Source organism: Gossypium hirsutum, chromosome D08 (genome assembly GCF_007990345.1).
Source record: "Gossypium hirsutum isolate 1008001.06 chromosome D08, Gossypium_hirsutum_v2.1, whole genome shotgun sequence".
In the NCBI taxonomy this organism is placed as follows: domain Eukaryota; kingdom Viridiplantae; phylum Streptophyta; class Magnoliopsida; order Malvales; family Malvaceae; genus Gossypium; species Gossypium hirsutum.
In genome coordinates this window covers 3,273,269-3,345,357 of record NC_053444.1, presented here as the reverse complement: position 1 = coordinate 3,345,357, position 72,089 = coordinate 3,273,269, and the positions used below count along the sequence as shown (strand labels likewise).

At 32.8% G+C, this 72,089-nt stretch overlaps 4 protein-coding genes and 2 pseudogenes across 15 annotated transcripts; 4 read left to right on the top strand and 2 right to left on the bottom strand.

Annotated features, from left to right (window-relative positions):
• Positions 1 to 7,220: 7,220 nt before the first annotated feature.
• Positions 7,221 to 7,338, bottom strand: LOC121220397 (uncharacterized; annotated as a pseudogene).
• Positions 7,339 to 9,839: 2,501 nt separating this feature from the next.
• Positions 9,840 to 13,009, top strand: LOC107937423 (probable serine/threonine-protein kinase PBL19). Of its 2 annotated transcripts, XM_041099532.1 has the most exons (5): positions 9,855 to 9,964; positions 10,205 to 10,555; positions 11,754 to 12,014; positions 12,126 to 12,248; positions 12,339 to 13,009. In XM_041099532.1, the coding sequence occupies exons 2-5, from the start codon at positions 10,208 to 10,210 to the stop codon at positions 12,879 to 12,881; spliced, it is 1,275 nt and encodes a 424-aa protein (XP_040955466.1). In that variant the 5' UTR covers positions 9,855 to 9,964; positions 10,205 to 10,207; the 3' UTR covers positions 12,882 to 13,009. The 2 variants fall into 2 exon arrangements, with proteins under 2 accessions (XP_016725786.2, XP_040955466.1); XM_016870297.2 differs by having other exon boundaries at positions 9,840 to 10,555.
• A 1,383-nt stretch (positions 13,010 to 14,392) lies between these two features.
• On the top strand, positions 14,393 to 17,451 carry LOC107937449 (ras-related protein RABH1b). Its single transcript, XM_041099531.1, has 6 exons — positions 14,393 to 14,836; positions 14,991 to 15,038; positions 15,721 to 15,809; positions 15,945 to 16,056; positions 16,250 to 16,340; positions 17,011 to 17,451. The coding sequence occupies exons 1-6, from the start codon at positions 14,697 to 14,699 to the stop codon at positions 17,155 to 17,157; spliced, it is 627 nt and encodes a 208-aa protein (XP_040955465.1). The 5' UTR covers positions 14,393 to 14,696; the 3' UTR covers positions 17,158 to 17,451.
• Positions 17,452 to 18,844: 1,393 nt separating this feature from the next.
• On the top strand, positions 18,845 to 24,175 carry LOC107937435 (cation/H(+) antiporter 28-like; annotated as a pseudogene).
• A 20,524-nt stretch (positions 24,176 to 44,699) lies between these two features.
• On the top strand, positions 44,700 to 53,539 carry LOC107937445 (uncharacterized). 8 transcript variants are annotated; one of them, XM_041099521.1, is made up of 16 exons: positions 44,792 to 45,220; positions 46,226 to 46,403; positions 46,513 to 46,562; positions 46,652 to 46,744; positions 46,828 to 46,916; positions 47,035 to 47,113; positions 47,337 to 47,419; positions 47,907 to 47,985; positions 48,089 to 48,803; positions 49,160 to 49,234; positions 49,366 to 50,008; positions 50,323 to 50,489; positions 50,625 to 50,745; positions 50,820 to 50,928; positions 51,003 to 51,574; positions 52,740 to 53,539. In XM_041099521.1, exons 1-12 carry the CDS (start codon positions 44,792 to 44,794, stop codon positions 50,462 to 50,464), a joined length of 2,655 nt encoding a protein of 884 aa, XP_040955455.1. In that variant the 3' UTR covers positions 50,465 to 50,489; positions 50,625 to 50,745; positions 50,820 to 50,928; positions 51,003 to 51,574; positions 52,740 to 53,539. The 8 variants fall into 8 exon arrangements, with proteins under 8 accessions (XP_016725812.1, XP_016725811.1, XP_040955457.1 ...); XM_016870323.2 differs by having other exon boundaries at positions 44,700 to 44,794; positions 44,905 to 45,220; positions 50,625 to 51,574; XM_041099522.1 differs by having other exon boundaries at positions 50,820 to 51,574.
• Positions 50,625 to 66,442, bottom strand: LOC107937429 (polygalacturonase QRT2). 4 transcript variants are annotated; one of them, XM_041099527.1, is made up of 9 exons: positions 66,020 to 66,442; positions 53,629 to 53,760; positions 53,301 to 53,471; positions 53,181 to 53,201; positions 52,695 to 52,902; positions 52,519 to 52,600; positions 52,300 to 52,408; positions 51,887 to 52,006; positions 50,625 to 51,772 (listed from the first exon to the last, which is right to left on the bottom strand). In XM_041099527.1, the coding sequence occupies exons 1-9, from the start codon at positions 66,329 to 66,331 to the stop codon at positions 51,548 to 51,550; spliced, it is 1,380 nt and encodes a 459-aa protein (XP_040955461.1). In that variant the 5' UTR covers positions 66,332 to 66,442; the 3' UTR covers positions 50,625 to 51,547. The 4 variants fall into 4 exon arrangements, with proteins under 4 accessions (XP_040955461.1, XP_040955463.1, XP_040955462.1 ...); XM_041099529.1 differs by having other exon boundaries at positions 66,074 to 66,442; XM_041099528.1 differs by lacking the exon at positions 53,181 to 53,201.
• Positions 66,443 to 72,089: the final 5,647 nt, after the last annotated feature.

Below are 72,089 nucleotides of genomic sequence, written 5' to 3'. Positions count from 1 at the left end.
CTTCATGCTATTTTTCTTTTTTGAAATTTTTTATAATTTTTATTTTTATTTTTATTTTTTAAATTTTTAATTATTTGTTGATGTTGTCCTGAAGTATAAGTTTACTGCTATGCCAACATCATTAAATAAATTAATGTTTTAATCAACATTTTCGTTCAAACCAAACCACCTGAACTTTTCTAAAAAAGTAATGATTAAATTCAGTAAAAAAGGTAAGAACTAAATTAACAAAAATTATAAACATTGGATACTAAATTGATCAATATGCGAAATTTAAACTCAAAATAATCTTTAAAAAAAAATTCAAACATGACATTTACTTCCCAATATTTGATGTTTTTCTTAATTTTATTCTTTGTTATTTTAAATGGTGAAAGGGATTTATGTCCTAAAAAAACACTCTTTAGAAAATGGTCAAATTTGGAGGCTCATTTGCTATTTAGCTATTTATGGTGGGTTTTTTTGCTATAGAAAATAGATTGAAACAGACTAGACAGAATTTGGATTTAATTAAATAATAGTAAAATTTTGACTTATTGAATAGTTTATTTATATTCTTAAATGTGCAAACTATAAAAATAGTCACATTTGTTTGATTCAGATTACATTTTAGTCATTTATGTTTGAAATGTTACGTTTTAGTCACTTACGTTATCGCTTTGTTACGAAGTGGTCACTCTACCGTTAAACTCCGTTACCTCCCTAACAACAGTCCTACATGACAGTCTAAATGAGTTTTAAATGTCAGCTTGGATGTCCAATTGCTGAGATGAAAATATATTTTTAATTAAATAAATTTAATTTGGACTGCCACGTAGGACACCTAAGCTGGCATTTAAAACCCATTTGGACTACCACGTAGGACCGCCGTTAGGGAGGTAATGGAGCGTAACGGTAGAGTAATCACTTCGTAACAAAACGATAACGTAAGTGACTAAAACGTAACATTTCAAACACAAGAAACTAAAATGTAATATGAGACAAATAAAATTGACCATTTTTATAGTTTTCCCTTCTTAAATTTAAAGCTCCATTCGAAATTCAAAAGAATTTAAATATAAAAAGTATAAAAAATATTTGGATAAAAAATAGATTTTTTTTTAAAAACATGAATAGTGCTAAAGTTTAAATATTTAAAGTCTAAGTTAAATTTATGATATGTTATTTTTTTATATATTATAGTATGAAAAATTATATTAATGTAATGATATGAATACTAAAAATATGTAGAGTATGTCTTGCATTTCAGTATAAACAATGTGTGACATCATGACGTGGTGACGTATTCCTCAATTCTTTCGACTTCACTTTTTTCTGTTAAACATTGTTTTAGTTTTTTGCTTAAATTTTGATTAGTGTAGATTATTTCAATATTATTTGACCGACAAATTTATCATATAAATAGATCTTCTACAACCCTGAAAAGATTAATCCGTAACACATTTAAGTATTAGTTTTTACAAACTTTCAGAGAATTTTGTATTTAAGTTTTGAGGGTTTTTATTTTCAGGTTTTGGGGTTTAGTTTTTATCACCATATTTGTACTCTTCGTTGTTGCCGATTTAGTGAAATTATATTTGTCTATGATTTTTTATCCTCTTCAGAAGGAGATTTCCACGTAAAATATTTATATTCGATCTTTTCAATTTCTTCGTTATTTTTCTTATTCGTTGCTTACACGTCCCAAACAAATTATATATGTTAAATTGTGTATGTTTAGATCTTTAAATGTATATGTAATGGTAGCAATATATAAAATTATTAAATATTAATTATATCTAATTATATTTTAAAAGGAGATAAATATCAAAATTATGCATAAACTTTGATTTAATATGCAATTTAATACATAAATTTTTATTTTGTGCAATTATAAATATGAAAATTAGACTGTGATTCAAATGTACATATAAAACGTTAATTTTGATTCAATCGTACACATTTAAAAAAACAAACACGCCAATTTACATTTATATTATAAATATGTAAAAGTAAAATGATGTTACATCGATAATTGTATTAGTTGTTTTTGAAAATTGAATCAAATCAACATTTCATGTATAAAATTACACAAAATCAAAGTTTTATATATGACATTACATATTGGACTAAAATTCAGATGTAGTTTTGAGATTTGTCCCTTTCAAAAATAAAAAGGGTAAACTACATAATTAGTCACCAAACTATGGGTGAATGTTCATTTTGGTCACTTAACTAAAAAATAAGTTACAATTTGGTTATTGAACTATTCAAAAGTTTTCTTTTAAGTCACTGGACTGTTAAAATTGATGCTATATGGCTTTCGTTGTTCGCACTGTTTGCACCAAATCAAAAACTCTCTTTCTCAGCCTTTTCTACAATTCAATTTTTTCATGAATTAGTTTTGGACGCCACAAATCTGCAAACCAGAATTCAAACACATTTTTTTTCTTTGATCTCTAATACTGACAGTCAGATCTATTTGGATCTAAGGCATGTTCTACTCGTTAATAGATATTGATCCACATATTGATCGTCGTTTTGAGCTCACTAGCGAAACTTTAAAAAAAAACCTTAACAGCCATATGACCTAATTAAAAAGTTTTGAAATAGTTCAGTAATCAATTTATAACTTTTTTTTTTGGTTAAGTGATATCATTGAATTTAGATAAATATGTATCAATGTAATTCAACTCCAACTTAAATACTTAGAGACATAATTGCATGACTTTAGTGGTTTTGAAGATTAAATTTTCAAAGGACAGGCAAGTTTACCTACTTTTGCTGATTTTTAATTGAGTCCATTGACAGAATTGTGGCTCTACACACTACTAGAACTCACAAACCCTACAATCACTCATTAAATCACACCAATAAACCAATGAAAACACATCTAAAATCACATCCTTAAATAGAAATTTTAGATCCTATTTTTTTTAATATTTGTAATAATTTTAATAATTTATTTAATTAAATTGTTTAGAACAATAAATCAATCAAATTGATTGTACTGATAAATTCATTAATCCGATTTTGGAAATCTCGGGAAAAAAGGATGAAAATATGATTTTATGGGTTGCCTTTTGTCGTTTTGGGATAACAAAACCCGTGTCAGTGTTGACGGCTCAGAGTAAGTCAACTCTAAACTTAATATCTGTTACCTAAGTCCATAGTTACGGTTGGGAAGTGAAATTCAATGAATTTTAGGCTTAATATTTAGATTGGTCCTTAAATTTGGTAACTATTTTCATATTAGTTCCTAAACTTCTTTTGGATCATATTGGCCCCTAAAATTAACAACTATTACGTAGATTAGCCCTTACAAGTAAGGGATAAATCTCAAAATTATACATGAACTATGATTTAATATACAATTGCATACATGAACTTTGATTTTGTACAATTTTGTACATGAAAATTTGATTTGACCCAATGCTTGTAAATTATTAATATAATTATTGATATAACATCATCTTATGTTTGTATATTGCATACAAAAATGATTATATTTATCTAATATAAAATAAATTGATGTATTTATTTCTTTAAATGTGCATGATTAAATCAAAATTAAAGTTTCAAATATACATTTAAACCACAATTAGAGCTTCCCGTGTATAATTGCACCAAATTAAAGTCCATGTATATAATTACACATTAAATCAAAATTCATATATAATTTTCAGATTTATCCCTTAATTAATGCTGTTAACTTTTTTTTATTTGTGGCAAAATCAATCAACCTCGTAGTGACACGTGTATAAATAAATAAATTGTGTATACCATTTAATTTAATAAAATAAAAACAAAAAAATATAAAAATAAATTTTATTTAAATTATTTTAAGAATTATAATAAAATATTCAAGAAATAATTTCATTACGATGGCTTCTAGCTTTTCATGGTCTTTTTGATTCCTCTCTTCATCATCCATCTAGAAGTCTAGAATCAATTCCCTCTAACCAACTACTCACTCATCTCTTCACCAAATGGAGGTCAATTTTGAGCCTAAGGTTTCGAGCACTTACCAACAACAATTTCATCTCCAAATATTTGTAAATCAACATTCAGTTTTTTTTTTGTCCGAAAATATGTAAAGAATCCTAAAGTAAAAAAGTATCATTGTAAATGCCTAATAAAAAATCTAGAAGAAATTCAAGCTGTTTGCTTTTTATTTATTGTTTTGCTCAGCGGCGATGCCAGCTTCTGGGTTGGCTATCGTCCGTCTTTTTCCTTTCCCATCAACCATTTCTTTTTTTCGTCTTCTCATTCACTACACATGTTTTCTCTATTTGCAAATCTATTTTGTGGATACCTTTGTTGTCTTCACAAATTGTAATAGACAGATGATGGTGCTTGTCATTTGCTAAAACTCCACCAACCACTAATAGTTTTTCTTGAAAAGTGGGTGGCTATTCGTTAACTTCTTAATTTGTTTATATTTTGAGAGTATTTTAGAATAATAAATGATTTTGCGTGTCGATTTGAACCCGTTTTGTTTATTTTTCCATTGTTTAACAAATCTTCAGTTTTAGAAGTTTTTATCTACTATTGTAGCACGTTTTTTAGTCTTGCTTATACATGTAATATTAGTTTTACAAGTAATTTTAGGGATGATTTTGTTGTCGTCCTCTCTTGTTTGGTGAATGCTCGATTCTTTTTGTTAATTTTTGCTCGCTGCTTTGGACCATTTGGGACTGATTTCCTTATCGTGTTAAGTGCTTGCAATCACTCTTGATATGTCGTGTTTGAGTTGTGACAAAACAAATTGTCAACGTGTCATAATCTTCTATTGATGCTGAGACTAAAGCCTTTGTTATGTTGGTGGAGCTTGTCCTTCACCATCTACGACGAATATTTGCTATTTTTTTTCCTGAATTGTACGGTTCCATTCATTTAATGAATTAATGAATTTACCTTTCAAAAAAAATTCTAAATTAAATAAAGAAAATATATTAAACTGAGAAAAAAAACCCAAAAAAATCCTTTTATATTTTTTAAACCCGCCTTTTCTGGGTTTTCATTTTCTTTATACAAAGTTCGATTTCTATTAGCTTTCTTTTTCTTTTCCATCATTTTCCTTCAATCTAGCTTTTTTTTTCTATTTTTTATTCATGAAAACTTATTTCATGGCTTCAACTCACAGTAAATCAAATTTTTTCTTTTGATTTTATTTTTCTTTTATTGAAAAGAGATAAAAATTACGTGGAATCATAGTTTAGAAAGAAAAAATTGAGAGAAATGAAGGGGCAGTCTAGAAGGAGAAAACAAGAGATTTGTAATGCAAAAACAAAAAATCAGGATTAAAATATTATTTAAAAATAATATTTCAAAAAAATATTTGTATATGAAATAAACAACTCATGTCACAATGATATTGGTCCACGTCACTAAAACTTTTAAAAAGTAAATAGGGTCAACCTCAATGACTAATGTAATTAACGATTGTCAACTTTAGGGACTCATATGATCCAAAAAAAAAGTTCAAGAGCTAATGTGAGAAAAGTTGTCAAGTTTAGGGCCAAACAATTTATTAAGCTTAAATTTTATTATTAGTCCATACGTTTTGTATAATTACAAATTTATTTACTATATTTTAATTTGGTCATTTTTAGTTTATATTTTGAATAAAAAGACCCATTCAATCCTTCTCAAATTTGATATTGAGCAAACTAGTCCCTCTAAAAAAATTGAAGCAATTTAATCTTTGTCAATTTAAAAAATGAGCAAATAAGGACAATTAATCGCTACGTTAATTTTTTTTGGTGCATTTTACATAAATTTGATTAGTATAATAACAAATTTAGCTCATAATTTGCATATTCCATCAATTTAGTCATGATTTAACAAATTTAACCTACAATATTTTTGTAAATGTGTAAACGATGAGGCTAAATTTGTTGATTTTTTTGGAATGAGGACAAAATTAACAAAATATGCACACATCAAGGGTTAAATTTGTATTATACCAATCAAAATTATGCACAATTTAATAAATACATTAATGACGTGATTAATTATCCTTAATTGCTCACTTTTAAAAGGGTAAGGAGAGGTCTTTTTACCTATATTTTTTAAATTTGAAGTTTCAATGTTGATCAAATTGTAGTTGTTAAATTTTGTTATTTCTAAAATCTTATGCGGTAAACATATTGCTATACGTGTGATGTTATATATTCACAGAAAGAGATGTTATTTTAATTAATGAATTTAACGAATATCGCTTGAGTCAATATCAAAATTTAAAAAGCATAGAGATTAAAAATGATCAAATTGGAGAACAAAGATTAAACTCACAACTTACAGGACCAATAACATAATTTGACCTCACTGATGTAACTGAATCGTTTGGACCAAGACTGAAATATCAAATTCGAAGACTAAAACTGACTAATTCAAATAGTACAACAACTAAAATCAACCAAATTAAAGCATATGGACTAAATCCATAACATACATATACTACAAGACTAATAGTAAGATTTGACCGAAATTTTTCAGTTGATTTGACTAAAGTTTTTTTTTTCTGCAAATCACCTAAAAATACTTCCATTCAAAAATTGATCTAATCTCGTAATTTTTTTAAAAAACGATCTACTCACGTAATTTTTCTTTTTTTTGACATTTTTGAGTAAATTAATTTAGATTTTGTTGTAAAATTTAATAACATTCGATATTTTCACCTAATGATTTCATTTCCATGTCATAATTTCTTTATAAAAAAGCTAAATGGCGTAGCATTGGGAAAACTCATTCAACCAAACCCCAAGTCAAGTCGAAACAAGTCATTGTTCGATTGTAGAGCAAACAACTATTCATTTCAGAGAGAAAAAAAATAAAAGAGTGAATTTGAGTTGAAACTTGGATCCATCAATAGGAATTTGTTGTAAATTTTAATCATATTTTATATTTATTATTCACAAGAAAAGCTGATGTAAGATTTGTGTTTATAATTTTAACGAAACTGATCAAAATAAATAAACTATATAATATGAGTGTCTATTTTGTAAATTCTTTTTAATGCTTAAAATGACTTTTTTTTTAAAATTGAGTGACTATCTATGTAATTTACTTTTTTTTTTCAAGATCCCAAAACTTCGATTTTGTCAACAAAATAAAAAAAAACAATTTTTAAATATTGAATCCATATAAAAGTGGGATTTTTTTATTAAAAAAATTTAAAATATAAAAATAAAAAAGATACAACAAAAAAATCAAACGAAGGATTGAATTAAAAGAGATGGGTGCAATCTGAGGACTTCCTATGAAGTCCCCATCTTAGTACTACTCTCGCCCAAACACGTTTCATTGCGGAATTCCGATGGGATCCGATGCATTCATATTGGTATGATTGCACCCCAATGTTAATATGGAAAACTAAAATAAATTTGTTAATTTTTGAATAAACTAATTACTATTGATTGGTGGAATGGTTGGGGTATTTTCATTGATGAATTAGATAGATAAATTCAAAATTTGATAGCCACAAAGTTGAAATTTTAATTTCTATATTCGTTCAACGAGCAATGTAAATTTCATGTGAGTTTAGCAATTTGACTATTCTCAATTTCAACTCTTTTAAACTTTGAATTCTTCCATCTCCAAACAATATTAAATAAATAGAGTTTATATCATTAGTTTTTTTTAATAGCACGGAGGTTATCACTAATTGAGTCTTAGTTTGATTAGTATGCATATTTGTTGTCAATGTATGAGGACGTGGGTTTGAGTGCGCTTCAATGCATTATCTTCTTATTTATGGGTTGGAGAGGGCCTATGGACCATGAGCTTAAGCAACAAAATTAAAAATTTTCTTTTAGGATTCGAGAAGTGATGAAACCAGTTAGATCATTTATTTTTGTCTTGATAAGTCAATCCGATTTGATTGAATAAATTATTAAAAATAAAGAATAGAAAAAAAAAATTCAACCGGTTCGACTAATGGTTCAATCAACCTTTATTTCAGACCGATACCCTGATCGATTCTTGGTCTTGTCTGCTTTTGAAAACAATGAGTCAAGATTGATGTATTGAGACTTTAATTACCTAAGTTTGAGTTCTATCATATAAAAATGTCTAAATAATTTCGAGTTTAAGTTCCACAATTTACAAGCTTTGTTAGAGTATAATTCAGTTTTCAATTTGTTGTCCTTCATATTGAATTAATTTTAGTTTTAATTGATTGTACCTGCATAATTTGTTTGTTGTTGAAGGTTAAATTATGTTATTAGTCATTATACTATGTATAAGTTGTGAATTTAATCCATGTACGTAAATTTGGTTATTTATAGTCTCTATACATTTTAGAATTTTAAAAATTTAGTATTGATTGAATGACAACGATAACCACTAAATTTATTAATTTAAGTTTTGTTATTTCCAAAATTCTACACGATAAACATATCACATATTTAATATCATGTCAACTTGTTATTTTCAAATAATACTTAACAAGAAGTCAATTAATCGATTCAATATTATTGTTTCAATCGAGACTAAAATTTAAAAAATTGAAAATTACAGATACTAAAAATGACCAAATCGAGAAATATAGACTAAGTGCTCCTTTGGATTGAGGCAGTGAGGCAGTGAGGCACGTTTGAAAGAAAAAGATGGTGCCAAACTCACTGCATTTGTGTTTGGTTGGGGGTATCAGTGCAGTGAGGTTGCTTTTCAACCACACTGATCAGCTGATTTTCAGCTGGAGCAAATAGCAGCAGTTAGAGGCTTTCAGTGCAGTTGACATTATAACAGACCCAAATAGCCTTCCATCATCCTTCCTGTGAATTACATGTTTATCTGTTTTATTATTATTCTTTTTCGGCATAATAACCTTTTTAGTCCTCCAACTTTAGAAGAAAATTTATTTGAGTATTTTAATTTATAGTTTTTGTCAAATCATTCTAAAATAGATAAAAAATTAGCATTTGTTAATTTTATTTGACAGAAACATGAAGAAATTGTATTGTAGATAGATTTTTAAGCAATAAACGTGAACCAATGGTTCTTGCAGATTTTTCATTCTATTATATATCAATTCTAATCTGATGTCCTTAATAGTCATTTTTCATTCTCACCTCACCGCTACAGCTGCGTTTGAATCCAAACACACACTCCACCATTGTTTCTAATCTCACCGCTACAGTACCCAATCTCACCGCTACAGGAACTAATCTCACCGCCACCGCTGTTTTTAACCTCACCGGAGGTAAACACACCGCTCATCCAAACTAGCCCTAAATCCATAACTTATACATAAAAGACTAATAGCAAAATTGAACCAAACATATTTAACTAATACCGTTTGAGCCAAAACTTAAATTTTGAAATTTGAAAAAAAAAACACAAGGACTTAAATTAACCAATTTGAAAAATACATGACTAAAATTTACCAAACTAGAATTTAAGAACAAAATCCACAACTAATTTAAAATACAAGCACTAATAACAAAATCTGACCCAAAAAATTCAGAATAAATCGGATAAACTGTACTAGTAGTCACTTAACTATTAGTAAATTTATTTTTTAGTCACCCAACTATGATATGTTGCAAAGTGGTCATCCAACTCTTCAATTTTATCTTTTTTGGTCACTAACGGGCTAATGTAAAAATAGAAACACCCAAAATTTCAAGATAGTTGGGGTGACCAAAAAAGAATTTACTAATAATTAGGTTATCACTTTGTAACTTTTTATAGTTAGGTGACCAAAAAACAAATTTACTAATAATTCGGTGACTATTTTGTAACTTTTCATAGTTGTATGACTAAAAGAGAAATTTACTAATAGTTGGGTGACTAGGAGTGTAGTTTACCCCAAAAATATAGCATAAATGCATAATATTGCAGTGGTCAAAACTATCAGATTTTCAAACCACCAATAGAAAGAAGAAATCGAACTGAATGAAAATCTTCATTTTCATAATATGAAAACTGTCTGCTAAAAACAGTAGATTGCTTAAAAGCATAATCCAGTTCCAATGAGGTAAAAAGTAAAAGCAAAGCATAATTTCGCCTCTTTGTTTAGTTTACCATCGTGGGTGTGTCTCTTCAACTTCCATTCACCATATTCACTTCATTTCTAAACCCAATTTTGATTCTCCCTTTCTGTTTTTTCACCATTGACGATTCATTCCCTCGATTGGGTTTTGCTTAATTTTCCCATTTCTAGGGAGATACAGCCCCGAAATCGCGTTTAAAATCTGGGTTTTCTCTTTGTTTTTAGCTTATGAAATTCTGTGGAATGAAGTGTTTTTACTATTTCAAGCGCAAGTCTCGAAGCAAGGGGAAAATATCAGCCCCGGAGGAACATTCAGGGGTTGATACGGTCACCAAGTTTTCATCATGCTCGGCAGCTTCGCCGCGGAGTATACCGGAGTTGTACGAAGCGAAAGGTCACTGTTTGCGGGTATTCTCTTTCTCAGAGCTTAAACAAGCCACTCATGGTTTTAATTCGTTGCTTAAGATTGGTGAAGGCGGCTTTGGGTGTGTCTATAAAGGTGCGATCAAGCCTGTTGATGGAAAAGGTGAACCTGCCGTGGTTGCTATTAAAAAGCTTAGCAAGAATGGCTTGCAGGTGTGGTTTCCTTTTTTTTCTTTTCTCTGTTTGGGTAGGTAGAAAAAACAAAAATGAATTTTAATTTCCTCCTGTTTGTGAAGTTAGGCCATATGTGCTGTTATTGATGAGTAGAACCAGGATTAGTTCGAAGGAAAGTACATTTCAAATATTAGCCGAACTTCAATATTTAAAACTGAGCGCTTTTATTTTTATATATTATATAATTTAAAATTCATAAAATTTAAATTTATATATGTAAACATTAAAAATGTAAAAATAATTATATAAAACTCGAGTGTAAAATCGTTTTGGCTTAGTTATTTATATAGATGAGTTTAGATAAAATTCCAATCTCGAAACAGACTGAACTTGAATAAATATAAAATAAATTAATATCATACTTAATTTATTACTCAAATTTTTAAAGTTTTTATTCATATGTATATTTTGGATATAATTTAATGAAAATGAAATGTCTGAGTAATAAAGCCTAATAATGATTGTGATAGTGCTTTTCCTTTTGAATATTATTTAGTATTTGAATTTAGTAATTTCTTTTTCTCGATTTATAGTTGAGTTTGGCTACAATATAAAATTTAGTAGTTATTCGTATTTTTTTAATTTAATATTTAAGTTTTTTTCCTAAATTAAGTATTTGAGTTTAGTTTTAATATTCAATTTGGTACTCTTATATTTTTATGATAGCTAAAATATAATTTTACTATTTTAATAGTTTATATATTTATAATATTTGAAGAACTAAATTAAAAATTTATCATTTTGGATCAAAATATAATTTTACCATTTATTAAATTAAAATATTATAAAATTTAAAGGATCAAAAGTGAAATTTTCTATTTAAGGGGCGGGCTCTTGCCACCCCTAGCACCGGCCTTGGGTGTCAAATATAAGTTGATGTTTACTTGTGAGAGAGTTGCAAAAATTTAAGTAAAGAGTGCTTGACAGTTTTATCATTAATCAGTATAATGCTGTATGTATCTTACTTTGGGAAGCCATTAAATGGTTTGACTTTCATTTTATTATAGAACTTATGATTCAACCATGAATTATGGGATTCAATTTGCTAATCATTCAAAAACTCTTAAGGCCCTGTTTGGTGAAGAGGAAAATGGAAGAGAAAAAAACTGTTTTCTTTCAACATTTCTTGTGTTTTGTGTTTGATCATCAAGGAGCAATGGATTTTCAATCTGTATAGGGACATAAACAATGGGTGGCTGAAGTTCAATTTCTCGGTGTCGTTGAGCATCCGAATCTCGTCAAGCTCGTAGGATACTGTGCTGTCAACGGAGAAAGAGAGATTCAGCGTCTTCTGGTATACGAGTTTGTGCAAAACAAGAGCTTAGAAGATCATCTTTTCGGTCAGGCATTCCCGACGCTTTCTTGGGAAACAAGATTACGGATAATGCTCGGAGCAGCCGAAGGATTAGCTTATCTGCATGAGGGTTTAGAAGTTCAGGTTCCTGTCTAAAACATGACCTTTGTTTTGCTGGCCATCGGTTTCTGATTGTGTGCAATGTTACCTTCGGGATTTGAATTTACGGTTCTTTTGTTCTCACAATGATGCTAGGTGATATATCGAGATTTCAAAGCTTCAAATGTCTTACTCGATGAGAACTTCAATCCAAAGCTTTCGGACTTTGGGCTCGCAAGGGAGGGGCCAATGGCCGGGCATACACACGTTTCAACGGCCGTTAGTATTCGCTGTTCTTTCTATTTTTGAGGCTAATTTGCAGTGCTGATGATGGTAACAAGCTTTGTTTGTTTGTTCTTTTCTCTTCAGGTAGTCGGAACTTATGGTTATGCAGCTCCTGATTACATCGAGACCGGACATCTTACTGATAAGAGTGATGTATGGAGCTTCGGTGTGGTATTATATGAGATTATTACAGGTAGGCGGTCGTTAGAAAGAGGTCGTGCGAAACCGGAGCAGAAACTCTTGGATTGGGTGAAACTCTTCCCTGTGGACGGTAAGAAGTTCGGGTCAATAATGGATCCTCGACTCGAAAACCGGTTTTCAATCGGTGCAGCTAGAGACATTGCCAAGTTAGCAAACAGTTGTTTATCGAAAAGTCACAAAGACAGGCCGAAGATGAGCCGTGTGGTAGATAGACTGAAGCAGATAATCCAAGCTCCAATTGAAGTCTATGGTGAGGATCTAGAGAGCCCTGAGGTATCTGATACCGAACCGGAAAACAAATCGAACCAATCGAATGTTTCCGAATCGTGGAAAAGGCGGATGGCACACCTTGCAAAACTTGGTGAACATGTAGAAGGTGCAAGTGGAAGGAGATTGATGATGTTGCAGATGGCCAAACTGCCTTGAACTTCCCTCATTTTCTAATAGTAGATTAGTCCATCAGTCCTAGTGTTAACTCTACCTGTATATATATATTATATTATTTTGATGTTCGTTTTACAGTTAATGAATAATAATTAATTTAGAGTTCGTAATTATTTTCGTATTTGAGTTTAAATTTTCTCTTCTTATGAGTGTAAGCGATTGGCAACTCTTACTAATTAATGCATGTATAAGAAAACAGGGGCAAAGCCAAAAAAAAAAGTTAGGGGTTAAAATTAAATTGTAATTTTTACGATGCTAAAAATGTAATTTCATTAATTTTTAAATAATTAAATCAAATTTTTATCATTTTAAGGGGTCAAAGTCTAATTTTACCTTTATTAATTTAAAATTTTAAAGGATTTAAATGAAAAAAATTTCATTTTAAACAAACTGAGGCTCCTACCGAACCCCAGCTACACTCCTGTAATAAAATATATTAATTAAAAATAGTTAAAAATATATTATAATATATATGTTAAATATTTAAAAATTATCGGAAAATATAAAATTTGATTTAAAAAAAAAAGTAGATATGAAATAGGGTGAATGGATTTTTTTTGAAAAATATACAAAGCTATTAATGTAATTATTTGTTTTTTTAGCTCTAACGCACTATATAAAATCATTATTTATCTTTTTATATATAACTAAAAGGGTGAAAATATAATAATTTGTTAAAAAAAATCACATGTTTTATGTTTCGTAGGTGCTCTTTAGACCTTTTTATATGTTGGGTTATTTTTTTAAGTTTAAAGGTTTATTTAAAATTTAGAAAAGTTTAGGCAAAAAAATTAAGTCAGTTTAAAATATAGATTGGGCTCGAGATTCAACATTTAAGGCTCAATCTTGATTTGAGGTTTTTTTTAAAGTTTGTGATATTTTATATGTAATCTATAATACATAAAAATTAAATCTATATACTATTATAATGTAAACATTTAAAAAATGATAAGATAACTTTATATAAAATTTTAATAAATAAAAAATAAATTGTTAAATATTAAATTAAAATAATATAAATATATTTTTAATTTTTTTAAATATATGGGTGAGTTTAAAATAATTTTGGGTTAATTATTTATAAATATTGGTAGATTTAGATAAACTTTTAAGCCCATATTTCAAATAGAGTCAAGTTTATATAAGTATAAAATATGTTAAGATTATGCATAAGCCCAGTTTGACCCATTAACACTATTAGTACTCTCTGAAGAGTTAAACTGGCTATAAATGTATTTTATTTTTAGGCATAATAATTTATTTGACCTTAAACTTTAAAAAAATTATTTTCATTTTTTTGTCAAATTACTCAAAATGAATAAAAATTTTAATATTTTTTAACTTTGTTCACATAAGTTTTAAATAATTTTTTAAAATTTAATTTATAAAATTGATAAAATTTTCAATTAATATAATATTAATACTTTAAAAAATTTTAATTATTGAAATTAATATTAATACGAACAACTCGGTAAAGCGGGGAAACTGGGAAAGGTCGGTCCGTCCGATCTGGCTCGGATCGGCTCACAACGTTTTTTAGAAAGAATTTTTTTTTTTGAAAACTACGAACAGCATTTTCGCCTCAGTATAAATATACACTGAAACAATAAATTGACCACCAAAAAATATTATTAAAAATATAAAATAAAATAAAAAAAGACGCTAGGGATCCCGATCCCGATCCCAATCTCATTCTCTCCGGCGACACCTTTCTCTAACCGTTTCCGGTGAGATCTCGAGGTTGGATCCGATCTCGACCCGATTCATAGTGTCTCTTTGACCTAGATCCGAACCACCATGGCTCCAGTTTCGGCTTTGGCCAAATACAAGCTTGTTTTCTTGGGAGATCAATCTGTCGGGAAAACCAGTATCATCACTCGCTTTATGTACGATAAATTCGATAATACTTACCAGGTATTTCTCTCAATTTTCTTTTTTTTTGACGATCCTCTCTGTTTTCTTCGCGTTCTGATTGCAAAATCACCTTGGATCTGATTCGTTCTTCTTTGACTCTTTGTTTTTTTTTCAATTTTTTTGGTATATGATTGGATTTTAATTCTAAGTATTGTTCTCATTTGACTCTTCTGGTAAGACTTTATGTACCATGTTCGAAGATCGGACAGTTCGGTTGCAGCTCTGGTAAGACTTTGAATTTTATCTACTGTGTAATGGATTTTGTTAAAATGTGCCTGTAGTTCCTGTACTTCTCGAAAATTAGGAATTTTATCTACTGTGTTATGGATTGGGTTTGGGATCGGGAATTTAGTCCCTGTATTTGTATTTCGATTGCTAGGGACTAAATTCCTAATTATCAAAAAGTGCAGGGACTATAGGCATATTTTAACCTATGGATTTTTATGGGGTTATGTCTAAGATTTGCGTGCTACTTTATACCCCATTCAGCTTCTTCTAGTTCGATGCATGTTTATATTTCTCTTCCAATCATTGCTTCGTTTATATATATAGTTGGTGTTGCTTTACTAGAGAATGCGTTTTGTTGTATGTCGTAATCGGCATCGAACTATATTGTCAGTTTTTCTAAATTTTGGTTTGTCTCATCAAGGGTGCATTAGTGTTTAGACTTTAGAAGCTGATTGCCAATTTTTGGTTTCATCTTTTAGGTGGGTTACTGCCAGGTTTTATAAGTGTTGTAATATGATGTAATTAGTAACACTGTTACCTAGGATTTAATACAGGGTATATTGATGAAACACTTTCTCTTGGGTGTTTATGCTTTCTATTCATTGATAAGCTTTCTTTGTTCAAAATTTTTGTCAAGATTGGTATCTTTAATCTTTATCTGCTTAAAACTTTATTACAGGGATACTGCTGGACAGGAAAGATTCAGGAGTCTTATTCCAAGTTACATTAGGGATTCCTCCGTGGCAGTCATCGTCTATGATGTTGCCAGTATGTTATCATTTTACTTTGTTGTTCTGCTATGGAATCTTCTTGTATTGTATATTTGCTTGTATGTTTCTGCATGTTTGCATGGGCAAACATCCCTATTTTGTGACATTGCGAACTTTAATTTTGATGGTGTAGGTAGGCAGTCCTTCCAAAATACTACAAAATGGATTGAAGAGGTACGAACCGAGCGCGGTAGTGATGTTATTATTGTGCTTGTTGGGAACAAAACCGATCTTGTGGACAAAAGGTAATATTAAGTTGTTATCATGGTTGGACTTTCTTCTGAAAACAAGATAGACCATTAGTTTTCATTAGTCATTACTTTAATGTAAATTCGAAGAAGGGAGCTTATTGACCTTAGAAATTTACCCTGATTCATTCCTTAATATAACTGCTTGATTTTTGTTCCCTCATTGTGCATTTTATGGTTGATTTGACAGGCAAGTCTCAGTTGAGGAAGCCGAAGCCAAGGCTCGTGACCTCAACGTAATGTTTATTGAAACTAGTGCCAAGGCTGGCTTCAATATCAAGGTAAACCATTCTTAACTATCATTAATATTCCTGTAAATATTCTATTTGACTACTTGTCCGTGCTGATGAAAATGATAGTGGTTAGGCATAGAACAATGTCTTACGGTATTGGCTGCCCTTTTGTTTTGCCATGATAGTATGAAGTGAGACCAGTCTTCAATTCAATGAAATAGGGGTGAAGCCAGAAATTTTTTATTAGGGGGCCAAGATTGAATTATAAATTGGGAGGGGGAGGGGGAGGGGGAGGCCGGGAGGGGGATTATATTTTTACGATTTAATTAACTAACAAGTTCACAAATTTGGAGGACCAAAAGAAGAATTTTACCAAGGCCCCTGCCTGCCCCCTTGGTGCTGCCCCTGACTGAAAGTTTGATCAGTCTTTTCATTTCTCACTTCTGCATCAACTCCATCTTATTTAATGGAATCACATTGGTTCTTCAATTGCATGACAGTTATTGCAAGCATTGATTGACTTACTTGGACTTGGGTGTGAAAGTAGAACAATTTTCCAAAGTTTTTTCATGTATTTGAAGATCTTATCTCCGTATTCATATCCAAGTAATTCTCGGATGTTGGTACTTCAAGAAAAATGAAGAGTTGGAGCGAGATGCAAACTCATCTACATAAAGTCCTCTCCGTATCTCTCACTCTCTGTTTCATCCCTATACAGGCTCTTTTTCGGAAGATCGCAGCCGCTTTACCTGGAATGGAAACACTTTCATCAACAAAACAAGAAGACATGGTCGACGTCAATCTTAAGTCTACAAACGCAAATTCATCTCAGTCGCAGCAAGAAGCCGGAGGATGTGCCTGCTGAGGATACATACATACATTACACTCACTCACACACATCATTTGATCCGAGGTATGTATGGTTTTCTCAACATTTAGTGTTTTCTGTAAAAAGGAAAAAAAGAAATCTGTTCTCTCCCACCCCCTTTTTGGTAGCATTGGGCATATTTGGATTTGATGGAATGTTTTGAAGCATAAAAGTTGCTTGAGAGAGAAGGTTCTTAAATTTTACCAATGGTAGTTAGGCTCGTCCTAACCTGTCCTATATGTGTACGGTTCTTGACAATTGTGCCAAATTTGATGTTACTCGTATATTTCAGTTTTGTGGCTTTTTACTTTGTTTCTTTTTTCTCCCTTTTGAAATTTTAATTAATGTAGAATAATTTGAATGCTAACATAAGGGGGGGGGGGAACTATTGAATTTCATCATTTTATTTTAGGTATATATTATTTTAATATTTTCAAAACGATGAACAATGGAGAAACCATCTTTAACAATGAACAACAAAGAATTATCTGGAGGAGAACATTGTTTACCAAGTATTCACAAATTGAAAATTTGTTGATAGAGTTTGTAATTTGATCGAAAAAACTGTTTGTAATTTTGCTACAACTAGGAGCTGACAATGGTTGGAAATATGCTCTTTTTTTTTTTAAATGTCTGTATATTACCTAAAAATTTGAATTCATTTATTATTTGCAAATAATATCTAAATCTGAAATTTGAAATTAAATACTATATTATCTGTTGGATATTTACACAAAATTCAATATATGTTTTTATACAAAAATCTAGGAATATTTGAATTCAAATTCACTAATTCTTTTTAAATATAAAATCAAAATTATAACATTTTATAACCAATTCGTAACCATTATCTGGATAAGCAATCCAATTTTAAATAAGGTATCTATCCGCACTAATAATCAACAGTTATTTTAAAATATAAATTTCTATCTAAATCCCAAAAAACCAGATCACAAATATTTTCGCATGCTCAAATCAATTATGGTTTGATGGTTTGAGTTTACTCTCTTGATTTATATAGTTGTCGGGGAATTAGGTAATATCACATTATCAAAAAAAAAAATGGTGCTTGAACTATAATTTTGTGTAATTTTATATATGACATTTTAATTTCATTCAAATTTAACAAACTAATAACACTGTTATTGATATAACATTATATTATGTTTAATATTGTATATTATATTTATCTAATACAAAAGTAAAATTGATGCATTTCTTTTTAAATATGTGTAATTGAATTAAAAGCAAATACGCATAAACCCCAAGCAAAGATTATCATGTAGAATTTCACCAAACTAAAATTTGTATATCAAATTACACATTTAATAAAAATTCATGTATAATTTTAATATTTCATATTTATTATTAGAAACATTTAATGAGTGTAATACGGACCATTTTCCTTATGTATGCTTAATTAGTTGCGTGAAATGTATCATGTGACTAATATATTAACATAGATAAATTTTTGGTTAGTAATTTGTGAATAAATTATAAACTAAGGATTTAAGTGAAAATAGTAAAAGTTTTGAAAATTATTTCGTATTTTTTAGTGAAAATAATAAATGTTTTGTTTCACCAATGAATTTGAATATTTATCTAAAATAATTAGTTTATTTTATTTTCATAAAATAATTATTTTTATTTTTATAATGATACATCTAGCTAGTTCAAAAGTACTGTGCAACAATGTGTTTTTGATAAAGTTACAAGGAAAAGCATTGACTCCTGGGTGTGGCGAAGCATTCTACATGGTAGAGGTTTATGCAAACAAGGGATGGATTGGCAATTAAGGAGTGGAAATGACCTGTGATTACAAGAAAGTACTAGTGGGGTAAGAAATGGTACAAGCGAGAGTGTTGTGTTAACAAAACTGGTAATAACTAGGGGAAGGAAATGGGATGAAATGACAAGAGGACGGCATGACACATTACAGGAATGGACAACGACAGACTGGAAATCACTCCTCATATTATTTTCATGGAAAACTCGTCTGCAAGCTTTACCTTGTAAGGAAGATTTGGGAATTTGGACATAACATGCAATTTGTATGGACAACAAAAATGAATCGTATGAACATCTCAATATGATCATTAGAAAGAACTATTGACCCTCTAATCCTTGAGGATGCTCAATACACGATGATTTGCATCTTATGGAATATCTGGGTACATAAGAGTTCAAACTTTGACGGGACAATGGAAACAAGCTTTTCAGGAAGAACAAGGTGGAAGCAAACGTGGGCCCAATAAATAAAACTACAAGAATTGTGGGATACGGTGTGGCTTATGCTGTTTTCAACAGACCAGGTCTAAGAATATCAAATTTTTGTTGCAAACTACAAGGAATGGTTGGTATACAGGCATTACTTCTCATCGTTGATTGATGCAAGTAAGATTAAGCTAATTAAGGCTATACACAAGAAGACACAAGCAGTGTTGATTGGCGTTTTCAACCGATAGCAGAGAACAATGCAATACTCGTGCTGCGACTAGAGAAAAGACTCATCATTCACAAGACTGAATTTCCTCAATTTACTCCTCCATTTACTTCTCTATAGAGGGCAACAATTTACATCCATTCACTCAATCTTGGTTAAACTTAATCACAATAAATTAAATATTTCTAATTTTGCATTTCCTTTTTTTTTTACAGAAAATAAACCAACCATTTGAAGAAAACAACCCCAGACGGCATTCATTCTTCATTCGATTCGGATTTCGAGAAAGAAAAAGATACACACACAAAAATGTCGTCGAAATCCTCACGAAGACCACCGCAGCCACACGGACCATCCCCCTCGCACAAGCAATGTTTAAAATTCGTAGCCACCAGCATGATGAGCGGATTCGGGAAGTTTGTTGCTATCATTTCCGCTTTTCTTCTTAGCAGGATTTTGCACCATTTCTTAAAGCCATTTTCTCAACCTCAGATAACTTCCGATTTCTTAGTATGTTTCTTTCACTTTTTACCCTCTCTAAGATAAAAAAGATTTCATTTTAGTCCTTTTTAAGTTTTTTCTTGTTGAAATAATAAGTTGATACAATGATAAAATTGCAGATAGGTATGGTTCTTGCAACGATACCTGTGGTACATGAGACGTTCGGAGATGTATCGGTTATGAATTTGGACAACATTGTGGACTTTGGGATGATATTATACACTTTGTTTTGGGTCTAGAAATGGACCCTTACGTGATCTTCAAGGCACCATCACGCCCTGCAATAGTGGCCTATGCTGGCATGCTATTAACATGCATATTAACATGCCTTATAACCCCGTGGCTACATTATGGGACCAAAGATACTAACATGATCACATTAACCATCTCCCTCTCCATTACCCTCTCCGGTAGCGGTTCCCACGTATTGACCCGACTCATAACCAACCTCAAGATTGGCAAATCCGACATCGGGAAGCTCGCCGTTGTAGCCGGGGTTCACTCCGATATGATAACCATGTTCTTCTACTCCATGCTTTTTGTGTTCTTACCGTTGGAAAAGATCACGAAAGAAGAGATTAAACATGTTGTTAAGATGATTTCGGGCATCTTGATCCAGAGCATCATCGCGGCAAAAGTGTCGCCGTTTTTCTTCAATTGGATTAACAACGAAAACCCCGAAGGGAAAGCGCTTAAGGGCTCGCACCTAGTGCTCTCTATGGCATTCATGGCAGTCATATGCAGTTGTGCAACTTGGTTCGGTTACAACCCTTTCTTTAGTGCATTTCTGGCCGGACTTTTTTTGCCGACCGAAGGGCGGATATCGAAATGGGCGATCAGCAAGATCAATTACTTGTTGAGCTTGCTTTTTTACCCTCTTCTCTTCTTTTGGGTGGGTCTTAAGATTGATTTCTCTGACTTCCAAGGTGGCCAGATAGGGACATGGGGAAGGTTTTTTGTTCTTATATTTATTGTTGTTGTCGGAAAAGTCTTCGGAACTATCTGCGGTGGAGTACTGTTGGGTTTTCGTTGGCCGGAGTTGGCAGCCATTGGAATGCTTTTGACGGCTAAGGGTCATTTTCACGTCTACTTAGCTGTTCATGCATTCAGGGTTAGTTACATCATTTCTTTTTCCTTTCATTTTTTTTGTCCGACCCTCATTGTCTGCTTGTCACAGTGGGTTTTAATTTTTCATTCAAACTCGAGAATTTTCTTAACGATTAACAATGTTGATATTAAATTGATTCGTAACACTAAATTTAATTAAAAATTTAAAATATTATATATAATGAAATAATATTTAATGCATAAGCAATACATAAGTTTTATACATCATCGATAATTAGTAGCACGCCACATAATTAGTTGAAGTCTTATAAATATATATTTATAATTTTAGTTAAACATAATTAAATAACTATTATAATTATTACAATTTTTTAGGTTTTAGGTTTCAAGTTTAGAGCTTATAGCTTTTTATTTATTTATTTATTTATAATTTGAGTTTAGAATTTAAGGTTTAAAATTTTTATAAAATTTCAACCTTAGAGCTTAAGTTATATAACCGAGCTAAAACCTTAGCAATTTATTTAAAACACTTACAAGAAAAACAAGTATATGTAATTAGCGGCAATGTTTTCAAAATCGGGTTGAATCAATTATGTTGTTGATTTTTCGCTTAATCAATTTGATTATCAGTAAATAAAAAATTAAAAATCATAAAAATACACAAAATCACTAAAAATAATTATAAACAGCCAGTTTTTTATCGCAGTTTCGTACTATTCACTTAAAGACCGATTCAATTCTCTTACTCGAATTGATACACTAAATAATCTTTGGTTCAGTTATCCGATCCGATCTACTCCATCAAACCATTTATTTCATTTTTGAACATAATTCTTTAATCATATATGTTAATATTTAAATTATCTGCAGAGGGAGAGGATCGAGATGCCAACCTGTATATCAATAGTGATTGTGATCTTCCTTTCTATCGTCCACACACCTTTCATCGTAAAGCATATAATCCGACGTGCAAGGGCACTCGTCCCCGTTCATCGGATGAACCTCCAATGTCTCGACTCGAAAACCGAACTCAAGATCCTGCTCTGCGTCCACGGATCTCACAACTTACCTTCTGCCATTAACTTATTGGCCATCTCCAGGGGCAGACCCAACCCGGGCCTCAACGTTTACGTCACCGACATGGTGGAGTTGTCAGATAAACTGGCGTCGACGCTGGAAAAAGAAGAAGGGACTAATAACATGGTCCTGACCGACAAATCAGTGATCGAGATGAGGGAACAAATCACCCAAGCTTTTCAAGCTTACGTCGATGAGGATGGGACTGGTATTACGCTGGGACGGTCGCATGCGCTTGCGACGTTCAATGGCATGTCGAGGGAACTCATTGTTTTGGCCGAAGACTTTATGGTTTCGCTTATTTTGTTGCCGTTTCACAATAGATTGAATCCTGACGGTACTCATGATTCAGGCAGCCCTGGTTTTAGATATGTCAATCGTAAGGTAACTACTTAAACAATTTTCTTTTTACTTGCATGGCATGAATAAATTTTTTAATCTAGTGGGTCGGGTTAGTTTTAGATGGAATTAATTCTAATAATTTTAAGTTCGGATTATTTTTGGGTTTGAGTTATTTGAATTTGACAATTGAGTTTTTGGATTGAATTATTCCGAATTTTGTTATTTGGGTTTATTGCTCAAGTTTAGGTTGTTTTAACTTAATTTAAGTCGTTTTAGGTTTAAGATAATTCTAGTTTGTAAGATGAGTTTTTCTGGTTGGATCATTTCAACATTTACCATTTTAGTTTGACACTTATGTTTGGATGATTTTAGGTTCGATCATTTTAAGTTTCTTGAGGGATTTTTTACTTTTTTAGAAAGAGTTTTTGAAGTGTCGTCCATCCGAAGCCAATGAGCCCCTCGGCATATTCTAAATTACCCTAAATCGAAGTTTTATCTTTTAATTTCATTGAAAGTCACACAGAATTCACGAAATAAAAGCACTTTATCAAAATAAATTGTACATGATGATCAAGTGATCAAGTGATAGCAGACATGTAATTAGACATCATTTAAGACTTAGGTTAAAACCCTACCAATTACAAATAATCACCGTTTCTTTGGTAGGTGATTGATAGTCGTGCATGGCACACAACTCGATTGAGTGAAGTGCTCTCTACTGTATGAGTGACAAAACCCCCCGACATAAGATAATAACAAATATATTAAGAGATTCGACTACTTTGAGTGGACTAACCCTTTGAAAAGTCTTCTAAAAATATAAAAAATCCCTCATGATTCATATAATCCTCTAAAAGAAAAAAAAATAAAAACCATCTCTAACATGTAGCTATATCTAACACTAAAACCGAGGAATTTAATTAGCTATTAATTTCTGGTTTTGCAACAGTTGCTTAGACATGCCCCATGTTCAATCGGGATCTTGGTGGAGAGAGGATCCGGGTTTGCAGATGGAATCTCGAAATCATCCGAATGCAAAGTGGCAATCATTTTCATCGGTGGCAAAGACGACCGAGAAGCCCTGTCGTATGCGGGTCGGGTTGCATGGCATCCAGGAGTAAAGCTAACAGTCATACGATTCCTCGTCGACAAGAACTCGGAGAACGCGCCGAGGAGGGTAAGCAACCGAGCAAGCACAGCGGAGGAAGAAGAAGAAATGAAGCACGACGACGAGAGCTTCGCCGATTTCTACGAGAAATACGTAGCCGGCGGTAAAGTGGCTTACATGGAGAAACACTTGGCCAATTCATCGGAAACGTACACTAATCTCAAGTCATTGAAAGGGCAATATACACTGATCATAGTGGGACGAGGTGGGCGAGTGAACACGATATTGACACTGGGACTCAATGACTGGCAGCAGTGCCCGGAGTTGGGTTCGGTCGGGGACGTGTTATCCGGGTCGGGTTTTGAATGCGAATCATCCGTTTTGATTATCCAACAGCATAGATTGAAAGGACAACTAGATGGGTTAAGTGATGATTTCTCCATTATGTAAAAAATATCGATAAAACAAGTAAACAAGAGAGAGAGAGAGAGAGAGAGAGAGGGGGGGGGGGGGGGAGAGTGAGCCTAGAATTCATAGGTGTTTAAACTTTTAGGATGATGAAAAAACAAACCTTTTTTTTGTTGTAAAAAATGTAAATTATTGATTTATAGGATGATAAATGCATACAAATTTTTTATCAACAATTAAATTTTAATTTAGATTATGGGATTTCACATTTCAGTTTACGAATATAAAATTTTAAAATAATCAATTGATGTGTATGATAAGGATTGGCTCGAAGGTTCGTTCGAAAAATAGGAGGAATTTGACAAAAGTATAAGCTCGAAAAATGAATTTGGATAAAAAATAAGATCCGTTTAGAAAATAAATCGAGCCTCAAGTAAGGTTTTTTTTGTTCGGGCCCAACCCGGCCCGAATTTGCAAAAAAAAAACTCCTACGATTTTGCTGTTGTTTTCCCATTTTTTACCATGTTTTACTATCATTTCACTATTATGTTGTTACTATTTTGTTGTTAATATTTGGATATTATATAACACTTGTTTTATTGTTAATTTTGTTACTATTTTAGAGGTATTTGCTTGTTAAGTTGCATTTATCTTAATGTTATTTAAGTATACAGATTTTTTTTAAAATTTATTTCAATTTGTTGAGAAACATTTATTTTCATAATTTTAGTATATTTGGTGTATTATATTTTTTTTAAAAATTTATATGAAAAATAAAATTTTAAAAAATTAATACGGGTAGACCGAGTCGGGCTCAAGTTTTAGCATTTTTATCCGGGCTGAGCTTGGGCAAAAATTTAAGCCCATTTTTTTGGGTCAGGTCGAGCCCAAACCTATCAATTGAGCCTAAAATTTTATTAGGGCCCAACCCGAATCTGGCCTGATTCGACCCATGGACAACTCTAATAGGCATAAAGGCAATGATATTATCATTGTTTTTTTTAATGAGTTTACAAATATAATTATAAATGCACTACAAATTATAAATAATATATGTTTGATTAATTGAAATTAGAATCTATTTTTGTATTTTATATGTTTGTTTTATAATTTATGTTCGGGGTTTGTGGTTCTCCTTCTCAAAAATGTTTAATCTAATCTAACACAAAGGACAACATACTAAAAATTAGAAGATTTTCAAATTTAGACAAACTGAAATCAATATAGACATAATTCATTATGCAACAAGCAATAAATGAATCCATTATAAGCATGGTATATTCAATTAGACAAGTAAAACATTAATTCAACAAGTGAATACGTATACATATCAAAAAGCAAATATAGTCTCATCTCAATGTTGCTATTCTTACCGATTGAACCAAAACTGTAACACCCCTTACCCGAGACCATTTCCGGAGTCGAGCACGAGGCATTACTTAGCTTATCTTACCAATTCGGAGCATAAAAACTAGGTTTGAAAATTTATTTCATTATTAGCAGCAAATCTGTCCAATCGCGCAGCAGTTACTAAATTAATTATAACTTGAGCTACAGAACTCGAAATTTAATTCCGTAAATTTTCCCTAAAACTAGACTCATATACCTACTCACCATAAAATTTTTAGAATTTTTGGTTCAGCAAATTAGTACAGTTTATTAGTTAAAGTCTCCCCTGTTTCACCACCTGACTGCCCTGACCTCTAGTCACTAAAAATAAGTTTTCTCACTGTAGGATTTTCATATGAAGTTCTTACTTGTTTCTACAGAAAATAGAAATCTAAGCATGTAAATTTCAACTCATAACCATTTTTGTACAATTTGTAATTATTTTCTAAACTCAGAACAGGGGACTCCAAAAACAGTTCTGACCCTATCTTACTAAAATTCACATATCTTAAAATATAAATTTCCTTTTTCTACACCGTTATTTTTCCATGAAAATAGACTCAACAAGATTTAATTCCATATATCATTCACCCTCTAATTCATTTTATACTATCTTGGGTGATTTTTCAAATTCACGTCACTGTGCTGCCTGAATTCTGTTTCTTTGCAAAACTTTATCCTTTCATGATTTCCATGCATAATTTATCACCTAATCTTTCATAACAACAAACACCTTCATCCTTAATCATTTTAATAACCATACATCATCAAATACTTACACATCACTCATTAGCAAAATCATCATTACAAACATACAAAATAACTAAATCCCTATACATGCCATAACTCAAACGTGTTTCGATATAAAATACCGAGCAGTTGTAGTTGATAGTGTGGACGATCTCTGACTTCTTTAGGATCCTTGAAGTAGCTTTGCAATACTATAAGAGAAAGAGAAATAAAAGAAGTAAGCATAAAGCTTAGTAAGTTTACTAGCAAATAAATAACAATATTTAACTTAAATAATTAAACTCAATGTCTATATCTCTAGTTTACTCTTTAGTTAATCTCATACTAGTTCTCTTACTTGTTTACTTAGAATACTTGTGTGCATAACTTACTCAATCCTTGCTGCATCGTTGAACATCAATTGATAGTATAATAAGTTCTTAAGTCTTACAACTTACCTGAGCTTGCCATTTATGCTTTAAACTGAACTTTCATGAACATGATTCGTTTACAAGCCCGTTGAGCTACATTGGAATAATAAGGATACTCGGGTCTCTTCTGATAATAACATGCCAAAGCCATGTCCCAGACATGATCTTACATGGGATGTTCTCGTGATGGTGCCCATGCCATGTCCCAGACATGGTCTTATAGGGGACCTCTCATCTTGGTGCCAACGCCATGTCCCAGACATGGTCTTACATGGGACCTCTCGTCTCGGTGCCCATGCCATGTCCCAGACATGGTCTTACAGGGGACCTCTCATGATCTTAAGGATGCCAATGCCATGTCCCAGACATGGTCTTACATGGGATCTCTTTACCCAAATGTCATGACATTCGTATCCAGTACCATCCTTATGTATCAACGGGACTTTTAAATTTTAATTCTCTATCATTTCATGCTCGGATCATCATCAAATAAATTCATAAAATAAATTCATAATTGCTGGAAATTAACAGCATTAATAATAAATATTGAAATATTGCATTTATTTACCGTAAACTTACCTCGGTACCAATTATAGCCAAATTCACCAACTTAGTCTTCAACTTTATTCTTCCCTTTGTCTAACCTCGAGTTTCGTACTTCTTGATCTAAAATAGTAAATTTAACTTATTTAATAATCACATTCATCAAAACAGCCCTCGACTCTAACTTTTTCAAAATTACAATTTTGCCCCTAAACTTTTACATAATTACATTTTTGCCCCAAGGCTCAGAAATTAAACTCCATCTCTTATTCTTATGTTTTATAACATTCTAAACATTTTTCCCTTCTATGGCAACATCAAATTCCCACTCTAACATGTACTTATGAACATTAGGTATTTTTACCGATTATGTCGTTTTACTCGTTTTCACTTAAAATCGCTTAGCAAAAGTTGTTTAACATAATTTCTAGCTTCATATTCTATCATAAAACATCAAAATAAACACTTTTCACCTATGGGTATTTTTCCAAATATAAACCCTAGGTTAAATTATTGCTAGAATAAGCTAAATTAAGCTACCGGGATCTCAAAAACGTAAAGAACATTAAAAACGGGGCTTGGGATCACTTACTATGGAGCTTGGAAGCTTGAAAACCCTAACTATGGCTTCCCCCCTTGCTGATTTCGTTCATATGAAGAAGATGATGATTTTTGCCATCTTTTTCCCTTTTAATTCATTTTAATTACTAGATTACCAAATTGCCCCTAACTTAAAAATTTTCTATTTCACTTATCTCATGTCCATTTTTGTCTACCAAGTTACCAATGGTATAATTACCATATAAGGACCTCCAATTTAAAGTTTCATAACAATTGGACACCTCTAACATGTAGAACTCAACTTTTGCACTTTTTACAATTTAGTCCTTTTGACTAAATTGAGTGCCCAAACGTCGAAATTTTCGAACGAAATTTTCAAAAAATCATTTTGTGAAATTGTAGACCATAAAAATATAAGAAAAATAAAATTTTTCTCATCGGATTTGTGGTTCCGAAACCACTGTTCCGATAACCTCAAATTTGGGCCATTACAACTCTCCCCCCCTTTTTAGGATTTTCGTCCTCGAAAATCTTACCAGTAAAGAGATTCGGGTATTGCTTCCTCATTGTCTCTTCCGGTTCCCATGTTGCTTCCTCAATCCCGTGCTTTTGCCATAGCACTTTCACCAGATTTACCTTTTTGTTTCTAAGCTCCTTTGTTTCTCGTGCTAATACTTTAACCGGTTCTTCATTATAAGTCATATCCGACTGAATTTCTACTTCTGTTGGAGTAATAACATGTGAAGGATCTGATCGATACCGTCGTAGCATAGATACATGAAATACATTATGAATTTTGTCGAGTTCCGGTGGTAAAGCCAATCGGTAAGCAACTGGTCCAATTCTTTCTATAATCTCATATGGTCCGATAAATCTTGGACTCAATTTACCCTTTCGACCGAACCGGAGAACTTTCTTCCAAGGAGACACTTTTAAGAATACTTTATCACCCACCTGAAATTCAATCTCCCTTCGTTTAAGATCGGCGTATGACTTTTGACGATCGGAAGCTGCTTTTAAACTATCCCGAATCAGTCTTACTTTTTCTTCTGTTTCCCGAATCAAATCAACCCCGTGTATCTTCTTTTCACTGAGCTCTGTCCAATATAATGGTGTTCTACATTTTCTACCATACAAAGCTTCATACGGAGCCATTTTAATACTGGACTGATAACTGTTATTATAAGCAAATTCAATCAAAGGTATATACCTTTCCCAATTACCTTGAAACTCTAATGCACAACATCGGAGCATATCTTCCAATACCTGAATTACACGCTCAGATTGGCCATCTGTCTGAGGATGAAATGCAGTACTGAAATACAACTGAGTACCCAAAGCTTCTTGCAATTTGTTCCAGAAACGAGACGTAAATCGGGGATCTCTGTCTGATATAATGGAGACAGGCACTCCATGTAGTCTAACAATCTCAGATATGTACAATCCAGCCAATTTATCTAAAGAATAATCCATACATACTGGGATAAAGTGCGCGGACTTTGTCAATCGGTCGACAATTACCCAAATGGCATCTTTCTTCCTCGAAGATAACGGTAACCCAGATACAAAATCCATAGTGATTCTTTCCCATTTCCATTCCGGTATAGTGATTGGCTGAAGCAACCCCGAAGGTACCTGATGTTCAGCCTTAACCTGCTGACATACTAAACATCTTGATACAAACTCAGAGATATCACGTTTCATACTCGGCCACCAATACATCTTTTTCAAGTCATTATACATTTTATTACCTCCCGGATGTACGGACATAATACCACTGTGTGCTACGTGTAAAATCTTCTGTACAAGTTCTGAATTCTTCGGTACACATACTCTGCCTCTGAATAATAAACAACCATCAGTTCCAATCTGAAATTCTGAATCATTACCTAACTCACAATGCACCCGTTTAGCCTGTAATATCTCATCATTCCTCTGAGCTTCACATATTTGTTGACGAAATGTCGATTTAGCTCTCAATTCAGCTATGATTGAACCATCATTAGACAGTGACAACCGAGTATTCATAGCTCGTAAAGCAAATAGAGATTTTCGGCTCAAAGCATCAGCTACCACGTTAGCCTTACCCGGATGGTAATCAATGACCAAATCATAATCCTTTATCAATTCAAGCCACCTGCGTTGTCTCAAATTCAAATCTTTCTGTGTCATCAAATATTTCAAGCTTTTGTGATCAGTATAAATATGACACTTTTCACCATACAAATAATGCCGCCATATTTTCAATGCAAATACAATAGCAGCTAACTCGAGATCATGTACCGGGTAGTTTATTTTATGTGGCTTAAGTTGTCTTGAAGCATAGGCTATTACTTTATCTTCTTGCATCAAGACACAACCCAAACCATTTAATGATGCATCACTATAAATAATAAATTCCTTACCCGATTCAGGCTGTACCAACACAGGTGCTTTCGTTAACAACTCCTTCAATCGGTCGAAACTTTGCTGGCATTTTTCTGTCCATTCAAATTTAACATCTTTCTGTAATAAACGGGTCATTGGAGAAGCTATCATAGAAAACCCTTGTACAAATCTCCGATAATAACCAGCTAAACCCAAGAAACTTCTAACTTCAGATACATTCTTCGGTGGACTCCAATTGACAATAGCTGAAATTTTACTCGGATCTACCCTGATGCCTTCTGCGGATACAATATGTCCGAGAAAACCTACCTCTCGAAGCCAAAATTCACATTTACTGAATTTAGCATAAAGTTTCTTTTCACGCAGAATTTGCAACACTATTTTCAAATGTTCTGCATGCTCAGTTTCATCCCGAGAATAAACTAAAATGTCATCAATAAAAACTACTACAAACCTATCTAGATACGGTCTGAATATCCGGTTCATCAAATCCATGAATACTGCAGGTGCATTAGTCAACCCAAACGGCATAACCAGAAACTCATAATGCCTATACCTGGTTCTGAAAGCTGTCTTTGGCACATCTGGCTCTTTTACCCGTAACTGATAATAACCCGATCGGAGATCAATCTTTGAAAATACTGTGGCACCTTTCAGTTGATCAAATAAGTCATCAATTCGAGGCAATGGGTACTTATTCTTTATAGTTACCTTATTAAGCTGTCGATAGTCAATACACAATCTCAAAGACCCGTCTTTCTTTTTCACAAACAGAACTGGAGCACCTCAAGGTGAATGACTCGGACGAACAAAACCTCTGTCAACAAGTTCCTGTAACTGTGCCTTTAACTCTTTTAATTCTGTAGGAGCCATACGATACGGAGCTATGGAAATTGGGGCAGTTCCCGGAATCAGATCTATAGAAAATTCCACTTCTCTTTCTGGTGGCAACCCTGGTAACTCCTCTGGAAATACATCAGAAAATTCACATACAACTGGCACTGCCTGTATCTTTGACTCAGATACCTTAGTATCCAACACATACGCCAAATAAACATCATACCCTTTTCTAACACACCTCTGAGCTGTCATAACTGAAATCATATCGGATAATCCCTTTGTCTGATTAGATTTAACCCAAAGTAATTCTCCATTCTGGCATTTCAACACAACATATTTTTGTCTACAGTTTACTACTGTATCATGCTGAGTTAACCAATCCATGCCCAATATCACATCAAACTCATCAAAAGGCAATAACATCAAGTCAACCGGGAAACAAATACCTTTTACCATCAGTGGACAATTTTTACAAACTTTATCCACTATCACAAACTGGCCCAGGGGGTTCGAGACTTTAACCATAAATTCAGTAGGTTCAACAGACAAATTTTTAACAAATGCTAATTTTGTGCATATATATGAATGTGTAGAGCCAGGATCAATTAATGCAATAACAGTAGTATCATAGAGAGAAAATGTACCCGTAATTACATCAGGAGAGGACGCCTCTTCACGAGCTCGAATAGCATATGATCTTGCAGGTGCTCTAACATCTGATCTAACCGCTGAATCTTTGAATGCACCCCTATTACTTGCCCCTACTCCTGGGTTTCTCTGCGGTCTACCTCTGGTAGGAGCATTACCTGATCTCGCACTCGTTATTTCTTCTCTTTTAGTTGTTTCAGGACAATCCCGAATAAAGTGATCGGATGCTCCACATCTGAAACAAACATTTTCACCTGCTCTACACTCTCCGGGGTGGCGTCTCCCACATTGAGGACATTCCGGTCTAGGAGGTCGATTACTGCCAGTACTTGCAACTGTAGTGGTTTGAGCTCTAAAACCCTCGAATCTTCTACTTCTGCTTCGGCCAGAATATATATGTGGAAAATGTGATCCGCTAGAGAGCTCCCTAGGCCTCTTAGATGTAGACTGAAATGATTTACTCATTTGCCTCTTCTTTGTATCCTGCGCTCCAGCTTCAGCTTTGCTCTTCTCTTTTTCTTTTAACAAGTCTTCTACTTTACAAGCTCTTTCTACCAGAACAACAAACTTTCTGATTTCCAATACACCCACTGATAGTCGAATGTCATCATTAAGCCCATCTTCAAATCTCTTGCACATGTTGGCTTCGGTGGATACAAATTCCCGAGCATACTTACTAAGTCTGACAAATTCGCGTTCATATTCAGTCACGGACATCTTACCTTGTTTTAGCTCAAGAAACTCCTTCCTTTTCTGCTCTGTAAATCTCTGGTTGATGTACTTCTTTCAAAACTCCTCCTGAAAGAAATCCCAAGTAACCCTCTCACTCGGTACGATAGACACAAGAGTCTTCCACCAATGATAAGCAGAATCTCTGAGAAGTGAGACCACACACTTCATACATTCTTCCGGTGTACAAGATAATTCTTCAAAAACCCTGATGGTATTCTCAAGCCAGAATTCTGCTTTTTCTGCATCGTCATCTTTGGTAGCCCGAAATTCTTCAGCCCCTTGCTTCCTAATCTTATCAACAGGTGGTCTCTCCCTGATAAATATACCTGCAGCTGGGGAAGCTACATGGGGAACCTGTGAATCTTGAGGGGGTGGAGGTCTTACAGCCGGATTCGTACGAACGAACTCGGCAAACCAATCAGTCATGGCTTGGAAGAAGGCTTCTCTAGCTCCTCCTCCCTGTCTATCTGATGCAGGTCTTTCACTAACATTAACATCTGATGGCACCGTCCCTTCTGCGGGAATAGGCGCATTACTCTCTACTTCATCTGTACTAGCTCGTTCAGGATCCATAACTATAAAAGAAAACATTTTAAAATCGTCAGGAGTCGTCACACTATCAAAATATATAAGTATGGCATGTATAGGTAGACTCTTATTCTTACTGAGTATTTCCGAGAACCGACTAAACCTGCTCTGATACCAATAAAATGTAACACCCCTTACCCGAGACCATTTTCGGGGTCGAACACGAGGCATTACTTAGCTTATCTTACCAATTCGGAGCATAAAAACTAGGTTTGAAAATTTATTTCATTATTCGCAGCAAATCTGTCCAATCGCGCAGCAGTTACTAAATTAATTATAAATTGAGCTACAGAACTCGAAATTTAGTTCCGTAAATTTTCCCTGAAACTAGACTCATATATCTACTCACCATAAAATTTTTAGAATTTTTGGTTCAGCAAATTAGTACAGTTTATTAGTTAAAGTCTCCCCTGTTTCACCACCTGACTGCCCTGACCTCTAGTCACTAAAAATAAGTTTTCTCACTGTAGGATTTTCATATGAAGTTCTTACTTGTTTCTACAGAAAAGAGACTCATTAAGAAATCTAAGCATGTAAATTTCAACTCATAACCATTTTTTTTACAATTTGTAATTATTTTCTAAACTCAGAACAGGGGACTCCAAAAATAGTTCTGACCCTATCTTACTAAAATTCACATATCTTAAAATATAAATTTCCTTTTTCTACACCGTTATTTTTCCATGAAAATAGACTCAACAAGATTTAATTCCATATATCATTCACCCTCTAATTCATATTATACTATCTTGGGTGATTTTTCAAATTCACGTCACTGTGCTGCCTGAATTCTGTTTCTTTGCAAAATTTTATCCTTTCATGATTTCCATGCATAATTTATCACCTAATCTTTCATAACAACAAACACCTTCATCCTTAATCATTTTAATAACCATACATCATCAAATACTTAAACATCACTCATTAGCAAAATCATCATTACAAACATACAAAATAACTAAATCCCTATACATGCCATAACTCAAACGTGTTTCGATATAAAATATCGAGCAGTTGTAGTTGATAGTGTGGACGATCTCCGACTTCTTTAGGTTCCTTGAAGTAGCTTTGCAATACTATAAGAGAAAGAGAAGTAAAAGAAGTAAGCATAAAGCTTAGTATTTACTAGCAAATAAATAACAATATTTAACTTAAATAATTAAACTCAATGTCTATATCTCTAGTTTACTCTTTAGTTAATCTCATACTAGTTCTCTTACTTGTTTACTTAGAATACTTGTGTGCATAACTTACTCAATCCTTGCTGCATCGTTGAACATCAATTGATAGTATAATAAGTTCTTAAGTCTTACAACTTACCTGAGCTTGCCATTTATGCTTTAAACTGAACTTTCATGAACATGATTCGTTTACAAGCCCGTTGAGCTACATTGGAATAATAAGGATACTCGGGTCTCTTCTGATAATAACATGCCAAAGCCATGTCCCAGACATGGTCTTACATGGGATGTTCTCGTGATGGTGCCCATGCCATGTCCCAGACATGGTCTTATAGGGGACCTCTCATCTCGGTGCCAACGCCATGTCCCAGACATGGTCTTACATGGGACCTCTCGTCTCGGTGCCCATGCCATGTCCCAGACATGGTCTTACAGGGGACCTCTCATGATCTTAAGGATGCCAATGCCATGTCCCAGACATGGTCTTACATGGGATCTCTTTACCCAAATGTCATGACATTCGTATCCAGTACCATCCTTATGTATCAACGGGACTTTTAAATTTTAATTCTCTATCATTTCATGCTCGGATCATCATCAAATAAATTCATAAAATAAATTCATAATTGCTGGAAATTAACAGCATTAATAATAAATATTGAAATATTGCATTTATTTACCGTAAACTTACCTCGGTACCAATTATAGCCAAATTCACCAACTTAGTCTTCAACTTTATTCTTCCCTTTGTCTAACCTCGAGTTTCGTACTTCTTGATCTAAAATAGTAAATTTAACTTATTTAATAATCACATTCATCAAAACAGCCCTCGACTCTAACTTTTTCAAAATTACAATTTTGCCCCTAAACTTTTACATAATTACATTTTTGCCCCAAGGCTTGGAAATTAAATTTCATCTCTTGTTCTTATGTTTTATAACATTCTGAACATTTTTCCCTTCTATGGCAACATCAAATTCCCACTCTAACATGTACTTATGAACATTAGGTATTTTTACCGATTATGTCGTTTTACTCGTTTTCACTTAAAATCGCTTAGCAAAAGTTGTTTAACATAATTTCTAGCTTCATATTCTATCATAAAACATCAAAATAAACACTTTTCACCTATGGGTATTTTTCCAAATATAAACCCTAGGTTAAATTATTGCTAGAATAAGCTAAATTAAGCTACCGGGATCTCAAAAACGTAAAGAACATTAAAAACGGGGCTTGGGATCACTTACTATGGAGCTTGGAAGCTTGAAAACCCTAACTATGGCTTCCCCCCTTGCTGATTTCGTTCATATGAAGAAGATGATGATTTTTGCCATCTTTTTCCCTTTTAATTCATTTTAATTACTAGATTACCAAATTGCCCCTAACTTAAAAATTTTCTATTTCACTTATCTCATGTCCATTTTTGTCTACCAAGTTACAAAAGTATAATTACCATATAAGGACCTCCAATTTAAAGTTTCATAACAATTGGACACCTCTAACATGTAGAACTCAACTTTTGCACTTTTTACAATTTAGTCCTTTTGACTAAATTGAGTGCCCAAACGTCGAAATTTTCGAACGAAATTTTCAAAAAATCATTTTGTGAAATTGTAGACCATAAAAATATAAGAAAAATAAAATTTTTCTCATCGGATTTGTGGTTTCGAAATCACTGTTCCGATAACCTCAAATTTGGGCCATTACAAAAACATTCAAATGGACCTAAATCAACTTAAGACCTGAGGTACATGCCACTTATTATTAACATATCGAAACTATACAAACCTGTTGAATTGAGAGTTGATTTTGGATGTTGATCGCTTCGACACTTCAAGATCTACGATACCTGCACATAGAAATAAACAAATTGTACGCTGAGCAATGAAGCTCAGTGATGGTTACATGATTTAAATCAATAATACAATAGAAAATAAGATGTCAAGTATGGTCAAAATGTAATCTAGTTATCAATTACTTCAATTTGCAATTCATGTCTCATGTACCAAGTCTCATACCATAATTCGTTTAACATAATATCTATGCACATATCATAATCTCCTATCATCATATATCATTACAAAGTTCTTTCAGTTTTCTCATTTCTATCTCCAATCCATTGATTTGTTTTATATCCACATCGCCTTCAGGGCTCAATTTAACCAGTTGGCATGATCTTTCACGTGTTATCTTTAATTATTTTATCAACAATATGCAAAATTCCCATCCATTATTAGCATTTCAAATTAAATATCATCTAGAATTGTATATGTTTTCATGATCCTTATTAATTGGACATAAACTCAAGACAAATACATGAATCATCCAACCATCACACCAATTTTTCTGGCACCCAATGCCTCACCAGTACATCCAAAGTATAATTTGTGTCTGTGCCTTGTTTATATAAATCAAACTAAAGCGTGCTTCGCACCTCATTGGAACATATCTAAAGTATAGTTTGCACTCTGCGCGTCATCGGTATAAACTGAAGTATCATCCCAGACAATAATCCTATGGCATGTCAACTATACCTGACTCTGCTCGAGACAGTTAATAGGGTGACCCATGTTTCAATATATATATATTCATGCTTAAATATATAGTCTCATATACTTCCAAATATATCATGCTTAATTCACTTTTGTCCATATCATTTTATATCATCACATATTTCATAATTTACCAATCATACAATACTCACCAAATTAATGATAGAAGTGGAGATACTACTTTAGTCAAGCTAGTTTGTAACAAGTCATATGGCTATAGGTATATGTATTGAATTCAAATCATAGAAGCACAAATCATAATCGCTACTCTTCTACAGCCTTCCCATTTTCTTTCTCTCTGAACGGCTCGATATTGTCTTTATATACGTTCGATAATTCAATTATAAAAACGATATTAGTTTTCACTCATTCAAATGAAAACATATACAAATTAGGCTCAAAATTCAATTTTGTATCTTTCATTAGGAACTAATTTTTCATAACTTGATACGTCAAATTAGGCTATTTAAAACACTCGAGGAGCTTATTCTCAAGCAATTTAAGTATATTTTCTATATTTTTGTTGATTTTTAGTTTTCACTATTAATAAACGTTTTTGTTTAGTTTTGTTCATTTTGAGACCCAAATTGGCAAAATGGTGTCATGGGGGACCTAACAAGGTGTTTGAGTTGGTGTAGGGAGACAATAATGGCTCAACATTGAGGAAAACAACATTCAAAATGGGTGTTGCGACAGAATTACCATGAAAGTCACGATAATGAGTCCCTTTTCCTTTAGGGTGCAAAACTTCAACGAGAAATCAACCTGGAGCCAACTGTTGAAAGAGTAGCGGCACCGAGGGTATGATGTTGCGACACCAAACCTCCAAAGTCATGATATCCCTAAATATGTTGAAGTGAAAAAATATGGTCACCACTAGTGATGTCGCGACATCGATTAGTAGATGTCACGACACTAAGAACCCCCACAACCATTAGTGCACCACTGTCGAGGGATAGTCTTTTGTCCAACACCATCCCAAGCAAATACATAACATTTAGGGGCATTTTTGTCAAGATTTTGGAATTGAACTTAGTTGATAAAAGATATTTTTGGCTAAAAACTAAATAAGCCAACTTTATTTTTCATCATTCTAAGCCTAGGTAGCTGTCTTCTTCTCCATTGTTAGGTTTAGGTCATCACTTTTCTGAGCTTAGTTAGTTTGGTTAATTTTTACTGTAGCTTTCTTTTATTTCCATAGCAATTTAGTACTCAAGTTACCTTGTATTTTGATTTCCATTCAAATTCCTTAATATATTTCAGTTTCATTTCCTTTTCAAAGTATAAAAATCTGAACTTTATGTGTATTTTTTCCTCCGTTGTTGCTATCATCATCTTCTCTAAGCAATCATCCAAGAAATTCCCAAGCTTTCTTTTGTGTTTATTTTAATGAGCTATTTGAGTTTGTGTTGGATTGTTATTTGTATGAGAATGATGTTAGGTAACTAAATCTATGGTATTTGGTTGATAGAAATGTTGCTTGGTTAGTTTTTGGTACAAAGACTAAATTTTTAAAATTGGACTAAATCAAATAGACCACAAGACTTAGAATTGACACCTCTAGGTGAATATTTAGGTAGGTGAGATCAAGAGGAGAGCCTTCTGAGAACCAATTTGGTTGTCCCAAGTTAGTTTAGTGCGATTGAAAGATAAACCTAACTAAATCACTTAATTTAGTAAAATGGTGTCCAAGAGGTAAAATTGAACCAATTAGATGTTTAAGCCTTGTAGATCCCTAATCCAAAAAGTAATCAACAACATGAAAGTCAACCAACCACTTGTGTTCATTGAATTGTTAATTATATAATTTTCAACATTTTCAATTTAGTTCTTCTTAGTGTTATATAGTTGATTATTGTAATTACCCCTTAAATATGATTTGTCGTAATATTTTACTTAGCGAGTAGTTTAGCTAGACTTCCTATTTGCATGCTTGTTTCACATTAATCACTTTGTCCCGGACGCTCATGGGTTTTATCATTGGAATACTCGAGTGTTCCATTGTAACACTATAAATATTACAACTGACCTATCGCATTTGCAGTACACTGCTAGATTATTGATTATATCGTGTTAATTCATAGTCCCAAGGCACGCACGTCGGGGTTCGATCAGGGACCTTATACTTTTTATCTATAGCATAATTTTCTAACAACTTTTATTTTATTTAATTTGGTCATTAATGTCAAAATTAACTAAGTCCTTAATTCTAAGCTAATTTCACTATCTTCCAATATAATTTTAGTAAAATCTAAGTTCAACAACTAGATATCTACCATTATGAAGCTCAATTTCATCAATCTCCAAAAATGATAACTCGATGTATACTTAGAATTTACAAAATCTAAAGCATGGGTGTGATGAACTAAGCTTTGATGATTAAGATTTGATCAAAATTACAAGGAAATTGATCACTTACTTGATAAATTTTGAGGACCGAATGCTAGAGAACTAAACAAGGTTTTTCTTCTTTTCTTTCTCAAATTGGACAACGCAATAATGAAATAAATATGGATGTTTTTTCTTTTAACATTCACTTAATATATATATGTGTGTGATAATTATCTACTTAATTAAGCTTAATTAGTTTTAAGTTTAACCATTTAAACATATTTAACCCATTAATTAACCTTACTTATCATAAGTGAGTGGATTACCATAAATTTCCACTCACTCTTTTTAACTTAATGGTTAAATAACCGTTTGGTCTTTTGACTAATTGCTAATTTGGTCTTCAAGTATTTCCCAATTTAGAATTCAATAGTAATTAAACTTTTACAATTTAGACCCTGATCTTTAGCTAATGATTTTCTCAGTTAAATTACTTAACTGATCTTTAATATATTATCATATCAACTCCGTAAATCTTTCTATTTTATCCTTACGATCTCAATTGATGGAAATGAGGTTTCAAAACCGTATTTTTTGACACAGCTTAAAGTCGGTTGTTACATGATGCGAGAGATTGGCCAACGTGTTTCACATGGCTTGAAACTGCACAACACTTGCAGTTAAAAAATAGCCCACAAGACTAAGATCATACCCTTGTTCTTCTTCAATTATTTCCGCTGGTAGACTCCAATGGGCCTCATCCTCAATCCACAGCCCTACTAAATCCACCTCTATCAGTAGTTTGGAAATCAAAACTACAACCAAAACCTAATAGAAAAAAAAAAAACTAAAACAACCAACATGCTATCCCAAGTAGATGAACAAAACGTGCTATCACAAGCATACTCTTTAACAATAAGTTCATTCTTTTATTTCTTTTATTTTTTTGACATATCAAATCATCACTTTCAAAAGTCTATTCTTTTTTTTAACACGATATTGGATGACTTTCCTTATGAGCACATGTATTGTAATCATTTAAAAAATTATTTTTTTATTCCTCATATGAAATAATAAGTTTCTTTCTATAATCATTTCACAAATTGTGAATGAAGTTTTAATTTCACATGCAAGGGTATTTTAAAAATTAGAAAATACTAAAAAAATTTAAAGAAAATTACTGAAAATAATTTAGACTCTATAAAGAAAGTTCAAAGTGTGGCACATGTCTTTTTTAGGATATTATAAAAATAAATATTAAATATTAAAAAAGAGATATGTGACCATATTTGAAGCTTGCTTGTGGAGTAAAAATATTTCACTCTTATAGTATCAAATACTAAATAGATGAGTTTGGTAACTAGATTTGAGGGTTCACATTGAAGATCAATTTATCAAATAATGTGCAAGCGAAGCTTTGAGGCATCTATGAGGGTTTGTGGGTAGCTAAGTTTGTTGGAACCGAGAAGCTGATAGTCAAACTTAATGCAATGTTAGTTGTCCAATTCCTAACTAAACCACCTTATGAGTGTCATTCATTTGGCAACCTCATTGATGACTCTTTGACGTTGATAAATGAAGATTGGGTGATTGAAATTCGACATATTTTTCAAGAAGGTAATATATATGCAAATCACTTGACAAAATTGACGCAAAGTTTCAATATGGGGTTGGCTTGGCTCGTTACTCCTCAGGAGAGTCTCCTATCCTTTCCATAAGTTGACACTTATGGAAAAGGGCTAATTAGAGTTTTGTTTTTCCTTTCAATCTTTTGTACCAAAAAAAATTAGTATAAAATACTAACAAAAAATTTTAAAAACTAGATCTATGATACTCATGCTAGATTTTTAACCTTGTTGTGGAGTTAAAATTTTTACCCACATATATCAAATAATAAATTTCTTTTAGTTACCAACAATCTCTTGGACTAATAACAAGAGTATTACGTTATAGACATTGTAACGTCCCATTTTCAGTGAAATCAGAACAGTGGTTTTGAGACCACAAATCCAAAGTCAAAAAAATTATTTTAATATTAATATGTGGTCTACAGCATGATAGTATTATGGTATAAAAGTTTCGTTAAGAAATTTTACCGTTTGTATGCTCAATTTGTGAAAAAGGACTAAATCGCGTAAAGTGCGAAAGTTATGTTCTATTAGCTAAAGGTGTTAAATAGCTATAGAACTTTAAATTTGAGGTCCTTATATGATAATTAAACCATTAATTGAGTTAGTGGATGTTCATGGCTTGAAAATTATGAAAATTTTAAAGTTAGGTAAGGATAATTTGGTAAAAAGCCAATTAATGATAAAATAAAATAAAACAAAAGTGTTATCATCTTTAATTCATCTTCTTCCAACCAATTTTACCAAGGAAAGAAGCCATTTTTGCTTGAAGCTAGGTTCGGCCAAGAACTTCATGCATGTGAGTGATTTTTGTTTCGTTTTTGTTAATTTCTATGTTTCCGGGATCGTTGTAGCTTAACCTAGCTAACTAGAGGACTAATTTGCAAAACTATTGAATAGTTTGAGATTTTAAATTGATGAATGTGATAGGGTTTTGAAGTTTAATAGAAGAAAATGAATCTTTGTTGTTAATAAACAACTTTTGTTAAGTGATTTTTAATGAAATTGTCAATTAGGGGTTAAATTGATAAATGTGTAAATTGTGTGGTAAATGTGTGAAATTGTGAAATATTTGGGCTGCTATATGTATGTATAGAAATCGTCTAGGCTTAGGTATGGATGAAATTGCATGAATTTCATTTTACAAGCATAGGGACTAAATTGTAAAAAGGTTAAAAGTATAGGTGCAAAATAGTAATTTTTCCAAAACATGAATTTTGGATTGAATTAAATTGAGTGAGGTTTAAATTGGTTAAATTTGATTATATAGATCAAGAAAAGCAACATCCGAGATTAAATCGGGGAAAATACAAAGTAGTGGACTAATCGGTCGTTTTATCTTCGTACGAGTTTGAGGTAAGTTTGCGTATTAAATTGCGTATTTATATGATTTAATTGAAATATATGTATGTGAATGATTTAATTATTATGTATAATTATCGAGCGCATAACCGACGACATAATAAGAATACCGAGCCCCGTTTGAACCTTAGGAATTCATAGAATACAAATGACATGTCATTAGGGTTACTGATTTGGTTGTGGTCCTGCATGTGTTACGGACACACCACAGCTCGTATGAGCTTATCAATTTCAGCTCGTGAGAGCTTACCGATTCATAGCTCGTATGATCTTACTGATATTCATCTCGGAGGAGCTTACCGTTTATCGCTCATATGAGCATACATGTACAAGAATTGACGGATTTAGAGTTTAGTACATTTCGCATGTACTACCCGTGCATCTAACAATATTCTCAGTGGGTCAACAGGCATAGTGTTATTACGAGATTACGTTCAATATGGACTAGTAGAGGTATTTACATGGAAATGGTTTATATATGATATACGGATACACGGTATAGATGGTACATGTACATGGAATTTAATAATTGTTGAATTCATACATGATTCTCGGTTTTATATGAATACATGGCTAACTTGGTTAATGGTTATGTGATAGGCTTTGACCAAATTGAATTGTGTTATACTTTAAGTTACTTACCTAAATTTGTGGTTAAATGGTAAATTTAATTTTGTATTATACTAACTTACTAAGCTTAATTGCTTACTCTGTTTATTTTTTCGTGTTTTATAGTGTTTCAGAAGCTCGTTCGGATTGGAAGTTGTCGGAGATCGCATCACACTATCAAACGTTATTTTGGTACTTTTGACTTTATATTTTGGGTTAAATGGAATGTGTAGGTCTTTTTTGGCTAATGGAAGCTTATATGTCTAGTTGTGTTTTAGCCATTTAATTTGGCTTGTTTTGTGGACATATCTTTTGAATTGTAAATATGTAAATAGCCTTATAATATATGATGAATGGTTGCTATGTAAATGTCTTGATTGGGAATTGGTATTTTGAGTGCCAAATAGTCGTGATTGATAAGTGGCATATTTGTTAAGTCTTAGGTACAAAGATGCACGTATATATGTTTGACCATTTAGGTAAATTTTGAAGACATATTTAGTATGTTTTGAATGGAATATTGATGTGCCTAGGAATATCATGGTTGTATGTGATGTTATAACATGTTATAAGCTTGATATTTGTTGGTTTTGAGTGTCTAATTATGCCATGGATATATGCAAATTGTGGTGTTTAAGTTGGTACCAATTGGAGTGAGAAATATGACTTGGAAAATGACCTATTTTTGTCCACACAGGTAGAGACATGGGCGTGTGTCTCAGCAGTGTGTGACACACGGCCGTGTATCCCCTGTGATTCATTAATGATACAAGTCAGTAGCTTCACACGGCCTAACACACGAGCGTGTGGCACAAGTCAGTATACCATCCAGATTTCACATGGCCTAGCACACGGCCTGGCACACGGACGTGTGGTCTGGTTGTGTGACCCAAGTCAGTGAGTTGCATAGGCTAGGACACAGGCAAAAACACGGGCGTGTGGCCCTATTTCGAATTCCCACAAGGCTTAGCCACACGGGCGTATGTCCCCTGCACTTTGAAAATTTTACATGTTTTTTTGAAAAATTTCTTGAGTACTTGGTTTAGTCCTGAACTATTTTTAATATCTATTTGGGGCCTTGAGGTCTCGTATTAGGGACTATATGAATGAGTTTGGATGGTTAGTGATTTAAATATGAAATGTATGATTGTTTGATTTATAAGTCCGGTAGTGCTCCGTAACCCTATTCCAACGTCGGATACGGGTTAGGAGTGTTATAGGCATGCTTGAGTTCAGTCCTTAGTAAACCTATTTTCCACCCCAAGTTATCAAATTTTTTTTTAATTATTTAGCATTTTGTTTAGGATAAAAAGCAAAATTGACTAGAACATGGTAGATTATTATTGGTTTAGGGAGACTACATGACCTTAAAACCCTGATGTCAACTTTTCATTTGTAGGTTTCCTTTTACTTTGGTTGAGCTCGCTGTACTCTAACCTTACCCTCTCCTTTGTGTTAAAAAAATATAGGCAAATTAATACCTAAGGTCACCAAATTATTAGTAAGTTTACATTTTGGTCACTTAACTTTAAAAAGTTTTATATAGTCACTAAACTATTCAAAAGTTTTTGTTTAAGTTATCGGGCTATTAAAATGCTATTGCATGACCTTTTCTGTTCACATGGCTTACACCAATCGAAAGCTCTTATTCCCCTTCTTTTTTATAATTTAGTTTTTTTCTTGAAGGTAATGAATCTACGAATCAAAATTCAAACAACTTTATTTTTTGATCTCTATCATTGACCGTCAGATCGACTTGGATTGAAGGCACGTTCTTCTACTCATCAATATATTTTAATCCACTATACTAATCATTGAATTGTCACTTAAAGCTCGCTAGTCAAACTTAAGAAAAAGACTTAACAATCCTATGGCTTAAATAAAAGCTTTTAAATAGCTTATAACTATTTTATAAATTTTAAAAGTTTAGAGACGGAATGATAAATTTACTAATGACCATGTAGTTTAACACAAATTCACAAACCATGCTGACAGAACCAGTCTATGTATCATGACGACGCCGTTTTAGTATTACCCGTTTGTTATTTTAATAATGATAAAAAGCAGCCAGATCGATAAATCTCCTAAAAACTCAAAAAAAAAAAAGAAAAAAATTTCAAAAAATTCCCAACAATCTCTTACTATGGCCTTTCACGTAGCTTGCCCAATTACATGGTTACAATATATATTTTTCATACACTTTGCCATTATATCTCCTTTTTGAACTTGTTTTTAACGCGCTCTCGTTGTATTAATGCATATGTTTTCTCTTTGTTTTTTTGTAGTCGGCGAATTTGCTTTTGTTCGCTAGGGTTTCCTCGGAATCTCCATTCTCCCGATTCCAAGCATGACTTCTTGCAGGAACTGATTCGGGTAGAGGCGTTTTTGAAAGATCCATTGGGCGTTACGGTTTCTCGAGAAAGGACTGTGCAGGTTCGCGTACCGAAAGTAACGCCGGTTCCGGCTGGGGATGGAGGAGATGGCGTTGATGCCGTGGAGGATTCGGCCTCGGTTTTGGCGGCTCAGTCAAAGCGGCTCGTGCTTCAGAGAAAAGCTGCTGCTGAGGTTTATGCTAGGAAGGTTGAGCTGGGTGATATTGCGGTAATAATAATATACTTGCATTTGACTCTATGTGCGTGTTTAGGTATATGTTTATGTGCATCTGTACGGTGTACATTAAGTTTGGCATCTGAAATTTTGATCTCGTTCGAGTTTGATTTAGTGGAGTGTAAATTTTGTTGTCATTTAGGGGTTAAGGTGTTCAATTTCAGTTTATTTTGCTGTCGTGTTTGTGCCGAGTTCTGCTTTCTCCGGTCCATTCTACTGGTTCTTTAAAAATACTGTATCAGTATTTGTATGTCTTGTTTTAACCGTATCTATAATATGATTGGTCGTTGATATTTATACTTTAAGTTTGCATTTTGTAGCAATTTTAAGATTACTGTTATTCTGCTTTTGGGAACTTGGAATTCAAAATTTGGATTTGTGTTTCATTTTCTATATAATTTGTAATAATTAAATGCATACATAAAGAGTAAGCTACTTGGGTTTCAATGTAATATCTATTTGGAGAGTATAAAAAGCATTAATTTGTTAAATTTATAAATTCCTTAGGAATTTCAAAATCACTACTAAATAGTCACTTGACAAATCTATAGATTTGATAAATAATCATGAATTTAATAAATTTATATATATTATGACTTAATTTAGACTATTTTTGAAATCCAAATTCTGAAATCCAAGTTCCCAAACGCTATCTTATTGAAATTGAGCTAGATTTTGGGTTTGTTTGTGATTGTCCAATAGTCATTTGTTAATACGTTATTAACTTTATATTTCAAAATATAGGTATATATTTTGCATGTATTTGTGAAACTATGAATGCAAATTACTAGCAAATAAAGGATTTCGTGGTTTGATATTTTAGTTTGTTGTTGTTTTGGGTTGGCTAGTATACTTACTCTCTGACTGGAAACAAACCTTTGTTGAATGAGAACAGGGAAGGAGAGTAGTAGGGGCCTTTATTTGGTCTCTACTTTTTATTTTATGCAGTGTTCCTTCTTTGTGGCATTCTAGAAGTGATGGTTTTCACTTTCTTTACAGGTTGCATCAATAGATTCTGCTCTACAAGAGCAAGGCCAGTCAAACAAAAATGTAACTTGTCACATGTGCTTTTCGGGTGAAAATGAAGGAAGTGAGAGGGCAAGAAGGATGCTCGCATGTCGAAATTGTGGCAAGAAGTACCATAGAAGCTGCTTGAAATCTTGGGTTCAACATAGAGGTACTAAAGTTTATTGTGCTATATAACTATGGCTCGGTAGAGAGGCACCAAATTTTACTGCTGTGTTATCTTCTACCACTGCAGTCTTATACATTTGGCATGGTTGCAGATTTGATTCATTGGAGTTCCTGGACTTGCCCCTATTGTCGAACCTGTGAGGTATTTATCTTGCACATAAGTACCAATTTGCACCGAATAGTGTTCAAATCTTTTGGTTGCACTGATTACTACTAATTTCCTTTCTTTAGGTGTGCCGAAGTACTGGAGATCCAACTAAGCTCATGTTTTGCAAAAGGTGTGATGATGCATACCATTGCTATTGTCAACATCCATCACACAAGGTTGGGTTTCTATTGCTTATTGCAGAGATTTCTTAATATCTTGTTTAAAAGAGAACAGCTCATATAATCCCTAGATTATGCAGAATGTTACCTCTGGGCCATATTTGTGCCCAAAGCATACAAAGTGTCACAGCTGTGGATCCAATGTCCCCGGAAATGGTTCAAGCGTGCGGTACGACTGCTAACCCTTAGACAAGAAGCTTTCACCCCTAAATGTTTCTTCTTTCTGTGCACATTAATGCTCTTAGTATTAATATTTTGGTTTTATCATTTTCTTACAAATCGCACAGGTGGTTCTTGGAATACACTTGTTGTGATGCTTGTGGAAGGTTGTTTGTGAAGGGAAATTATTGCCCTGTATGTTTGAAGGTAAATTCATTCTTCCAATAATTATTATTATTATTATTTTTTCATATATCCCCTAGCTTAAGGAAAGAATCCACTTCCCCTAAAACTTGTTTCTTGATAGAAATGACCGAAAAATGGATTCTGAACTACTTTATTTGATTGATTATAGCATCCATGTGAAAGCTAATAGGCTTCTTAAGTTTTCTAGAAATTTGAACTTACTAGACATTTTGCAACTATACAGGTTTATAGAGAATCAGAATCGACGCCCATGGTCTGCTGTGATGTTTGCCAGCGCTGGGTGCACTGCGAGTGTGATGGCATCAGGTTCGTTGCTGTGTACTTTAAGAAACTCCAACCTAATTTCTGCTCTGTTATCTTGTTTATTGCATGCTTTTGGTTGTTGATTATTTTGGTTGGGGTAGTTGCAGTCAAATGTGCTACTGAGTTTGACAGTTATAGATGTTTATGGATTTGTGTTATGCTTTGTATTTTAACTTGCATCAAGTCTATCAGGCTTATTCCTTGTAACTGTATAGGGTCAAAATGGATGATTGAATTTCTCAAGTTTTTCTTCTTTTTTTTTTTTCTGTAAAATGCCATTTTCATGAGTTGTTTCCTTACCAATCTAGTGAAACAAGCAAAGCAAGTGCATATTGTCTTGAAATTTCTATCTAGCTCTTTCATTCCTCTCCAAACCAAAAAATATTTCCTATTCCTGTTGAATAAATCCTGAAAGACTTTTATGGTTTCAGCTTTTCAGCACCCGCACAAATTTTGGATCATTATTTATTTATCAATAAATGCTTTGCAGTGATGAAAAATATCTGCAGTTTCAAGTAGATGCAAATCTCCAGTATAAATGTGCAGCATGTCGTCGGGAGTGCTACCAGGTAGCTATGTATTGCAGTGTGCTTTTTTCCTTCTTCTTTCTCAGGAGGGAGAGAGGTAAAGTATTCTTTTCAACTTGTGAATCTGTTATAAACGTGTAACCAGGTTACAGATCTTGAGGATGCTGTTCAAGAGCTTTGGAAGAGGAGAGACAGAACTGATCAAGACCTTATTGCTAGCTTGAGGGCTGCTGCAGGGCTGCCAACTCAAGAAGAAATATTCTCTATCTCTCCATATTCTGATGATGAGGAAAATGGTCCTGTGATGTTTAAAAAAGAACTTGTGCGTTCCCCGAAGTTCTCTCTCAAAGGGATAGCTGACAAGCCTCTGAAGAAGAACAGGGAATATGGAAAGGAGTCTTCAAGCAAAAAATATCTTAAGAAAAAGACATACCAGGCATCTTTAATTAGCAAAGGAGAGTCACAGCTGAGTTTTGAAGGGAATCAGGATATTCAATCTCAAGGATATAGTGCGAGTGAGTACAGGATCGATGAAGTTGCAATCCAGAGAGATGAAGGACAAAATATTACTTCTCCTGGTACTGAAACGTGTTCTACTAATCAGCCAGGGATTTTGAAAAACAAGCTGGTAGATGAGGTGATGGTTAGTGATGAAGATAGAAAATCTCGTGTACTTAAAATTAAAAGTAACAAGCCACTTGATTTAGATAGTGGAGATGATAAACATGATAGCAAGTCAAATACTTTAAAAGCAAAGAAGTTAGTCATAAATCTAGGTTCACGAAAAATAAATGTTACCAACTCCCCAAAGCCTGATGCTTCAAACTGTCAAAGAGAACGGGATGTGATTTCTTACAATGGTATGCTCTGAATTACTCTTTCTATGAGATAACTTGCACTGCATGATGATCACATTTCCCTACAATCTAGCATTCATCATTTCCTTTTATGTTGCTATCACTCTAGTAACCTTCTAGATTGCTACTTATCATTTCTAACTACACCCTAAAATCTGCGTTTGCTGTAATGAACTGTTTTTTGCTCATTTACTTTAATCTTAGTTAAGTTTAGGTTTTTGTTGAGCCCTTTTTATTTCTTATAAGATTGCACTTATAAAATAAACAAGATATTAAATCACATGCAATTTATTGGTCCCTTCTGGTTGAGAGATTAATCTAAAAACTATTATGCCTTCTCTTGTTTGACTGATTGTTAGGTGTTCAAGATGCAAATCAACAGAGTTACAAGTTTATGCTGGATACGCATGACAATACTGCTAAATCTGGTGATGGTAATATAGCAATCATGATCTATTGCTGTGATATTAAAAAGTTCAGTTGTGCTGCCGTTATTGAACATCTGGAAATTTATTTCTTTTAAGGTTCTGATAATTGAGATAGTGGGAAAATTTTCTGTTTGCAGGATACAAGGTTTATCAGTCCAAGTCAAGAAGGGTGAAAATTGCGGGAAAAGAAGGGAATGTGATAAAGTTTGGAAATATTAAGCCAGAATCTCCTGAATTGGGGCCCAAAGTCGGTGCAGCAAGCAGTTCTGATGGATATGAAATTGGCCCTCTTGAACAGCCACGAGTTGCATCTGGAAAAGGAAGCATTGATGTAACTAGGCTTGATGCTGCACCGTCAGGTGAGGCGTCCATCCTAAGAGGGGGCAAGGTGATGTTGAGAAAGTGGTTGGAAGACAGGGCTGATACGAATGGTGAAAGTAATGAAGATTTTGGTCACACACCTGTCTTGAAATCTTTTCCAAAAGATTCCAAACTGTCTCTCAAGTTTAAATTGAAGAAACCTGATCTTGAGAATCAGAATTCTAAGGTTCATCCGGTGGAAGAAAAAAGTTCTATAAAGGGCCAAAGGTCAAAAAGGCAGAGACCATCAACCTTTGTGGAAAAATCGTTGTTTAATGTAGATGAAGATCTTGATGTCACACACACGCATCAAAACAGCATAATGGATGGCATGATGGATGCTAATTGGATATTAAAGAAGTTGGGTAAAGATGCAATTGGAAAGAAAGTTGAAATTCATCACGCCTCTGACAATTCATGGTAAGATTTGGCTTCTCTTTGCCACAGAAAAAACTAGGAGGCAAGATCTGGGTACCATGGGCTTTTGATTTTAAGATCTTTTGCTCCTGATTAATCTATGTCTTAACCACACACCCCTTATTTAGTTCTATATGCAAGTGATGAAACATGTAAACTTCAATTTGAGCTTCAAAAGTAGAAAGAATATGTCAAGCTGCTAGTGAATAATAATTTTAGCTCCACCCAAACTATAATGCTTTAATAATTCTATATTGTATATTTTTTAGGTACATTCCCTGAATTTAATCCTTACTTTTTTGAAATTGAACAAGCAGGCATAAGGGAGCTGTTCATGACATCATTGAAGACACATCCACAGTATCTGTGATGCTAGATGATGGTAGAGTAAAAAGCTTGGAACTTGGGAAGCAAGGCATTCGTTTTGTTCTTCAAAAACAAAAGAGAAGCAAATTTTGAAACTGAACGGCTAATGTAATTCTTTGTGAGTGGATTGTGGAGATTTTTCCATTTCTGGATGTGGCAGTTCTCAGGCAGTTGCTATTTTTTTCTTTATATTAAATTTCCTCAGCTTTGCACTGGTGCTACTTTATGTCATCGGGATGCCTTTTTACTGCAGTTGCTGATGAAAACAAATAACTTAAGCAACCCATTCAACCACAGTTGGGGGTGGTAGGTCCAATAGCAACCAGAATCCAACATGAGCATCTGGATCCAAGCCTCTTGGATGGCGAAGTAATGTAAGCCTTTGCATGCCTTCTTTACAGCTTCCCGAGCCTCATCTTCACTTGTAGTTATAGGAGATTTCTTGAAGGTTGCATGAACATAGCGGGTAGAATTTCCAAAAGATAGGATCAGGCAAGCATCTGTGGTGTTGACCTCTACCGAACAGACTTCCAATCCAGATTTCATCAAAGCTGCAAGTAAGACATTTTGATCAAGTCTTAATAAAGTTTGAATAAGTACCCGTAACTGAATTCTGAATGCAATATTTGAGAAACCAATGCTGCTAGAGGAGCTGGACAGACCAAACGAGAGTTCAACAATGATGGAAGGGATTTGATACTCGCAGCAGCAGTGGCAGCCACTGCAGTTGCTCAGTTGCTGGGATGCAGTGGGGAAGGCGCTAAAACCTGGCACAGCAGAGGCCGAGTAGTATGCTTCTGTTTGTCACCATGTCAACTACCAAGATCTTTTTAACAAGTGGGGCTCTGCTGATAGTTTGGTGGTGGCCTATTCACTATGGCTGAATGGCACAACTTATTAGTGCTTGTAATTTCATAATCTTGGAAAAACTTAAATTTCTTTGTTACTAGTTCTGATGATCACAGTCTGCTGATAAGGGGATTTTGAAGGCATAAAAGAAAGAGTATATATATGTATATGAACTAAATTACGCATGTATAACATTAAATAAGTATCCATATATATAGATCGTAAAGTATGAATTTACGTAAGTAAGAAGCAAGCATTTCATATTAAGATTAATTTATGAAGGCAGTTTGGTTTGGCATCTTCTTCTGAGGCAGAGATTGATGAAGATCAGCAAGGTGGAAAAACATTTCCCCGGTAAGACAATCTAATATTAGTGCATGAAGCTTCTGCAGTATGTTCTTTATCTTCTTTTGATGATGTTATAGCTACATTTTGCAAAAAAATCTCCCGACAAGGAAACCTCCTGCTGCAATTGAATTTCACGGCAACATTGGAGGCACTTGTTCCTCTGATGTTTTCGTAAATCACATTGCTCACTTGCACTGCTGATACCTGCTTTTATAGATCATATACATGCATGCATACATACATACATTGCCATTAACACCTGCTCTGCTCTTTTCTTCTGAGTCTGATGTTCATGGTTTTAAGAGTTTTTCTTATTACCTTACAGGGGCATGGTGATTTATGATGATCACAGTAGTTTTGATCTATGATTATAGGATTGCTCACGTTATGCACCATTATATTCTGAAATTTGATGTTTTTGGCATACCCTGATCCTCCCTACAGTAACAACATAGAATCCTTGAAAAGCATACCAGAGTTGCCAAATTTTATTCTAACTTCTTTTATTCATTCTTGATTAAGAAAATCCAAGTGCCCTTTTTCTTACTGAAGTTTGCTTAGTTCTAGCTGAAACCATTTTTATTTACAAAACTACTTGGATATGCGTCTCTTATGTGTATGTTGATTTTTTATTATTTAGATTTTCTTGTATTTAAAGGGTTTGCCTAGATATGTGTGGGACAGTTTATCAAATATAGGTTTTAGTCTTCCAAAGAAAATTAAGATGTTACCTGCCAAGTCTTTATTCTAACCCCATTGGTGGTACCTGAAATTGTTGCTCTATTCACTATTACATTAGATACATAAGCTGCAGAATTTCTAGCTCCTAAGCTCCCAATGCTGCAAATAGTGTTAATTTACCATGCATTTACATAATTGTAGAAACAAGTAAGCTGAAATCAATCAGGTAAAAGTTTTTGTTTTGAGTAGTGTTGAATTAGCTAGATGACCTGATTCCATGTCCCGGTCCACAAGTTATATCTGTGGCTCGTACATTTTGCGAGCCGCTCACAACAGAGATACAATCATCACCTTCAAATATAGCACCAAACGAATAGATCAGCATAGAATTTGCATAATTGTTTAGAAGATTTGCATGAATGCTTTGATTTAACTACTGGTTTACCAGTTTTGATGACACAGTTCTTAATGTGTATGTTGTGGGTTTCAGACACATGGATTCCATCCGTGTTGGGGCTGTTTCCAGGAGCAGTAACGGAAAGGTTGAGAGCTTTTACATTGACACATTTGTTAAATGAAAGATGCATTTGTTGAGCATTTCGGATCCGCAGCCCTGCTACTCTCAGATTACTGCATTGGCTAAAGGTTAGCGCCTGCAAAAGCACAGTTTTGTTTTAATATAGTTCATGTGCACAATGTGTAACGATCGGGATTCGGACATTTTCTCTCACATCATTGCATGTATTGAGATTTGGTTGTCACCCCTTGATTCGAGTGTTCTAAGAAAACAATACTTTTGATGTAAGCATATAAGGGGAGACACCCGAATTTAGTTGCGTGAAGTGATACAGGGTAGATGTTCAAATCCCGGTCATTACACAGGGAATAAACAAACATATCTCGAATTTAATAAGAAAGGACGTGAATTTACAGTTGGTGCTTCCTTGCAAGGCTGAAAAATGATGGAAAAAAAAATGTTTGCTGTTTTATTGATAAAAGAGAAGAGAAAAAATAATAACTTGAAATTTTGATGTAAAAGCAAGTGACATACGATGGCTATGTTAATTTTGCAAGATTTTTGCCACCATGTTCTGCCATTGCCATTGATGATGCCTCCACCTTCTACCCTTAAATTCTGAACATTAGCAAAGTAAAGCCATCGTCGTCTTCCGTGTGCTTTATAATCCGAGTGATGGACAGTGGCTTTAATTGTTCCATGGATCTATCATGTAAAAAAGATAATCATCATTTAATGTTTCAATTATAATGTATCAGTTCATTTTATGTTTACATGGATGTACGAGTGCATGGGATATTTAAGGCAAGCATGCATGTATGCATGAATCCATGGCCATGCATGCTATTTTGCATAAACTCACATTCACTATGAGAGGAGAGTTGCAGGGTCCAAAGAAATCAATTGGCTTAAGATGATAAATTTTGTTCTTAGGGACCACCACAATAGCTCCTTGAGACGAGTTACAAGCCAACTCCCAAGCTTCCTTAAATGCCTAAACCAAAGAAAAAGAAAAAATAATTGTTGAATGTCAATCAATAAATTCTCGGCTGAATCATGGATTTGACTTGCAGTCCAAACAAGATGTTATGATTGTTATTGTAATATCCAATTTTAGCCTGGGCTCACATATGGAAACATAATTTTTGAGGATATGCAATCTTAGATATGATATGTAATCTTAGATATATGATATATGCAATCTTAGATATGATATATAATCTTAGATATTATATATAATCTTAGATATGATATGTAATCTTAAAATATATGATTTTGTAATCTTAGAGATTTAATTTGTAGATACCTTTTAATCTCAGCCGTTGATGTAACTGATCTGTACCGTTGGATTTGGGGAGGCTCAACTATAAATAGATGTCTCTCCTTTCATTGAAAAAAAAGGAGAAAAGGAGAAGATGAATAAAAAAGAGAATGATTGGCAGTTTTTTTAAAGGTGGCTTATTATTTTTTTCTTTTGATTATTTTTTTTACTTATTTATGATTTTAAAAAAGGGAGAAGGTGATACTACTACGAATTTTATTTATTTTATTTAGCCCATCCGCCTTTTAATGTTTTTGTAATTAAGTTCTTTTTATTTTTTTTAATTTACCCTTTTATTTATTTTTATTTCAATTGGGTCTAAGTTGAACGGCGTCGTTTTAGAGGAGAAGGAAAAATTTCTCTTCCAGCCCCTCTATGTAATTCGCGCGTTTAAATTAATCCTTTTACTTTTATTTATTTGCGGATTTACCACAGTTTTTTATTGCAATTCAATTTAGTTTTTCTTTTCTTTTTTTTGTTCTTTTCATTTATTTTATTAATTAATAATGTAATAATTTTTTTTATTTTTTTAAAATCTATACATGTATATTTTATGCACATATTTTTAACTTATACTTTTCTCACATTTATATATGTATATATATGTATATTTATTTTTTAAAAAAATTAATTTTGATAATGTACTCATTATTTAATTTTTTTATCCATGTATATTCCTTTTATATGTACATGTATATATATTTTTTTAAAACGAATATTTTCTTATATTTTTTAATGAATATTTTCATATTTATGTATATATTTACGTTTTTTTAATGATTAAATACTCACTTTTTCGTTTTTAAAATATACTTATTTTTTATTATTTTATATATGTACGTATAATTATATTTTTTCTTTATTTGCATAAGTATATTATGTATTGTATTTATATATAAATTCTATAACCCAAAATTTTATTTGTAAATTATATGTATATTTTTAATCTTCATAATTTTCATGTGTATATTATATGTCTTTTGATCCTTATTTATTTGTTTGCTATCCCATCCATTGTATAATTGTGTTTACATTTAATATTTTGCATGTCGTGGATTACCTTTTTTTATTATTTCGTTTATTCGTTTGCTTATATTATTTTATGTCGATGATGTATTTATTATTGTTATTATTATTATAGCATTTGTATGTATAAAATCATGTTACATCATTTTTTTACTCAAATTTAAAGATAGAAATTTTTTAAAATTGAGATAATGTTCGTATTTAGGATTTTCAAGGGAATTGAGCCATAACGTATTGGGTTCCGATTTTCTTCGTTAAATTCGACAATCGAGCATTTCTCTTCAATCAAAAAAATAAAAACTCATTATTGGGAATTCAACACGTTGTGTCCTAACGTATTGGATGTGACGCATTGATTTCTCGAAATGAAGATTTTTTTAAAAAATCATGAAGGAAATATTCCGAGTTTGAGATTCTAAAGGAATTGTGCCCTAACGTATTGGGTGTGATTTCTTAAATCTTGGATAAGTGGATGTTCTTTTAAAGTAAAGGAAATATTCCGAGTTTGGGATTCTAAAGGGATCGTGCCCTAACGTATTGGGTGTGATTTCTTAAATCTTGGATGAGTGGATGTTCTTTTAAAGTTTTATTGTATAAATATTCTGACCTAATTCATTTTGGGGGAAATTAGAATGTTGTACCCTAACGTATTGGGTGTGGCATTTTTGCTTCTCTGAATTGAAAAGGGTCTTAATATGCAACGTTTTAAGTTTTTAAAGATTATATTTTTAAAATTTTCGACCTTAAGACATTAATTAATTAACTAGGTACCAATTTTTGGGCGTAATGAGGGTGCTAATCCTTCCTCATACGTAATCGACTTTCGAACCCGTTTTTCTAAAATTCGTAGACCAAAGCCGTTTTAGGTGACCCAATCACACCTTAATAAAAGATTGGTGGCGACTCCCAATTTTCATTTTTTAAAGTCGGCAACCTAAAATTTTTTGTTTTCAAAAAAATGGTTTCGACAGCTTGGCGACTCCGCTGGGGAAATTTTTTTAAAAAAAGAAGAGAGTCGAGCCACAAAGTTGATTAATTTTTGTCTTACGGTCGAGAAAAATATTTTTTTAAAAAAATCATAACATCCTTTCGCATTCATTATCTTATTCCTTAAATATTGTTTGCATTATGCATTTCATGAGTTGAACATTTTTACCCTTTTAAGTGGGAGTGAGAAGCTATGCCTTCGTGAGGTTTTCACCTCCGTGTAGGGTAGTGGATTGCTTCCGGGATACATCCGTACCTATGTCTTCGTGAGATTTTCATCTCCGTGCAGCCATAGGGAAATGTATTCCCCTGAACCGAACTCGATCCATATGAGCCTATAATGGATGAGGATAGAGGACTCTGCTGGTTCGGGTACCTTTACCCTAGAAGCCAAAACTTCATATAATGAACCTTAGGAATCCACCCTAGGTAGAACTATACTGAACCCTAGTAGACATCCGATTGGGTGTTTTACTATTTCTTGATTATATTTTATATTATTATATGACACTGACCTTTTGTGTTTTATTTTGTTTGCATGACATGACATGGCATTTCATTTCATCATAAAAGGCGTCAGTTCAGATTCGGTTGCTAGATAGAAAGCTTGACATGGAAAAAAGGTTTCTTGATAAAGTGGAGACAATGCGGCTATCCGAACTTGGTCTGAAACAACACAGCAAGAAAAGGGTGATAGCCTGGCCAATGGGTATGTATCGGAATTATGGGATTTTACTCGCATCAGTGTAACTCAAAACAATTTGCAGGAGTTGAAAGAAATTTGGAATCAATGGAATAATGAGGCTAGGTAGTTATTTTACGACAATTATGGGGACTTACCTTATTTGCTTGATGTGAAGGTAGACAAACATTTGTTTCGAGCCCTCGTCCAGTTTTGGAATCCTGCTTACAGTTGCTTCACGTTTGGGAATGTCGATTTGGTACCTACGATAGAAAAATATGTGGCTTTACTCCGATATTCAAAGTTTCAAGTGGATAGAGTTTACTCGAGAGCGGTAAATGTACCAACCTTTTCAAAGAAGCTGATAGGTATAACAGGGATGAGTGAGCAGTGGGTCGCTGCACGAGTTAAGCAAAAGGGGGATAGCAAGTGCATTCTTTGGAAGAGCTAGAAACGGTCTACAAAATTGTGAGATCCAGATCAAGCATTTGAAAGCAAACGAAAGTAGTAATAATGAACAGCTCCACCACTTTCAGAGTCAAGTTAGGAGCAGAGATCATCTTATGAAGGAAGCTGTGGTCTAGATTCAAGAAGTAGCTGATTACGTACAGATTTTAGCAGTACAGGCTGACATGCTGAGTATGAAGTATGAATTAGAATCGGATCGGGGGCAAGAATTAGTTTTGTTACTTAGGAAGATCAGAGTTCTGGGTACTAGGGCAAAGTCTTATTTGTAATTCGCTTTATGTAAAGAAATTTGCTTTCTAGTAAGGTTTTCTTATATGGAATTGAATCAAAATTGACGTCTTTTTGCATTCATGCATTGCATTACTTCATATGCATTTAAAAACATTAAAAGATTCTAATTAATTTACATCATTCCTCAGTTAATCTGGAAACCAACCAGCCTACTAAACACCGCTACGATACTCGATCGAAAACTAAGGATATGGATCAAAGGATGGAAAGACTAGAACAATCCCAAAAGGAAATGCAGGAGCAGCTTCAAAAGCAAATGAATGAACAACAAAAAATGATAGACAAAATGATGGAATCTCAGGGGAGTATGATGGCTCAGTTAACTCAATGGTTCAACAAATGAGCTGGTAAAGGAAAAGGCTCCGTGCTCAATATTGAAGAAGGAGACAATGAGAGACCTATCTATCATCTGGATTTTACCCCCAACAAGTTGAGATATACCAACGTAGGTCCTCTGTTACCATTAATCCTCTGGGTGACGTTGCGACGCTAATGAATCTCCAGGCAGGATCAGGCTCTAACCCCGGAGCCAACTTTGTTAATCCTGCTATCCCTGATTTCGATGAGACGGCTGGAAAAGAGAAAATGAATGATGAATTACCAAAACAGCTAGAGAAAAAGTACAAATGGCTGGAAGAGAAACTTCGAGCGATGGAATGTGCAGAAGGCTATTATGGGATGGACGCTAAAGAATTGAGTCTGGTTCCGGATTTAGTGCTTCTTTACAAATTCAAAATGCTAGAGTTTGAGAAATATAATGGAACCAGTAGCCCCGAAGCTCATATTACCATGTTCTGCAGATGAATGACCGGTTATGTCAATAATGACCAACTCTTGATTCATTGCTTCCAGGATAGCCTCGTAGGGGTAGCATCCAAGTGGTACAATCGATTGAGCCGTACCCAGATTAATTCATGGATAGATATGGCACAGGCATTTATAAGGTAGTACAGCCATGTGACTGACATGGTACCTGATAGGATCACTCTGTAGAATATGGAAAAGAAACCAGGTGAAAGCTTTAGGCAATATGCGCAGATATGGAGGGAGATTGCCGTACAAGTTCAGCCGTCTCTTCTAGAAAGAGAGATGACGATGCTTTTCGTCAACACATTGAAGGCATCATTTATTACACATATGTTAGGAAGTGCTACTAAAAGCTTTTCTGACATAGTTATGAATGGTGAAATGATTGAAAGCGCCATAAGGAGCGGAAAGATTGATGCTGGAGGAAATAACAGAAGGCAAGCCTCAAAAGAAAAGAAAAATGAGGTGAACAGCGTGAATACGTACGGCAAATCGATTGCTAATCAACAGGGTTCATCAAGACAAGAATTAGGTGTGAAGCCAGGTACTGAAAAACTCCACTTCACGAAAATTCCAATGTCATACAAGGAGCTGTATCAAAGCTTATTCGATGCGCATGTTGTTTCTCCTTTACATGTGAAGCCTCCACAGCCCCCGTATCCCAAATGGTATGATGCAAGTGCATAATGTGATTATCATACAGGAATTACGGCGCATTCTATAGAAAATTGCATTATCTTCAAAAAGCTAGTTGAAAAATTTATCAACATGGGTATTGTCAAAATAGATGGCTCATCTAGTACCCAGTCATGATTGAATACAATATATGAAGGGGTGTCGAGAAGTGTTCACGATGAAACAACTGAAGAAGAGACCTTGTAAGATTTTCGCCCTTATAGACTTGGGAGTGTTTTAAATAATTAGACTGCAGAAGAAACCCCTGTAGTATTTAGAGATTACTCAGAGTAATGTTCAAAACACACTTGTTGCCTTCAGCCTAGAGGCAATAAGAATTCCTTTATGAAATAGGCTCATGTCTGAACGCCGTTATTGTAATAAAATACATCTTTGCATTCATTTTTTTAAGCCAATATTCTTTTCGAATAATTATACTTTCATTCTTTCGGATCTTCTTCCATATTATTCTTTTATTCATCCATAATTGTACAAATGATTATTCATACATTCTTTTGTATATTCTTTGGTATTTACTGTGGGTCCCCAGATATCAATGACATGAGTGATGCTGTTACGAACTCAGAAGTTCCTTTTGAGTGGGATTTGTGTTTAGAGGGATCTCATGACTTTAAAGATGACACAGATTGTAGCCTATTTTCAGACTTGCTGAGGATGGTAGAACAGGAATGAAATCTTACTTCATGAGGGGACAATGGAGATTATGACTTTAAGATAGCGTGCATAACCGAAGAAATGAAGCATGACCTTGTTGAGTTACTTCAAAGAGTTCAAAGATGTCTTCATATGGTCATATCAGGATATACTTGAGTAAGCACCGACATTGTAATCGGAACAACAATACGATATCAAGAATTTATAGTATGTTCAAGATTAACATCATGAACGATGCATTTAGAATTCTTTGTCAGGGCAATGCCTTCTCCTTTGGCTCATCATGGTTTAGCCTGTCGAAGTCAAGTTGCCATTTCTCCGTTGTTGGATTTTATCCTAATTGAAGAGGAAGATCCAAAGTTTTCGTCATAGTTAAATTTTGCCCCAAAAGGCTCTATGAAAGAAATTTGATTACAAAGAAGATCTTACATTGGTTTTGATCGAAAGGGATAACGATGACTTATCTAATCCTATGAGTTCAGATTAAAAAAAACAAACAAACAAAAACAAAAAAAAAACAAAAAAAAAGTGAAAGAAAAAAGAAAAGAAAATGGAGAGGCCAAAGTGAAAACCCGCAAAGGGCACTTTGAGACCAAAGGGGATTTGAGTTGAAAACCCGAAAAGGGCGGCTCAAATATTGATCAGAATGGGGCACGAGGTGATTAGAGCAACTCAAAGTTTAATCAGATTGGGGCATGTGGTGATCTTGTTATACCTGAATTATCAGGAAAAGGTAGGCAACATCTTGGGGCATTGGCAGAGTACTGTGGATCCCCTAAACACATGTCAAACTCAGAAGGATCTTTAAAAAGTTTGTACAGAGAAGTTCAAGCTGCGATATCTGGGGCACCTAATATTCATACTGAATTTTTTATTCTTGGAATACTTCATTCTTTTCCAAGATACACATTCCCAATCAATTTCTTTGCTATCCTTGTTTACTATTTTTGATAATCTATTCCTTTCGAGCTATGCTCAGAACCAATTGTATTCTCATCCATTGTTATACCCTTTTTGCAAGAATAATGATTTATGGACTAATAAAACTTTCACGAAGGAAGTTTTGCATATTACTCTAGAAGTTTCTAAATAATACAGGAGCCTGAAATAGGACTATTGTTTAGAACGCACCAAGTTTAAAGGTTGGAAATCTGAGAAGGAAGAGTCTAAATGAAGACTATTTCTTTGGATTTTGTTGTCAAAAACATTGATCAAACAAAATGACAGGATGTCAGATGGGTGACAAAGTTTAAATCACCAAACAATAAGAAGGGGTTTCCTTGGAGAAGAGAATCCTTCATTTGTGCATGATCATTTGATATGACACCCTAGGAATGGTGTAGGAAACCAAAGAGTTTCGCATTCTGTATCTTCGAATTGTGATAGCAAAGGATTGAGAAAAGGCCAGATATTTTTACCCTTGGGTCACAGTAGAAGAAAGAGGGTACAAATTTTGCATCCCAATGGATTAAACTTGGAGGTTCACAGTGGGGGGCAGCCTGGCTAAATGTTTCTTCAGAAAAGCTAGTGAAGCAAGAAGGCGTTGTAGCACGTCAGTCACAAAGCCTTAATAAACTTCGAGTAATGACAACCTAAGAGGGATCATTCTCGGAAAAATAAATTTCACATTCATGCAAAATTCACACATGTCTAGTTAGGAGCATTTGATGCATTTTGATCATGCCATCCTAATCATTAGGCATAGTTAGGTTCATTATACAGGTCATGTTCCACAGAGAACAAATCAGTGAAAGAGCAGATCTTGCCTTTCAGCATTGATAGTGGAGCAGATCGAAGACGGTGAATCTTATCTTTCCAAGATAGTGGGAAGCAGATTTAAGCCACCAAGCCTTGTCTCCCTGAGCAGCAGTGGAGAAGGTTGAAGATTGTAGATCTTATCTCCCTAAGCAGTGGTGGAGCAGATCGAAGACGGCGGATCTTATCTTTCCAAGATAGTGGGAAGCAGCTTTAAGCCACCAAGCCTTGTCTCCCTCAGCAGCAGCGGAGAAGGTTGAAGATTGTAGATCTTATCTCCCTAAGCAGTAGTGGAGCAGATCGAAGACGGCGGATCTTATCTTTCCAAGATAGTGGGAAGCAGATTTAAGCCACCAAACCTTGTCTCCCTCAGCAGCAGCGGAGAATGTTGAAGATTGTAGATCCTATCTCCCTGAAGTTGCAGTGGAGTGGATTAAAACTTTAGATCTTATCTCTCTGAAGTTGCAGAGAGCAGATCGCATCTAGTCTTATCTCCTTGAAGTTGCAGTGGAGCAGACTAAGTAAGCAAGTCTTATCCTCCTCAAGTTGCAGTGGGGCAGACTGAAGATGGCAAGTCTTATCTCCCTGAAGTTGCAGTGGAGCAGATTAAAGCCGATAATCCTATCTCCCTGAAGTTGCAGTGGAGCGGATTAAAACCTTAGATCTTATCTCTCTGAAGTTGCAGAGTGCAGATCGCATCAAATCTTATCTCCCTGAAGTTGCAGTGGAGTAGACTAAGTAAGCAAGTCTTATCCTCCTGAAGTTGCAGTGGGGCAGACTGAAGATGGCAAGTCTTATCTCCCTGAAGTTGTAGTGGAGTAGATTAAAGCCGATAATCCTATCTCCTTGAAGTTGCAGTGGAGCGGATTAAAACCTTAGATCTTATCTCTCTGAAGTTGCAGAGAGCAGATCGCATCTAGTCTTATCTCCCTGAAGTTGCAGTGAAGCAGACTAAATAAGCAAGTCTTATCGTCCTGAAGTTGCAGTGAGGCAGACTGAAGATGGCACTAATTCCTATACTTCTGAAGATGTTTCATGTTCCAGCAAGACCGAGCAAAATTGAGCATTTTTAAAGTCTTTGCTCCGTTCCTGTTACACGACAACAAGCAAAGAGGGGCAGCTGTAATACCCAATTTTAGCCCGGGCTCACATATGGAAACATAATTTTTGAGGATATGCAATCTTAGATATGATATGCAATCCTAGATATGATATGCAATTTTAGATATGATATATGCAATCTTAGATATGATATGCAATCTTAGATATGATATATAATCTTAGATATGGTGTGCAATCTTAGAATATATGATTTTGTAATCTTAGAGATTTAATTTGTAGATACCCTTTAATCTCAGCCGTTGATGTAACTGATCTGTACCGTTGGATTTGAGGAGGCTCAACTATAAATAGAGGCCTCTCCCTTTATTGAAAAAAAAGGAGAAAAGGGGAAGAGGAATAAAAAATAGAACGATTGGCAGTTTTTTTAAAGGTGGCTTACTATTTTTTTCTTTCGATTATTTTTTTACTTTTATTTATGATTTTAAAAAAGGGGAGAAGGTGATACCACTGCGAATTTTATTTATTTTATTTAGCCCCTCCGCCTTTTAATGTTTTTGTAATTAAGTTTTTTTTTTCTTAATTTACCCTTTTATTTATTTTTATTTCAATTGGGTCTAAGTTGAACGGCGTCGTTTTAGAGGAGAAGGGAAAATTTCTCTTCCAGCCCCTCTATGTAATTCACGCGTTCAAATTAATCCTTTTACTTTTATTTATTTGTGGATTTACCACAGTTTTTTTATTGCAATTCAATTTAGTTTTTCTTTTCTTTTTTTGTTCTTTTCATTTATTTTATTAATTAATAATGTAATAATTTTTTTATTTTTATTTTTTAAAAATCTATACATGTATATTTTATGCACATATTTTTAACTTATATTTTTCTCACATTTATATATGTATATATATGTATATTTATTTTTTAAAAAAATTAATTTTGATAATGTACTCATTATTTAATTTTTTATCCATGTATATTCCTTTTATATGTACATGTATATATATTTTTTTAAAACGAATATTTTCCTATATTTTTTAATGAATATTTTCATATTTATATGTATATATTTATATTTTTTAATGATTAAATACTCACTTTTTCTTTTTTAAAATATACCTATTTTTTATTATTTTATATATGTACGTATAATTATATTTTTTCTTTATTTGCATAAGTATATTATGTATTGTATTTATATATAAATTCTATAACCCAAAATTTTATTTGTAAATTATATGTATATTTTTAATCTTCATAATTTTCATGTGTATATTATACGTCTTTTGATCCTTATTTATTTGTTTGCTATCCCATCCATTGTATAATTGTGTTTACATTTAATATTTTGCATGTCGTGGATTACCTTTTTTTATTATTTCTTTTATTCGTTTGCTTATATTATTTTTATGTCGATGATGTATTTATTATTGTTATTATTATTATAGCATTTGTATGTATAAAATCATGTTACATCATTTTTTACTCAAATTTAAAGATAGAAATTTTTTAAAATTGAGATAATGTTCGTATTTAGGATTTTCAAGGGAATTGAGCCATAACGTATTGGGTTCCGATTTTCTTCGTTAAATCCGACAATCGAGCATTTCTCTTCAATCAAAAAATAAAAACTCATTATTGGGAATTCAACACGTTGTGTCCTAACGTATTGGATGTGACGCATTGATTTCTCGAAATGAAGATTTTTTTAAAAAAATCATGAAGGAAATATTTCGAGTTTGAGATTCTAAAGGAATTGTGCCCTAACGTATTGGGTGTGATTTCTTAAATCTTGGATAAGTGGATGTTCTTTTAAAGTAAAGGAAATATTCCGAGTTTGGGATTCTAAAGGGATCATGCCCTAACGTATTGGGTGTGATTTCTTAAATCTTGGATGAGTGGATGTTCTTTTAAAGTTTTATTGTATAAATATTCTGACCTAATTCATTTTGGGGGAAATTAGAATATTGTACCCTAACGTATTGGGTGTGGCATTTTTGCTTCTCTGAATTGAAAAGGGTCTTAATATGCAACGTTTTAAGTTTTTAAAGATTATATTTTTAAAATTTTTGACCTTAAGACATTAATTAATTAACTAGGTACCAATTTTTGAGCGTAATGAGGGTGCTAATCCTTCCTCATATATAACCGACTTCCGAACCCGTTTTTCTAAAATTCGTAGACGAAAGTCGTTTTAGGTGACCCAATTACACCTTAATAAAAGATCGGTGGCGACTCCCAATTTTCATTTTTTAAAGTTGACAACCTAAAATTTTTTGTTTTCAAAAAAATAGTTTCCACAGCTATTTTGTGATTTTTATTTCACTACCATCTTTATTTATTATAAGCCACGAGTCCAACATGGTTTAATCAAGTAAGTAAAAAATAAAATAAAATAAAATAAATCAACAACGGTCCATGTAAATTAATCTTATCAATGTTGGTGGTTGCCCTTTTTATTTCCACCTACTTTTAAGTTTAAATTTAAGTGTTTTTAATATTTGACTTACCATTATATTCAATACTTGTTGATATATATATACATTGAGAATTTGGTTTTTAATAAGTTTTGTAATTTTTTTGCTTTTAAATTAAAATAATAATTCAAAACTTTATAAAGTTTAAACCAAAAAATAATAATTAAAAAGCTATTTAAATATTAATATTTATTTAGAAATACCTGTTTTACTTTTTTATCAGAATTTTTACAAAAGTAGTTTTTTTTATTACTTTATGTAGTGGTACTTGGGTCCTAACTTATTCGTGTCATTCAATATCATATTTCATGAATGTTCTTAAAATGTAATTCATTATTCATTAGGTTTGCAGTCACAAATTAAAAAAGGAAGGTTAACATTAAAAAGGGTATGAATTATTGTCGAATTCAGTGGGAAAGAATTCAACGTTACTTAATTGAAATATCAGTTTGAGTATTGTGATTTGTAAATGAGAAAGCTCACTCCTTGTTTCGAGGTTTGATACAGTCAGAACTCAATATAATTATTGAACACTAAATGATTTAAATAAAAGATTTAATAAAAGAGTCCAAAAAAAAAATTTAAGTGATTACTGAATATCAAAAGATTTGATATGACTACTGAATACCAAATAAAATGATATGACTATTTAATGCCAAATGAAATCACAATTCTAATGCTTGGATATGATTATTGAATACCTAAAGATTTAAATAAAAGAGTTCAAAAAAAAAAAGAAAAAACAAAATTCAATTGAAATCATAATTTTGAAATGACTACAGAACACTGAAGGGTTTAAATAAAAAGGTCCAAAGAAAAAACAAAGTCGAAATGAAGCTACAACTCTAATGCTATTGAACACCAAAAGATTTAAATAAAAGGGTCCAGAATATATATATATATAATTAAAGTGAAATCATAACTCTAATGCTTTGGTATGATTGCTGAACACTAAAAGATTTATTTTTAAAAAAAATAATAATAATACCGAAGTAAAACCACAACTCCAATTTTTCTTTCATAATATGGTACCTGAGAATCGTCAAATCCATTAGCTTTAGCTCCAAAATCATCGACATTGATTACCTTGAGAGTGACCCTATCAATCCTCGACCAAACTTCATTATTGTTGATGGGATTAACGTTGTCTTGTTTGTTGTAGGTTGTTGGGCGGCTATAAACATGAGTTTGTCGAACATCACTGTGAAATGGGTCCTCTCTGTAACTCCCAAAACAAGATGTGGACAAACAGATGAATGTAATGAAAAGTGGGACACAAAGGGTTTTTAACCACATTATCAGACAAATGTCGAAAGGAGCTATCACTTGAACATGTTTAGTCATGTAAGTCACTATATTTATATATAAATAATAGAGACGAAAGTGGAGGTTTAGGGTGCTTAATTTCTTCAACTAATGAAGAAAAGAGATGGAGAGTGGGGGAAGTTAAGTTAGTTGGAAAGTATTACTTTGTGCTTCTTTATCAACATACGTACATACATCCCTTGCTTTCTACTGAATTCTTCTTCATACATATGTAACTCAATGATGTGTTGACTTCATTTGCTTCAAATAACTGCATCATATACATTTAGATTTGTTATACACTAATAGTCACCAACCCAAAACCCAGATAAGATGCAGGTCACCTACTCGTGACTCGGCCAGGCCCCACCAGATGGATGCGCGCAAGACGCACAGTGAGAGGACAACTAGGAGAGCTCGCGGTATTAACTCGCATGAGTCGAGGAGAGCTCGCATAAACGGAAGGAGTTCGCATGTAGGGGATTACGAGATCTAGCATGCAAGTTAGAACGGTACACATGCTCAACATGCCTAAGGTCTGCTAATAATGTCAATTCTATGTATAATGAGGTCAAGTCATGAACAGTGATCATATATATAAATATATGAATGTTTCCTTCAATGAGACAGAGAAAATTGTTCAACAAGATTCATTAATTTTTAAAGGACATTTTACCATTTAATCAATGGGGCCAAGATCCCTCCTTACCCTCAGCCTTTATTCCTTTCATGTCATCTTGTGTATCGAGATTTCGTCACCACACCCACTTAATTTTACATCCAAAGTATTATCTTCTTTGAATACTCCCTAACCCTTTAAGATCTTATCGCCTAAAGATATTTCATTCAAACTCTTTTTTAAAAAAAATCCTTCCATGTAAGATTTGTCTACATAAATAAACATATATATACTTATATACTGATTATATCTTACTTACTACACGGGTAAAAAAAACCTTAATGTATTTTTAAAATGGAATAATGTCAAATTTAGCTCTTAATGTTTACATCTTTTGTCAATTTGATCCTTATTCCTTTTTTTAGCTAAATTTGTTCTTCAACTTTTTAAAAAGAGTCAAATTTAATTATCAACCTTTTAAAAAAGAGTTGATATGATGTTTTTCTAACAAGAAAACCGAATAAAATGTTAAATTTTTAAACACAACAGCCTACATGACAATCCACGTGTGCTCCATGCTAATTCTTTTTTGAATTTTGAATTATTTTATTTTTAAATTTTTATAATTTTTAAATTATTTGTTGACGTGATATATGAGACAAATGATATTATGTTAATATGATATGCACATGGACCACCATGTGAGTTGTCACGCTAACAATATTAAAAATTAATGTTTTAGTTATAATTTCCGTTAAAAAATGTGATTTGACTCTTTTTTTTGAAAAGCTAAGGACCAAATTTAGTTCAAAATAAAATAAAAGTCAAATTGATAAAAAGAATGTAAACATTGAGAATTAAATTTATAATGCGTTTTATAATAAATGGCCGTTTTTATTGAAAGCACTACCTTTTATAGAGGCAATTGTTTAATTTTAAAATATATTAGATAAAAAACTTAAAAAAGGAAAAAATAATCTTATAATAATGTTTATTAATTTATATAAAAAATAGTTTTCAATTTTTTTCTTAATTAAGGGTGTGTTTGATAAATTGAAAAAAATATATTAAATTTTATAAGCATTGAATTTATATTATAAAATTATTTGATATATTAATAAAATTTAAAGCAATGACTATTCTTGATTTTTGAAAATTTATTATTTCATCCACTGTTAAATGATAACGAAAGACTAAGGGTGAGCTTGGATGGATAGTAAGTTTATCTACAGTTAGTGTAAAAATAACAGTGGCGATGAGATTAGATATTGTAGCATGAGATAAAAAATAAGCTAAACGCACCACACTACACCTCACCGCCCATCCAAACCCACACTAACAGTGCATTTATACATAAAATTTTTGGGGTGATCAAAATAGGAATGATCCTTATTTAAAATGATTAATGGGTAATTTACCCTATTTTTAGAGTAACTAACATGAAAATACATTATTAGACTTTTGTTACCATTTAATTGTGGAGTGACCAATTTAATCAATATTTTTGAGTGATCAAATTAACAAAATAATAATAATAATAACCAAAATAAAAGCACCATTATTTAAAGTGTAGTTTACCTTAAATTAATTCACTTAATTAGTCCTTAATTTTGGCTATAAGCTAAGCTAATTTTTTAATTTAATCCATAAGTGTTTAGAAAAATTTTGGTGAAATTTTTTGAAATGTTTGGATTGAGTTATAATTCCGGGATTATATTGTTTAGAGGACTTTACTTAAATATCACATTTAATTCGAACAACATTAGATTTAGATTGTAAAATGTACAAGGACAACTTTGACTATACTAAAAAAAAAAATATTTCTATATCAAATATGGTAATATGTTTTTCCTTATAATCGTTGTTAAACTGAAGATGTAATCTCACTTTCTAAACTCACTATAAGATGATATTACGATGGTGTTCGGTTTATGAAATATAAGATTATCTTTGATGATAGGATTATCGGAATGTAAAATTAATTAGAACATTGCTGGGTATGTTATATTATCTCATTCTATTCATTTAGTTAAAATGAAAAATTTTCATTTTGTTGTTTGGATGATAAAACGCGAGATTATCTAAAAACATATTTACTAAATTATCCGATTAAAGTTTTTTTTATTGTTGACTACATAAAGGTTGAAGGTCATAATATTTTATTTTACTGATAATAAGGTTTCTCTTAAAATTAAAGTGACAAAAAAATTATTATTTTTATTATTTAAAGCGATAAAATGTAATATAATAGAATAAATATTAATTTCTCTCAACTTATAATAATAAATAAATACAACTAGAACATTACTTGAAGAATATATTAAAGGACGGTAGAATTTGATTAATTTGTTATTATTATTAGGTTAAATAGATAATACATGTCGATTTTTTTAATTAACCAAATAGGTCGTTTTTGGAGAGAGAGTGTGAAAGCGTATCCAGTTAAGTGAGCTTTCCTGTTGACATGTCAGAGAAAGCGCGCCCAGCTCGAAGCGATTTTCAATAATTACAAAGAAAACGTGTCCAGCTGGGCGAGCTTTCCTACCAATTATGGGTGCACTTTCACACTCTCTCTTCAAAAACAACCTATTTGATCAATTAAAAAAATCGACATATACCTATTTAGCCTTATGATTATTTCACTTTGTTTAGGTAAAATGAATTAAATTCATTAAAAATGGGGTAAAATTGTAAAAAAAATATGTTAGATTATCAGAGAATGTAAGGTTTAGACAATAAATACTAGCCAAAACCACAAATAAAAAAAATATTTTAAAATCAGTTCATACAATTTTTTAGTCGATTGTTTGGTTTGATTCTTAATTTTTTTTTCGATTTGCATCAAATTCTCGATTATATGACACCAATTGAATTGATCCAACCATTAATTATCGGAAATTTACATATACGTTAAATATTCCATTAATCAGATAAGTAGTTTTGAAAGCTAATCACAACGTTTAAAATTAAGTCAAAGAATGCGATGTACCAAATATTAATCGAAATTCAAACCCATTACCCAAATTTAGTATTATGTTTCATTATATTAGACACAATGTTTCAGATTGGATCAGTTGAATCCAGAATTGATTAGAATATTGATATAAAATAAGATAAAAATCAATTAATTTATGAATTAATACTGATCAGTTGAATAAATTAAAAAAATTATATAAATCAACCATTAAATCAATTGAATCAAATTTTATATTTTTATGAATTTTTAATAATTTATTTAATTATTTAAAAATAATCTAAACATTAATTAAACAACAAGAATCTTTTGAAATTTGAAATTGGAATAATTATAATGTTGTTTAAGTCAACAAAATATAATTTTTTAATAATTACTAACTATAATTAATGTAACACCCCTTACCCGTATCCAACACCGGAATAGGGTACGAGGCATTACCAAAACACATACACTTGTAAACGTATTTAACCGAGTTATAAAATTTCATCAAAATTAAAACTTTCAAAATAATTAACATGTTTCTATAACTTTTCACAATATATCCTCAAAATATTATAATCATAATAATTAGGGCCTACGAGACCCGATACATACTCATGCAATTTAATGCTTCATTTCCATTTCATTCAATTCGCAATTTCTCATGCTCATAATTTAAATTATATCACTAGCAATTTCCATTTAATTCACGTGCAATTCAATGACATCAAATTCAAAACTAATACGTATTTACCATTTAACTCAATGTTTATTGATTATACCATTCAATAACACATTTATGAAATTCTCAATTTAGCAATGAAAATATCACTTTAGTTTGAATAACAACATCGTCCTGATATAAATACACTACCACTTATCCATTTACTTTAATTCTTTTGGGCCCATTTGTCACTTACCATCCTTAATCAAATTAGGGAACGGTCACGGAAAATTGAGTACTTCACTTTCACTTTGCCATAGTATAACTATGGTCTTACGTATGATCACTTATCACTTGTCACTTTGCCACCTATCACTTTGTTTCTTGATCAGATAAGTGTAGCCACTTATCACTTTGTTTCTTGATCAGATAAGTGTAGCCACTTATCACTTTGTCTCTTGATCAGATAAGTGTAGCTAAAGCTATCACTTATCACTTTGTCTCTTGATCAGATAAGTATAGCCGAAGCTATCACTTATCACTTTTCACTTGTCACTTGATCAGATAAGTGTAGCCGAAGCTATCACTTATCACTTTGTCACTTGATCAGATAAGTATAGCCGAAGCTATTACTTATCACTTTCCACTTGTCACTTGATCAGATAAGTGTAGCTAAAGCTACCACTTATCACTTTGTCACTTGATCAGAAGTACTCAAATCCGGCGTTCCGCTCAATTTGATCATTTATTCATATATCAGGCTTACCAACATGTGTTAATTCATAAACCATTCATGGTATTATTTCATGCCAAATCATATACTGAATATACCATACACACATACTATGAAACTTTATTTTCACACATGAGCTTAAACCATGACCAATAATGCACAAAAATAAGCATCATTCATATTTCATCGTTTATGAGTTATAATCAAACATATGACCATTTATACACGAATCATTCATATATTTCCCAATTTTCCTCCTCCTCCTCTCCATTCCACATCCTTAATGTGTATAACACACTTAAACAACATTAACCATAATTTCAATATTCACTAACATGTATATTCAAAGCTGTTTATCCGAGTCAGAGTCACTAAATTATTTTTATCCGGAGCTACAGAGCTCCAAATTAAGATCCGTTAATTTTCCCTGAAACTAGACTCACATATCTTCATACAATAAAATTTTCATAATTTTTGGTTCAGCCAAATAGTACAGTTTATTCTTTAAAGTTTCCCCTGTTTCGCTGTCTGACAGTTCCGACCACTCTTCACTAAAAATTAATTATCTCATTGTACAGAATTCGGATGATGTTTTAGCTTGTTTCTTCTAAAAATAGACTCATTAAGGATTCTAACCATATAAAATATAACTCATAATCATTTTTTTACAATTTTTAATGATTTTCCAAAGTCAGAACAGGGGAACCCGAATTCATTCTGACCTTGTCTCACAAAATCTATTATATCTCATGATTTACAATTCCATTGCTCACATCATTTCTTTTATAAGAAACTAGACTCAATAAGCTTTAGTTTCATATTTTA

What these genes read in the sequence shown, in the direction of transcription:
- LOC107937449 (XM_041099531.1), top strand. Translation starts at nt 14,697, where the DNA reads ATGGCTCCAGTTTCGGCTTTGGCCAAATACAAGCTTGTTTTCTTGGGA. An exon ending in ACAGTTCGGTTGCAGCTCTG is followed by an intron (nt 15,039 to 15,720) that starts GTAAGACTTTGA and finishes ACTTTATTACAG; the next exon opens with GGATACTGCTGGACAGGAAA. An exon ending in ACCGATCTTGTGGACAAAAG is followed by an intron (nt 16,057 to 16,249) that starts GTAATATTAAGT and finishes TTGATTTGACAG; the next exon opens with GCAAGTCTCAGTTGAGGAAG.
- LOC107937429 (XM_041099527.1), bottom strand. Translation starts at nt 66,331, where the DNA reads ATGACTAAACATGTTCAAGTGATAGCTCCTTTCGACATTTGTCTGATA. An exon ending in ATGGATTTGACGATTCTCAG is followed by an intron (nt 53,761 to 66,019) that starts GTACCATATTAT and finishes TCTTTGGTTTAG; the next exon opens with GCATTTAAGGAAGCTTGGGA. An exon ending in ACTCTCCTCTCATAGTGAAT is followed by an intron (nt 53,472 to 53,628) that starts GTGAGTTTATGC and finishes TTTACATGATAG; the next exon opens with ATCCATGGAACAATTAAAGC.
- LOC107937445 (XM_041099523.1), top strand. Translation starts at nt 44,792, where the DNA reads ATGGTTACAATATATATTTTTCATACACTTTGCCATTATATCTCCTTT. An exon ending in GTCAACATCCATCACACAAG is followed by an intron (nt 46,745 to 46,827) that starts GTTGGGTTTCTA and finishes TAGATTATGCAG; the next exon opens with AATGTTACCTCTGGGCCATA. An exon ending in TACTGCTAAATCTGGTGATG is followed by an intron (nt 49,235 to 49,365) that starts GTAATATAGCAA and finishes TTCTGTTTGCAG; the next exon opens with GATACAAGGTTTATCAGTCC.
- LOC107937423 (XM_016870297.2), top strand. Translation starts at nt 10,208, where the DNA reads ATGAAATTCTGTGGAATGAAGTGTTTTTACTATTTCAAGCGCAAGTCT. An exon ending in TTAGCAAGAATGGCTTGCAG is followed by an intron (nt 10,556 to 11,753) that starts GTGTGGTTTCCT and finishes CAATCTGTATAG; the next exon opens with GGACATAAACAATGGGTGGC. An exon ending in ATACACACGTTTCAACGGCC is followed by an intron (nt 12,249 to 12,338) that starts GTTAGTATTCGC and finishes TTTTCTCTTCAG; the next exon opens with GTAGTCGGAACTTATGGTTA.